Source organism: Salvelinus namaycush, chromosome 34 (assembly GCF_016432855.1).
Source record: "Salvelinus namaycush isolate Seneca chromosome 34, SaNama_1.0, whole genome shotgun sequence".
NCBI lineage: Eukaryota > Metazoa > Chordata > Actinopteri > Salmoniformes > Salmonidae > Salvelinus > Salvelinus namaycush.
In genome coordinates this window covers 40,724,633-40,796,721 of record NC_052340.1, presented here as the reverse complement: position 1 = coordinate 40,796,721, position 72,089 = coordinate 40,724,633, and the positions used below count along the sequence as shown (strand labels likewise).

The following is a 72,089-nucleotide window of genomic DNA, read 5'->3' as shown; positions in this document are numbered from 1 at the left end:
ATCCAGTGGTACCTTCCATACCTAGTCCAGTGGTACCTTCCATACCTAGTCCAGTGGGTCAGTGGTACCTTCCATACCTAGTCCAGTGGTACCTTCCATACCTAATCCAGTGGTACCTTCCATACCTAGTCCAGTGGTACCTTCCATACCTAGTCCAGTGGTACCTGCCATACCTAGTTCAGTGTTACCTTCCATACCTAGTCCAGTGGTACCTTCCATACCTAGTCCAGTAGTCCAGTGGTGTCTTCCATACCTAATCCAGTGTTATCTTCCATACCTAGTCCAGTGGTACCTGCCATACCCAGTCCAGTGGTACCTTCCATACCTAGTCCAGTGGTACCTTCCATACCTAGTCCAGTGGTGTCTTCCATACCTAGTCCAGTGATACCTTCCATACTTAGTCCAGTGTTACCTTCCATACCTAGTCCAGTGGTACCTTCCATACCTAGTCCAGTGGGTCAGTGGTACCTTCCATACCTAGTCCAGTGGTACCTTCCATACCTAGTCCAGTGGTGTCTTCCATACCTAGTCCAGTGGTACCTTCCATACCTAGTCCAGTGGTGTCTTCCATACCTAATCCAGTGGTACCTTCCATACCTAGTCCAGTGGTACCTTCCATACCTAGTCCAGTGGGTCAGTGTTACCTTCCATACCTAGTCCAGTGGGTCAGTGGTACCTTCCATACCTAGTCCAGTGGTACCTTCCATACCTAGTCCAGTGGTGTCTTCCATACCTAGTCCAGTGATACCTTCCATACTTAGTCCAGTGATACCTTCCATACCTAGTCCAGTGGTACCTTCCATACCTAGTCCAGTGGTACCTTCCATACCTAGTCCAGTGGTACCTTCCATACCTAGTCCAGTGGGTCAGTGGTACCTTCCATACCTAGTCCAGTGGTACCTTCCATACCTAGTCCAGTGGTACCTTCCATACCTAATCCAGTGGTACCTTCCATACCTAGTCCAGTGGGTCAGTGGTACCTTCCATAACTAGTCCAGTGGTACCTTCCATACCTAGTCCAGTGGTACCTTCCATACCTAGTCCAGTGGTACCTTCCATACCTAGTCCAGTGGTACCTTCCATACCTAGTCCAGTGGTACCTTCCATACCTAGTCCAGTGGTACCTTCCATACCTAGTCCAGTGGTACCTTCCATACCTAGTCCAGTGGTACCTTCCATACCTAGTCCAGTGGTACCTTCCATACCTAGTCCAGTGGTACCTTCCATACCTAGTCCAGTGGTACCTTCCATACCTAGTCCAGTGGTACCTTCCATACCTAGTCCAGTGTTATCTTCCATACCTAGTCCAGTGTTACCTTCCATACCTAGTCCAGTGGGTCAGTGGTACCTTCCATAACTAGTCCAGTGGTACCTTCCATACCTAGTCCAGTGGTACCTTCCATACCTAGTCCAGTGGTACCTTCCATACCTAGTCCAGTGTTACCTTCCATACCTAGTCCAGTGTCTGTTGGGGTGGGGGCGTATGGGTCTGTTGGGGGGGGTATTTAAGGACTGTCTGTGTGTCTCTCAGGGTGGCTCCCATCGAGTGTCGTCAGTCTCGTCTGAAGACAAGGACCCATTCCGCTTCCGTCACATGATCTCCACAGACACCCTCCAAGTCCGAGCCCTCAACAACCAAGGTACAGTACAGAGCCCTCAATAACCAAGGTACAGTACAGAGCCCTCAATAACCAAGGTACAGTTTAATATAGAGCCCTCAATAACCAAGGTACAGTTTAATATAGAGCCCTCAATAACCAAGGTACAGTACAGAGCCCTCAATAACCAAGGTACAGTACAGAGCCCTCAATAACCAAGGTACAGTACAGAGCCCTCAATAACCAAGGTACAGTACAGAGCCCTCAATAACCAAGGTACAGTATAGAGCCCTCAATATCCAAGGTACAGTACAGAGCCCTCAATAACCAAGGTACAGTTTAGTATAGAGCCCTCAATAACCAAGGTACAGTTTAATATAGAGCCCTCAATAACCAATGTACAGTACAGAGCCCTCAATAACCAAGGTACAGTTCATATATAGCCCTCAATAACCAAGGTACAGTTTAGTATAGAGCCCTCAATAACCAAGGTACAGTATAGAGCCCTCAATAACCAAGGTACAGTATAGAGCCCTCAATAACCAAGGTACAGTTCAATATAGAGCCCTCAATAACCAAGGTACAGTACAGAGCCCTCAATAACCAAGGTACAGTACAGAGCCCTCTATAACCAAGGTACAGTTTAATATAGAGCCCTCAATAACCAAGGTACAGTTTAATATAGAGCCCTCTATAACCAAGGTACAGATTAATATAGAGCCCTCTATAACCAAGGTACAGTACAGAGCCCTCAATAACCAAGGTACAGTACAGACCCCTCAATAACCAAGGTACAGTATAGAGCCCTCAATAACCAAGGTACAGTTTAATATAGAGCCCTCAATAACCAAGGTACAGTACAGAGCCCTCAATAACCAAGGTACAGTACAGACCCCTCAATAACCAAGGTACAGTACAGAGCCCTCAATAACCAAGGTACAGTTTAATATAGAGCCCTCAATAACCAAGGTACAGTACAGAGCCCTCAATAACCAATGTACAGTACAGAGCCCTCAATAACCAAGGTACAGTACAGAGCCCTCAATAACCAAGGTACAGTACAGAGCCCTCAATAACCAAGGTACAGTACAGAGCCCTCAATAACCAAGGTACAGTTTAATATAGAGCCCTCAATAACCAAGGTACAGTTTAGTACAGAGCCCTCAATAACCAAGGTACAGTTTAGTACAGAGCCCTCAATAATCAAGGTACAGTTCAATATAGAGCCCTCATTAACCAAGGTACAGTACAGAGCCCTCAATAACCAAGGTACAGTTCAATATATAGCCCTCTATAACCAAGGTACAGTACACTCAGCCATGCTGATGAATCCTGAAATACATTTAGTTTATTAATGCATTTTTTGAGTCATTTGGCAGAGGCTTGAGTGACACTCTAAAGACTCAAACATTCCTGTATTGACTTTGTAATGTCCTTCTCTGTCTGAGTACCAACATTATGTTCTTTGTAACGTTCTCCTCTTTCTGAATAGACATGATGTTCTTTGTAATGTTCTTCTCTGTCTGAATAGACATGATGTTCTTTGTAATGTTCTTCTTTGTCTGAATAGACATGATGTTCTTTGTAATGTTCTTCTCTGTCTGAGTACCAACATTATGTTCTTTGTAATGTTCTTCTCTATCTGAATAGACATGATGTTCTTTGTAATGTTCTTCTCTGTCTGAATAGACATGATGTTCTTTGTAATGTTCTTCTCTATCTGAATAGACATGATGTTCTTTGTAATGTTCTTCTCTGTCTGAATAGACATGATGTTCTTTGTAATGTTCTTCTCTGTCTGAATAGACCTGATGTTCTTTGTAATGTTCTTCTCTGTCTGAATAGACCTGATGTTCTTTGTAATGTTCTTCTCTGTCTGAGTACCAACATTATGTTCTTTGTAATGTTCTTCTCTGTCTGAATAGACATGATGTTCTTTGTAATGTTCTCAGTCTGAATAGACATGATGGAGTGAGATAAAGATAGTCAGTGACTACAAATGAGTTGTTCTGTACGTGAGGTTATAACTGTGTGTGTGTGTGTGTGTGTGCGCGCACCATGCAGACGGAGAGGGCTCTGCCGTGTGTGAGATCGTCCACGTCAAGTCCGAGTCAGAAGGACGGCCGGAGAGGACATTCCACCTGTGCTGCAGGTGACCCAACTGATAGAATGTTTATCAGTCCTGACTGAAGACAACAATGGCATAAAGTCACTGATTTATTTTGGAACCACCCTCAATATCTTTTAATCGTTTAAATGTTTTTTATATTTAATTAATGAATTTATATAGCACCTTTCCAGATGCCCAAAGCGCTGTAGTAAGAGGGGAAGCTCCTTGATGCTGATTAATGCTGTGGCTGTTGACCAATATATATCTTAACCATCTGAGAATGTTTTAATTATCCAACAAATGAAACCAATCAAATCCTATTTTATTTGTCATCTGCGCCGAATACAACAGGTGTAGTTCTTACCGTGAAATGATTACTTACAAGCCCTTAGCCAAAAGTGCAGGTCAAGAAATAAAGTTGAGAAAGTAAAAAAGTAAAACATTTGAATAAAAAGTAGCATAATAAAATAACAAGGCTATATACAGGGGGTACCGAGTCAGTGTGGGGGGATACAGGTTAGTAATGAGGCTTTATACAGGGGGTACCGAGTCAGTGTGGAGGGGTACAGGTTAGTAATGAGGCTATATACAGGGGGTACCGAGTCAGTGTGGAGGGGTACAGGTTAGTAATGAGGCTATATACAGGGGTACAGGTTAGTAATGAGGCTATATACAGGGGGTACAGGTTAGTAATGAGGCTATATACAGGGGGTACAGGTTAGTAATGAGGCTATATGCAGGGGTACAGGTTAGTAATGAGGCTATATACAGGGGTACAGGTTAGTAATGAGGCTATATACAGGGGTACAGGTTAGTAATGAGACTATATACAGGGGGTATAGGTTAGTAATGAGGCTTTATACAGGGGTACAGGTTAGTAATGAGGCTATATACAGGGGTACAGGTTAGTAATGAGGCTATATACAGGGGGTACAGGTTAGTAATGAGGCTATATACAGGGGGTACAGGTTAGTAATGAGACTATATACAGGGGGTACAGGTTAGTAATGATACTATATACAGGGGTACAGGTTAGTAATGAGACTATATACAGGGGGTACAGGTTAGTAATGAGGCTATATACAGGGGGTACAGGTTAGTAATGAGGCTTTATACAGGGGGTACCGAGTCAGTGTGGGGGGGTACAGATTAGTAATGAGGCTATATACAGGGGGTACAGGTTAGTCCAGGTAATATGTTCATGTAGTTAGGGGTAAAGTGACTATGCATAGATAATAAACAGAGAGTAGCAGCAGTGTAAAAACAAAGGGGGGGCGGTCAATGTAAATAGTCCGGGTAGCCATTTGATTAATTGTTCATCAGTCTTATGGCTGAAGTTAGAAGCTGTTAAGGAGCCTTTTGGACCTAGACTTGGTGCTCCGGTACCGCTTGCCGTGCGGTAACAGATAGAACAGTCTATGACTTGGGTTCCTCTGACACCACCTAGTATATAGATCCTGTATGGCAGGAAGCCCTGCTCCAGTGATGTACTGGGCCGTATGCACTACCCTCTGTAGCGTCTGGTGGAGTGGAGATAAGTTAACCAACTGGATGCAGAGCCAAGAAGACGGCCATTTTGTCCCAAAACGTCTCTGCAGTGTCGAGATACAACATTCATAAACTGGAGTAAAAAGTCTGTTTACACTTTCCAAAATGTATTTAGCATCTCCATACCAGGCGGTGATGCAACCGGTCTGGATTCTCTCTCGATGGTGCAGCTGTATAACTTTTTTGAGGATCTGGGAACCCATGCCAAATCTTTTCAAATCTCTCTTTCGTCCAGTTCTGTGGACAGTAAGAAGGACTTCCTGAAGACAGTCCACTCCATCTTAAGAGATAAACAACGACGTCAGCTGATGAAGACAGAGTCTCTACCTCCCAACCAGCAGTATGTCCCCTTTGGAGGCAAACGCCTCTGTGCCTTGAAGGGAGCCAGACCTGCCATGAACAGAGCAGGTAGGTGATGTCGGGGGGGGGGGGGGAGAGGCGTATGGGGGGGGGGATTGTGGGTGGGACGTGGGTTGTGTGTGTTGCTTGTGTCAGTGTGTTTTAAAGCAGGTAACTACTAACAGCTATCTTACGTGGTGTATATTTTATATGTCATCTATTGACGTTGTTATCTAATCCGTGCATTCCCACTGAAACCGTGATGTCTGTTTCTCTTTCCTCTGCAGTGTCAGACCCGGCGAGGACCCTGGGACGGAGGAAACTGGTGAGGAACCGTTTCACCATCGACACGGACATCGTCTTCGACGGCGAGCCGGACCAGGAGTCCCCTCTGTCCCCACTGTCTCCTGAAGAGCCTGAGGGACAGGGACAAAGGGAAGGACAGGGAAAGGAACGGGGGGAGGTGCAGGCAGGGGATACAGACCACTGGGTGGAGGAGCAGTTTGACCTGGAGCGCTACGAGGAGGAGCAGGAGGCGCAGAAGGAGGTGAAAGGAGGAGGAGACGTGAAACAAACAGAGATCCTTAGTGGTGATGAGGATTTGTACCTGTCTGTCAGAGGACCTTCCACTGAATCACTATCCAACACAGACCTAGAGGGGCCTGTAGTTGCCCTGTCCCTGGGAGAGGAAGGCCAAGAGAGGGGCCCTAAACATCCCCAGCCCCAGGGAGCCATGGAGACCACCACCCCAGGGATGAGACTTTCCCACCTGGGGAAGCAGTGTGACCTAGCTGGGATGAGTGTGGATGACCAGGGGCCTAGGGAGGAAGGTGAGGACATCTGGCTACGCAGGGAGAACTGTCCCCCGGACTCTGGTGCTCAGACACTACAGAGCTAGACTACAAGACCAGCAGACCGTTACAGACAGTGTGTCTCACCACTCAGACAGAGAGCTTTACATGAGTTACAAATGGCACCCTTTTCACTATTTGGGGCCCATAAGGCTCTGGTCAATAGTAGTGCACTATATAGGGAATAGGGAATAGGGCCCTGTCTAAAGTAGTGTACTATATAGGGAATAGGGCCCTGTCTAAAGTAGTGTACTATATAGGGAATAGGGTCCTGTCTAAAGTAGTGCACTATCTAGGGAATAGGGTTCTATAGGGCCCTGGTCTAAAGTAGTGCACTATCTAGGGAATAGGGTTCTATAGGGCCCTGGTCTAAAGTAGTGCACTATATGTAGGGAATAGGGTTCTATAGGGCTCTGGTCTAAAGTAGTGCACTATATAGAGAATAGGGTTCTATAGGGCCCTGGTCTAAAGTAGTGCACTATATAGGGAATAGGGTTCTATAGGGCCCTGGACTAAAGTAGTGCACTATATAGGGAATAGGGTTCTATAGGGCCCTGGACTAAAGTAGTGCACTATATAGGGAATAGGGTTCTATAGGGCCCTGGTCTAAAGTAGTGCACTATATAGGGAATAGGGTTCTATAGGGCCCTGGTCTAAAGTAGTGCACCATATAGGGAATAGGGTTCTATAGGGCCCTGGACTAAAGTAGTGCACTATAAAGAGAATAGGGTTCTATAGGGCCCTGGTCTAAAGTAGTGCACTACATAGGGAATAGGGTTCTATAGGGCCCTGGTCTAAAGTAGTGCACTACATAGGGAATAGGGTTCTATAGGGCCCTGGTCTAAAGTAGTGCACTATATAGGGAATAGGGTTCTATAGGGCCCTGGTCTAAAGTAGTGCACTACATAGGGAATAGGGTTCTATAGGGCCCTGGTCTAAAGTAGTGCACTATATAGGGAATAGGGTGCCATTTGGGACGTATCCATGAGCTTCAAGAGATGATCAGTGAACAATCAATCAATCAATCAATCCGCACCCATCAATAATCCATGTGCATAGATATGCATGGCACAGCTACTTCAAGCTGCTACATCGCCTCGTCAGTGTACTCGAATGCCTTGTAGTGTACAGATAGACTGGGGAACCTCAAACTGAAGCCCACCAATGGGAGCAATACTGGAATACAGGGAGGGGAGGGGTCTTATCGAATCAACCAATCATATGGAGACATGGAGGGGTCTTATCCAATCATATGGTGATGTGGAGGCCAAACTGTGAGAGACTGACTGGCTGGCTGGCTCACTGTCTGACAGTACAATCATGGACCCTAATCAATACTGTTGCTTGGCATGGTTTGCACATTGGGGCAGATTCCTGGGGTACTATAGGTTCCTGCTCATTGTTGTCAAGTGTGCGTATTTGTTTTGAACACATGAAACGCAACGTTAACTACTGTTCCCTGAAGGAGGGAAACGAGGTACAACATACTATGGGGAGTCACTCTTCGGGTGAAGGATATAGAATCACGCCTGACAAGGCCCAATTACATCCTCTCCTTGCTGGAAGCCACACCTTCCACAGGTGATAAGTGTGAGGCTCAGATTGATTTCTTCATTTTAATACCGCTCTTCACCGAGCCCAGGAACGGGCGGTTCTGGGCCAAACAGGTGTTGTACCTCGTTTCCCTCCTTCAGAAAACAGTAGTTATAGTCATAACGTTACGTTCCCTTCCAGTCAGTCAACTTTGGTACAACATACTTATGGGGAAATATAATCCCTCCCCAAGCCAACCCTAACGGATACTAAATGAACCTGACCACACCAGATGCGGCAGTCTGGGTTTTGCGTATTGCGCAGCCTAGTGACTTTCCCTTGTCCCAGCCGTAAGCACATTGTGTGACATCCAAGCAATAAAACCTCACAAGTGTGTGGTGATGCTCAACTATCTCCTATAGTCAACCCTGTTAAACAACGGCCGAGACGCTGCCAGACTCCTGGTGGAGTGGGCGCGTACACCGCTAGGTGACCCCTGACCCCTGACCCCTTGCTGCTATATGCCAGAGAGATAGACTCCAAAATCCAGTGGGAGAGACGCTGCTTAGAGAGCGTCCTGCTGGATTAGCAAAACAGGAAGAAAGAAAAATGCTGGTCACATAACCGGATATCCCAGGCCCGTTCAATATACGTGCGTAAAGTTCGCACCGGACACATGGCATGTAACCTCCGTTGCTCTTCAGAAAGCAAACAGAGGAGGTGAAAAGGGAAAATAGCTCAAAAGCTAAGGATCTGTAGGACATGTTGGAGAAAAGGGCATATTTGGACGCAACTTCACCTTAGAGTCGCCCGGGGGAACTGAGTACAGTGAAGGGTGTACGGATAACGCGCGGGAGATCCCCGACACGTTTAGCCAAAGCCATGAGCAGGGAGGTTTTGTAGGCGAGGATCTTCTTCTACTCTCGCTCTCCCCTCTCTGCTCGCTCTCTCTCTCCACTCTCTCTCCGCTTGCTCTCTCTCTCTCTCTCTCTCTCTCTCTCTCTCTCTCTCTGCTTGCTCTCTCTCTCTCTCTCTCTCTGCTCGCTCTCTCTCTGTCTGTCTCTCTCTCTCTCTCTCTCTCTGTCTGTCTCTCTCTCTCTCTCTCTCTCTCTCTCTGCTCGCTCTCTCTCTCTCTCTCTCTCTCTCTCTCTCTCTCTGCTCGCTCTCTCTCTCTCTCTCTCTCTCTCTCTCTCTCTCTCTCTCTCTCTCTCTCTCTCTCTCTCTCTCTCTCTCTCTCTCTCTCTCTCTCTCTCTCTCTCTCTCTCTCTCTCTGCTCGCTCTCTCTCTCCACTCTCTCTCCGCTTGCTCTCTCTCTCGCCACTCTCTCTCTGCTCGCTCTCTCTCTCCACTCTCTCTCCGCTTGCTCTCTCTCTCCACTCTCTCTCCGCTTGCTCTCTCTCTCTCTCTGCTCGCTCTCTCTCTCTCTCTCTCTCTGTCTGTCTCTCTCTCTCTCTCTCTCTCTCTCTCTCTCTCTCTCTCTCTCTCTCTCTCTCTCTCTCTGTCTGTCTGTCTGTCTGTCTGTCTGTCTGTCTGTCTGTCTGTCTCTCTCTCTGTCTGTCTCTCTCTCTCTCTCTGTCTCTCTCTCTCTCGTAATGTTGCTTCTTACTCCAGTGGCTCAAAGGGGGATGTATACAGCGCCTCCAAAACCAGTGCCAAATCCCATTTGGTCGCAATAGATTTAGAGATTTGTCTGAACCCGCACCACCAGAAGGTGAGTCCCGGTGAGGCTTCGTCAATCCCCACATGACGCTGAGATAGTAGACATGTACATTTAACATTTACATTTAAGTCATTTAGCAGACGCTCTTATCCAGAGCGACTTACAAATTGGTGCATTCACCTTATGATATCCAGTGGAACAGCCACTTTACAATAGTGCATCTAAATCTTTTAAGGGGGGGGGGGGGGGGGGTTAGAAGGATTACTTTATCCTATCCTAGGTATTCCTTAAAGAGGTGGGGTTTCAGGTGTCTCCGGAAGGTGGTGATTGACTCCGCTGACCTGGCGTCGTGGGGGAGTTTGTTCCACCATTGGGGTGCCAGAGCAGCGAACAGTTTTGACTGGGCTGAGCGGGAACTGTACTTCCTCAGAGGTAGGGAGGCGAGCAGGCCAGAGGTGGATGAACGCAGTGCCCTTGTTTGGGTGTAGGGCCTGATCAGAGCCTGAAGGTACGGAGGTGCCGTTCCCCTCACAGCTCCGTAGGCAAGCACCATGGTCTTGTAGCGGATGCGAGCTTCAACTGGAAGCCAGTGGAGAGAGCGGAGGAGCGGGGTGACGTGAGAGAACTTGGGAAGGTTGAACACCAGACGGGCTGCGGCGTTCTGGATGAGTTGTAGGGGTTTAATGGCACAGGCAGGGAGCCCAGCCAACAGCGAGTTGCAGTAATCCAGACGGGAGATGACAAGTGCCTGGATTAGGACCTGCGCCGCTTCCTGTGTGAGGCAGGGTCGTACTCTGCGAATGTTGTAGAGCATGAACCTACAGGAACGGGCCACCGCCTTGATGTTAGTTGAGAACGACAGGGTGTTGTCCAGGATCACGCCAAGGTTCTTAGCACTCTGGGAGGAGGACACAATGGAGTTGTCAACCGTGATGGCGAGATCATGGAACGGGCAGTCCTTCCCCGGGAGGAAGAGCAGCTCCGTCTTGCCGAGGTTCAGCTTGAGGTGGTGATCCGTCATCCACACTGATATGTCTGCCAGACATGCAGAGATGCGATTCGCCACCTGGTTATCAGAAGGGGGAAAGGAGAAGATTAATTGTGTGTCGTCTGCATAGCAATGATAGGAGAGACCATGTGAGGTTATGACAGAGCCAAGTGACTTGGTGTATAGCGAGAATAGGAGAGGGCCTAGAACAGAGCCCTGGGGGACACCAGTGGTGAGAGCACGTGGTTCGGAGACAGATTCTCGCCACGCCACCTGGTAGGAGCGACCTGTCAGGTAGGACGCAATCCAAGCGTGGGCCGCGCCGGAGATGCCCAACTCGGAGAGGGTGGAGAGGAGGATCTGATGGTTCACAGTATCAAAGGCAGCCGATAGGTCTAGAAGGATGAGAGCAGAGGAGAGAGAGTTAGCTTTAGCAGTGCGGAGCGCCTCCGTGACACAGAGAAGAGCAGTCTCAGTTGAATGACTAGTCTTGAAACCTGACTGATTTGGATCAAGAAGGTCATTCTGAGAGAGATAGCAGGAGAGCTGGCCAAGGACGGCACGTTCAAGAGTTTTGGAGAGAAAAGAAAGAAGGGATACTGGTCTGTAGTTGTTGACATCGGAGGGATCGAGTGTGTACACTTTTAAAGTAGAGAATGCCCCGAAAAGCTCCTCTAGGAACATAAGGATTTCCCTCACAGAGCACTGAAAAGAAACAAGTCCTTTATCTTGGCACCAGAGCTCAAACGCTTGCCACTCATATGCATACAGCCCTCTCATGGACGGTGGAGCCCTTACAGACTGAATGTCAAATCAAAATCAAATTGATTTATAAAGCCCTTCTTACATCAGCTAATATCTCAAAGTGCTGTACAGAAACCCAGCCTAAAACCCCAAACAGCAAACAATGCAGGTGTAGAAGCACGGTGGCTAGGAAAAACCTCCCTAGAAAGGCCAGAACCTAGGAAGAAACCTAGAGAGGAAGCAGGCTGTGAGGGGTGGCCAGTCCTCTTCTGGCTGTGGCGGGTGGAGATTATAACAGAACATGGCCAAGATGTTCAAATATTTATAGATGACCAGCATGGTCAAATAATAATAATCACAGTGGATGTCGAGGGTGCAACAGGTCAGCATCTCAGCACCTCAGGCTTTTCATAGTCGATCATTCAGAGTATCTCTACCGCTCCTGCGGTCTCTAGAGAGTTGAAAACAGCAGGTCTGGGACAGGTAGCACGTCCGGTGAACAGGTCAGGGTTCCATAGCCGCAGGCAGAACAGTTGAAACTGGAGCAGCAGCACGGCCAGGTGGACTGGGGACAGCAAGGAGTCATCAGGCCAGGTAGTCCTGAGGCATGGTCCTAGGGCTCAGGTCCTCCGAGAGAGAAAGAAGGAGAGAAAGGGGGAGAATTAGAGAGAGCATACTTAAATTCACACAGGACATGGGATAAGACAGGAGGGGGGGCGCCAAGGGGGGGTGCCAACCCAGACAGGAAGATCACGTCAGTGACTCAACCCACTCAAGTGACGCACCCCTCCTAGGGACGGCATGGAAGAGCACCAGTAAGCCAGTGACTCAGCACCTGTAATAGGGTTAGAGGCAGAGAATCCCAGTGGAGAGAGGGGAACCGGCCAGGCAGAGACAGCAAGGGCGGTTCGTTGCTCCAGAGCCTTTAAGTTCACCTTCACACTCCTGGGCCAGACTACACTCAATCATAGGACCCACTGGAAAGATGAGTCTTCAGTAAAGACTTAAAGTTTGAGACCGAGTCTGCGTCTCTCACATGGGTAGGCAGACCATTCCATAAAAATGGAGCTCTATAGGAGAAAGCCCTGCCTCCAGCTGTTTGCTTAGAAATTCTAGGAACAGTTAGGAGGCCTGCGTCTTGTGACCGTAGCGTATGTGTAGGTATGTACAGCACGACCACATCGGAAAGATAGGTAGGTGCAAGCCCTTATAATGCTTTATAGGTTAGCAGTAAAACCTTGAAATCAGCCCTTGCCTTAACAGGAAGCCAGTGTAGAGAGGCTAGCATTGGAGTAATATGATATATATTTTTGGTTCTAGTAAAGATTCTAGCAGCCGTATTTAGCACTAACTGAAGTTTATTTAGTGCTTTATCCGGGTAGCCGGAAAGTAGAGCATTGCAGTAGTCTAACCTAGAAGTGACAAAAGCATGGATACATTTTTCTGCATCATTTTTGGACATAACATTTCTGATTTTTGCAATGTTACGTAGATGGAAAAAAGCTGTCCTTGAAACAGTCTTGATATGTTCGTCAAAAGAGAGATCAGGGTCCAGAGTAACGCCGAGGTCCTTCACAGTTTTATTTGAGACGACTGTACAACCATCAAGATTAATTGTCAGATTCAACAGAAGATCTCTTCTGTTTCTTGGGACCTAGAACAACAAGCATCTCTGTTTTGTCCGAGCTTAAAAGTAGAACATTTGCAGCCATCCACTTCCTTATGTCTGAAACACAGGCTTCCAGCGAGGGCAATTTTAGGGCTTCACCATGTTTCATTGAAATGTACAGCTGTGTGTCATCCGCATAGCAGTGAAAGTTAACATTATGTTTCCGAATGACATCACCAAGAGGTAAAATATATAGAGAAAACAATAGTGGTCCCAAAACGGAACCTTGAGGAACACCAACATTTACAGTTGATTTGTCAAACCATCCACAGAGACAAACTGATATCTTTCCGACAGATAAGATCTAAACCAGGCCAGAACTTGTCCGTGCAGACCAATTTGGGTTTCCAATCTCTCTAATAGAATGTGGTGATCGATGGTATCAAAAGCAGCGCTAAGGTCTAGGAGCACGAGGACAGATGCAGAGCCTCGGTCTGACGCCATTAAAAGGTCATTTACCACCTTCACAAGTGCAGTCTCAGCGCTATGATGGGGTCTAAAACCAGACTGAAGCATTTCGTATACATTGTTTGTCTTCAGGAAGGCAGTGAGTTGCTGCACAACAGCTTTCTCAACATTTTTGAAAGGAATGGGAGATTCGATATAGGCCGATAGTGTTTTATATTTTCTAGGTAAGGTTTGGCTTTTTGGTAGCAAAACAATTCAAAAGTAAACTCCTAGCCATCAGATTGGCCCTGTCAGTGTCCAGGCCCATAGGATCCAAATCTCCTGCCAAACCTGTCCAAACGAGAGTTGCCACAGGTCTCTGCCTAAAAGGCAAATCATTTCCCGCGAAACCAAGGCTGCCTGGGCCAACAGGGAGCCACAATAATGAATGGTAAGCCCTCCTTGTGCACCTTCTCCAGTGTGAATCAGAACCGCTGGCGGAAATGCGTGAAGGAGAGTTCGAGGCCACTGGTGTGACATAGCGTCCGTTCCCAACAGACCGCACTGGTCCCTCATTGAGAAAAATAGACAACACTGGTCGTTTTCTCGCTATGTGTAAAGATCTCCGTCGTCCCTGTTGAACCTCTTCCATATCTGGGCAACAACAGTACACTGTCAGAAGTTCCAGGTGAGTCTCTTTGAAAAGATGCTAGGTGAGAGGGACACGCCGAACGGGAGTACCAAAAACTCATAAGCTATTGCCTCATAATGGAATCTCAGGAACTTTCTGTGTGACTCGGGTACATGGGCACATGAAAGTACGCATCCTTAAGGTCGATGGTGCTGAGCCAATGGCCGGGGACACACGGACTGTAACAGCCGCTGGTTTGTGAGCATCTTGAATTTGTGAACTCTGCGATGTTTGTTCAGGGCACGCATGTCTAGAATGGGGCGTAAACCCCCGTCCCTTTTTGGAACCAGGAACCAGCCGTCCTGAGCTTTGGACAGAGGAACCACTCGTATTGCCTGTTTCTGGAGCAGGGAGGATATTTCCTCAGTGCACCTCCTTGCACAAAGGCGGAGGTAGCGGTCCTGCTGCTGGGTTGTTGCCCTCCTACGGCCTCTTCCACGTCTCCTGATGTACTGGCCTGTCTCCTGGTAGCGCCTCCATGCTCTGGACACTACGCTGACAGACACAGCAAACCTTTTTGCCACAGCTCGCATTGATGTGCCATCCTGGATGAACTGCACTACCTGAGCCACTTGTGTGGGCTGTAGACTCCGTCTCATGCTACCACTAGAGTGAGAGCACCGCCAGCATTCAAAAGTGACCAAAACATCAGCCAGGAAGCATAGGAACTGAGAAGTGGTCTGTGGTCACCACCTGCAGAATCACTCCTTTTTGGGGGGTGTCTTACTAATTGCCTATAATTTCCACCTTTTGTCTATTCCATTTGCACAACAGCATGTGAAATTTATTGTCAATCAGTGTTGCTTCCTAAGTGGACAGTTTGATTTCACAGAAGTGTGATTGACTTGGAGTTACATTGTGTTGTTTAAGTGTTCCCTTTATTTTTTTGAGCAGTGTACAACACTCTTGAAACACAATACGATGTGTTTATGTGCAAACGTTTGCCTGAAGCACGGTCCACTCTGGGTACGGGGTGCTTCGGCCATCTGTGACGCTCCCCGATTGGCCGTGTCACCGCGGGTGTTTGGGGGGCGGCTGGCAAGGTAGGACCCGATCCCACGCCACCACCTATCCCCGAACTCGGTGCGCGGGGGCTGTCTCCTTCCCTGCGAGGTGGCAGGACCATCCATCACTTCGCCCCTGGAAGCGAAGTGATGGCGACTGTGCCAGGCAGACAGGCATTGCGGTTAAAGCCGTGCCTAGCTCGGTCTGGTAGACCTGCAGCATAGTGACAGATGACAGGGATCAGCCACCCCCACTGCACTGTACACCTTCTCCAGCTGAGAAGCCCAAAAGTGACAGTATTTGTTTGTCATGCCCTTGTTTGTCAATGGGTCTAGGTAGCCAGCTTCCTAGCCAATCCACCAGAGGCGTGTGTACCAGCCCCACCCCCTTTATCCCATCCAAATCCATGAAGGGGCCACACCCATCCAGATCGTTGAAAGGGGGCCACACCCATCCAGATTGTTGAAAAGGGGCCACACCCATCCAGATCGTTGAAAGGGGGCCACACCCATCCAGATCGTTGAAAGGGGGCCACGCCCATCCAGATCGTTGAAAGGGGGCCCACCCATCCAGATCGTTGAAAGGGGGCCAAACCCATCCAGATCGTTGAAAGGGGGCCAAACCCATCCAGATCGTTGAAAGGGGGCCACACCCATCCAGGTCGTTGAAAGGGGGCCACACCCATCCAGATCGTTGAAAGGGGGCCACACCCATCCAGATCATTGACAGGGGGCCACACCCATCCAGATCGTTGAAAGGGGGACCACCCATGCAGATCGTTGAAAGGGGGCCAAACCCATCCAGATCGTTGAAAGGGGGCCAAACCCATCCAGATCGTTGAAAGGGGGCCCACCCATCCAGATCGTTGAAAGGGGGCCAAACCCATCCAGATCGTTGAAAGGGGGCCAAACCCATCCAGATCGTTGAAAGGGGGCCAAACCCATCCAGATCGTTGAAAGGGGGCCCACCCATCCAGATCGTTGAAAGGGGGCCCACCCATCCAGATCGTTGAAAGGGGGCCAAACCCATCCAGATCATTGAAAGGGGGCCCCACCCATCCAGATCGTTGAAAGGGGGCCCCACCCATCCAGATCGTTGAAAGGGGGCCACACCCATCCAGATCGTTGAAAGGGGGCCAAACCCATCCAGATCGTTGAAAGGGGGCCCACCCATCCAGATCGTTGAAAGGGGGCCAAACCCATCCAGATCGTTGAAAGGGGGCCAAACCCATCCAGATCGTTGAAAGGGGGCCAAACCCATCCAGATCGTTGAAAGGGGGCCCACCCATCCAGATCGTTGAAAGGGGGCCAAACCCATCCAGATCGTTGAAAGGGGGCCAAACCCATCCAGATCGTTGAAAGGGGGCCAAACCCATCCAGATCGTTGAAAGGGGGCCAAACCCATCCAGGTCGTTGAAAGGGGGCCAAACCCATCCAGATCGTTGAAAGGGGGCCAAACCCATCCAGATCGTTGAAAGGGGGCCAAACCCATCCAGATCGTTGAAAGGGGGCCAAACCCATCCAGATCGTTGAAAGGGGGCCAAACCCATCCAGATCGTTGAAAGGGGGCCAAACCCATCCAGATCGTTGAAAGGGGGCCAAACCCATCCAGATCGTTGAAAGGGGGCCCCACCCATCCAGATCGTTGAAAGGGGGCCCCACCCATCCAGATCGTTGAAAGGGGGCCAAACCCATCCAGATCGTTGAAAGGGGGCCCCACCCATCCAGATTGTTGAAAGGGGGTCCACTCATCCAGATCATTGAAAGGGGGCCCACCCATCCAGATCGTTGAAAGGGGGCCCCACCCATCCAGATCGTTGAAAGGGGGCCCACCCATCCAGATCGTTGAAAGGGGGCCCACCCATCCAGATCGTTGAAAGGGGGCCCACCCATGCAGCATCTTTTTTTTATTCAACCCTTATTTTACCAGGTCAGTTGACTGAGAACACATTCTCATTTACAGCAATGACCTGGGAAATAGTTACAGGGGAGAGGAGGGGGGATGAATGAGCCAATTGGAAGCTGGGGATGATTAGGTGGCCATGATGGTATAAAGGGCAGATTGGGAATATAGTCAGGACACTGGTTTCACTGATTACGGGTTGGACGTGGTTGTTGTCAGTTCTTCTATGAAATCTGGAAACGGGTAGGTGGCACTTGACTGTGGGGCCAGGTACTTCCCACCGAACATCCCACCGAACCTCCCACCGAACCTCTCACCGAACTTCCCACCGAACCTCTCACCAAACTTCCCACCGAACCTTGATGACTTCTGCCGTGGGGGTTGAACACGGGGCCACTTCACCTCCAAAATGCATAGCCGCCCTGCGGCATAGTTCTGTTACCTCTATTCCCGTAGCGTGAGGAGGTTGCGGTCCCGGAACTAAGTCTAAGTCCTCTTCTTCATCCGAGAGACTCCCGAAGCAGTCAAGAGACACCAAGTGGTCATCCGAACCTGGGCCCTGTATGTATAACCAGCCGCCTCACTTATCCCCCTGTATTAAAGCTAGTTCCACCTGTTCCGACCATAGCCCCAAGTCTCTCTCCGCTTCCTGCACCTCAGTCCCAGCCGATGTGTCGGCATCCGGGAAGGGAAAGTTGCCATCGGTAACACTACGCTTCCCTCAAGAATGCTACATGTATTTCCAGGGAGTTCGCCCGCAGTATGTGGCGATGGGCACACTGACTGGTTGGAGGGAGGGCCACCCGAGCTCCAAGCCGAGACAAACTACTCAGAAATGATCTTTCAGAGAAATACTATAACCGTTTGACTGGGGGACAATTTAGTTGGCGCAACGTAACGTCTCGCTTTCCAACTGTTTGTTTTAGTAGCCTGAATCGGTCCTGTTCACATCGAGGTGAAGAGCGGAATAACTGAAGGAATGAATCCGAGCTTCGTGCTTATCACCTGTGGAAGGTCGGAGCTTCCAGGGAAGCGCGGATTTCGTTGGCCCTGTCAGGCGTAATTGTAGATCCTTCAACCGAAGTCGCGAGTAGTGTAACGACCCTGGGTTTATAAGCACGGAAATGGATTCTGCCTCACGAGCACGGACCTCGGGCTCGAGACCTGCTCCCTGCCTGTTTCATTACAGTATGTTGAACCGAAGTTGACTGACTGAAAGGGAACCTTGTCTGAGAGACGGCTTTTGTACCATAGTATATTATCTGAATCCTTCCAGAGATTAAGGTTTGAGGACAGCCTCGTCAAGTCTTGCAGCGTTTACTATAGGTGTGTGTTTTCATTTTTATTCTAGCAACACAGATGCGTTTTTTGGAGCAATTTACTTTCTTGGTTTTGTATATAATTTTGACTTCCTGTTTTGAAAAACCGAAACCAGGCTAGCTTTTTAGTCTTACAACTATTTGGTTTGTCTTCTCTGATGACATAGAAGAGAATAATGATATTTTATTAACCCTGTCTTCACTGAGGCTAAGGGAATTGTGTTTTAAGTTAACAAAATCCTGTTTTACTTGAATTGTCATATTATTAATTTGTAATCTTTTTTCGTCTTTTTTTTTTGGGGGGGGCCAACCATGTTCCTTTACTGCTCTTCATCCCCCCAGTTCTGATTACTACATTATCTTTGTGATTACTCTTCATTCCCCCAGTTCTATAATTACTACATTATCTTTGTGATTACTCTTCATTCCCCCCAGTTCTGATTACTACATTATCTTTATGATTACTCTTCATTCCCCCAGTTCTGATTACTACATTATCTTTATGATTACTCTTCATTCCCCCCAGTTCTGATTACTACATTATCTTTGTGATTACTCTTCTTTCCCCCCAGTTCTGATTACTACATTATCTTTATGATTGCTCTTCATTCCCCCAGTTCTATAATTACTACATTATCTTTGTGATTACTCTTCATTCCCCCAGTTCTGATTACTACATTATCTTTATGATTACTCTTCATTCCCCCAGTTATAATTACTACATTATCTTTGTGATTACTCTTCATTCCCCAGTTCTGATTACTACATTATCTTTATGATTACTCTTCATTCTCCCAGTTCTATAATTACTACATTATCTTTATAATTACGCTTCGTTCTGATTACTACATTATCTTTGTGATTACTCTTCATTCCCCCAGTTCTATAATTACTACATTATCTTTGTGATTACTCTTCATTCCCCCAGTTCTGATTACTACATTATCTTTATGATTACTCTTCATTCCCCCAGTTCTATAATTACTACATTATCTTTGTGATTACTCTTCATTCCCCCAGTTCTGATTACTACATTATCTTTATGATTACTCTTCATTCCCCCAGTTCTATAATTACTACATTATCTTTATAATTACGCTTCGTTCTGATTACTACATTATCTTTGTGATTACTCTTCATTCCCCCCAGTTCTATAATTACTACATTATCTTTGTGATTACTCTTCATTCCCCCAGTTCTGATTACTACATTATCTTTATGATTACTCTTCATTCCCCCAGTTCTATAATTACTACATTATCTTTGTGATTACTCTTCATTCCCCCAGTTCTGATTACTACATTATCTTTATGATTACTCTTCATTCCCCCCAGTTCTGATTACTACATTATCTTTGTGATTACTCTTCATTCCCCCCCAGTTCTGATTACTACATTATCTTTATGATTACTCTTCATTCCCCCCAGTTCTGATTACTACATTATCTTTGTAATTACTCTTCATTCCCCCAGTTCTATAATTACTAATTATCTTTGTGATTACTCTTCATTCCCCCCAGTTCTGATTACTACATTATCTTTATGATTACTCTTCATTCCCCCCCAGTTCTGATTACTACATTATCTTTGTGATTACTCTTCATTCCCCCCAGTTCTGATTACTACATTATCTTTGTGATTACTCTTCATTCCCCCCAGTTCTGATTACTACATTATCTTTGTGATTACTCTTCATTCCCCCCAGTTCTGTTTACTACATTATCTTTGTGATTACTCTTCATTCCCCCAGTTCTATAATTAATACATTATCTTTGTGATTACTCTTCATTCCCCCAGTTCTTATTACTACATTATCTTTGTGATTACTCTTCATTCCCCCAGTTCTTATTACTACATTATCTTTGTGATTACTCTTCATTCCCCCCAGTTCTGTTTACTACATTATCTTTGTGATTACTCTTCATTCCCCCAGTTCTATAATTACTACATTATCTTTGTGATTACTCTTCATTCCCCCCAGTTCTGATTACTACATTATCTTTGTGATTACTCTTCATTCCCCCCAGTTCTGATTACTACATTATCTTTGTGATTACTCTTCATTCCCCCCAGTTCTGATTACTACATTATCTTTGTGATTACTCTTCATTCCCCCCAGTTCTGATTACTACATTATCTTTGTGATTACTCTTCATTCCCCCCAGTTCTGATTACTACATTATCTTTGTGAATACTAACTCTTCGTGCACATTCTTGCTGTGGACAACTCGCACATGCATTCAATAGTCTTTTTCTGTTAAGAAATTAAATCTTGCAGTTCTCTGTTGTTCACCACCGATAATGCATTATCAATAGCCTTGATTTTATTTATTAATCTAGTGAATTAATAAATTCACTAGTAAATTCACCCCCCCCCCAGAAAATGTATTTCTCAAATAAATTCCAAACTTGCTGGATGCAATCAAGATGGCGAATATGTGTAAACATAAATCCTCCAATAATAATAATACTGTTAATAATTATAATACTTGTGAAACAACCCATTGTGCTACTGAGACTGCATTTGTATTACTCTGTATGTAAATATTACAATGTGTTGATATCATATCAAATAAATTGGTTTCCTACTTGTCATTTACAGCACTGTACTGTTGTTTTCTGTCGTGGTTTGGTTCAACCTCAGCTTCTATGGACTGTGAAATGTTGTAGAGAACCGTTTTGGTGAGAGACGGAGAGAAAATAAACATTTATGTCCGATGTGCCCAGACATGTCTGGGGAAAATAGCTCATTCTGAGAAAAATCTTCCTCTATGTGATCCGGAAAGAGGGAGAAGACCACACACACCGTGATAAAGAGAAGACCACACACACTGTGGTAAAGAGAAGACCACCCCGTTTCAGAACAGCAGGTGAAAAGCAGAACTGCTGAAAACTGACTTTCAAGACCTCAGAACAGCCGCTGAAGTCAGACATGCTCGGACAAGCACAGTCAACGAGGGATGAAAAGAGAGAGATAGATGGGAGCCAGAGAAAGAGGTGAGAGGAGGTCTGTTGCATAGGGCCATTCTGAACAAGAGACCAACCTGTCTCATTGAGAAGCTGCCAAACTAGCAGCATGATTGTCCTGCTTACAGCCATTAGGATAACGAAAAGAATGGGTCAGGTCTCTGGAGGGGAAAGACTGAGGCGGAGGAAAGAAGGACAGGGAGGAGGAGAGGGACAGGGAGGTGGAGAGGGACAGGGAGGTGGAGAGGGACAGAGAGGGACATGGAGGTGGGGAGGGACGGAGGAGGAGAGAGACAGAGAGGGACAGGGAAGAGGGGAGGGGCGGAGAGGAGGGAGGTGTATTGCAGTGTATTTGCTTGGCACTTATGAAAACAAGGAGCAACCATGGTTTCCCCTCCCTGAGCCCATCCCTCCCTGTCAGTCTACTCTGGTCTGTAACGACTAAAGGGACAGATCAGGGCTATGTCCGGCAGGAGATTAATGTACCGGTGTTTTCCTTGGACAAAAACATATGCCATTAAACCCAACCTATCCCTGTCCTCCTCTACTTTATTTGAGTCCTTGTGAAGACAAGGTTGTGACCCAAATGGCTACCTATTCTCTTATATAGTGCACTTAATAGGGAACAGGCTGTCCTGCGGACACATATGTTATGTTGACAGGGGAGTCACCCTGGCTGGCCTGCGTTAGCAACCTGTCACTCCTCATAGATACACACCTTGTCACTCACCTACCTAACACGGCTAATCAGTGGCTTGATGGAGTCCGGAACCATCTCTCCCTCTGATCTATGGAACAGGGGTAATTGACAGTGACAGGGTGTGTGTGTGTGTGTGTGTGTGTCCGTTCCACACAGTGCAGTGGAAGAGAGGAGACAGCAGAGAGGGAACAGGGCTCTGTTACTGCAGCACTACATTATAGAGTGTTGCTGAGGCCTGAGCTGCGGCTGGAGTCACCATGACGACACCCTGTTACGGGTCAGTCCCTCCTGTTGATGGAATCCATCACAGCCTGGGTGGAGATAGACAGGAGTGGAGAGAGAGACAGGAGTGGAGAGGAAGGAAAGACAGGACTGGAGAGAGAGACAGGAGTGGAGAGGAAGGAAAGACAGGACTGGAGAGAGAGACAGGACTGGAGAGAGAGACAGGAAAGACAGGAGTGGAGAGAGAGACAGGAGTGGAGAGGAAGGAAAGACAGGACTGGAGAGAGAGACAGGACTGGAGAGAGAGACAGGAAAGACAGGAGTGGAGAGAGAGACAGGAGTGGAGAGGAAGGAAAGACAGGACTGGAGAGAGAGACAGGAGTGGAGAGGAAGGAAAGACAGGACTGGAGAGGGAGACAGGAAAGACAGGCGTGGAAAGAGGCAGGAGGGACAGGATTTGAGAGAGAGGAGAGACATGAGTGGAGAGAGACAGGAGAGACAGGAGTGGAGAGAGAGACAGGAGAGGAGAGAGCAGTGGAGAGAGACAGGAGTGGAGAGAGAGACAGGAGTCGGGGCGTGACTTAATGGGACGTGACTGGAGGAGAGGAGAGACAATTTGAGTCTGCAAGACTATAATTTATATAGTGTCTGTCCCAAATGGCACCCATTTCCCTATTAAGGACACTACTTTAGTCCAGGTCACATAGGGCTCTGGTAAAGTACTGCATTATGGAGGTAATAGAGTGCCATTTAAAAAACATGGAGGGAATGGTTTCACTGTCAACAATTACTGCTGAAAATAGATCTTTTATCGTTATTTTTTTATTATTCTTAACTTAATCTGTTTACAGGATGTGTGTGACGTTTGGCTCCGTAACGTGTAATACCATTCACAAACAGCAGGTGGGGCTCTGTGTCCAGTTTTAGGGATGTCTGTCAAAACGTCTTTCCACCTGAAACTTGTGATCAGTATTTGATTTTAGACCTCATCCAAAGTACCTAACTCATTTCTGCTCTGATATAAACCTGGTTTAGACCTCATCCTGTCTAAAGCTCCAACCTCGATGAACACATAAGCCTCTCAAGATATTTCAAACCTTAGAAAGGTCACATCCTTTCAAAGTTTTGGTTGTAAGACGCCGGTGTTGTTTTCAGATCAGTTCCCATTAAGTGTTGAAAGTTGTCACAAGTAAATATTTATTTAACCTTTTATTTAACTAGACAAGACAAATTATTATTTACAATGACGGCCTACCAGGGGAACAGTGGGGCAGAACGACAGGGGGATTCGATCCAGCAACCTTTTCAGTTACTGGCCCAACGCTCTAACCACTAGGCTACCTGCTGGTTACTGGCCCAACGCTCTAACCACTAGGCTACCTGCTGGTTACTGGCCCAACGCTCTAACCACTAGGCTACCTGCCACCTCTACGCTCTAACCACTAGGTTACCTGCCACCTCTACGCTCTAACCACTAGGCTACCTGCTGGTTACTGGCCCAACGCTCTAACCACTAGGCTACCTGCTGGTTACTGGCCCAACGCTCTAACCACTAGGCTACCTGCTGGTTACTGGCCCAACGCTCTAACCACTAGACACTACCTGCTGGTTACTGGCCCAACGCTCTAACCACTAGGCTACCTGCTGGTTACTGGCCCAACGCTCTAACCACTAGGCTACCTGCCACCTCTACGCTCTAACCACTAGGCTACCTGCTGGTTACTGGCCCAACGCTCTAACCACTAGGCTACCTGCTGGTTACTGGCCCAACGCTCTAACCACTAGGCTACCTGCTGGTTACTGGCCCAACGCTCTAACCACTAGACACTACCTGCTGGTTACTGGCCCAACGCTCTAACCACTAGGCTACCTGCTGGTTACTGGCCCAACGCTCTAACCACTAGGCTACCTGCTGGTTACTGGCCCAACGCTCTAACCACTAGGCTACCTGCCACCTCTACGCTCTAACCACTAGGCTACCTGCTGGTTACTGGCCCAACGCTCTAACCACTAGGCTACCTGCTGGTTACTGGCCCAACGCTCTAACCACTAGGCTACCTGCTGGTTACTGGCCCAACGCTCTAACCACTAGACACTACCTGCTGGTTACTGGCCCAACGCTCTAACCACTAAGCTACCTGCTGGTTACTGGCCCAACGCTCTAACCACTAGGCTACCTGCTGGTTACTGGCCCAACGCTCTAACCACTAGGCTACCTGCTGGTTACTGGCCCAACGCTCTAACCACTAGGCTACCTGCTGGTTACTGGCCCAACGCTCTAACCACTAGGCTACCTGCTGGTTACTGGCCCAACGCTCTAACCACTAGGCTACCTGCTGGTTACTGGCCCAACGCTCTAACCACTAGACACTACCTGCTGGTTACTGGCCCAACGCTCTAACCACTAGGCTACCTGCTGGTTACTGGCCCAACGCTCTAACCACTAGGCTACCTGTTGGTTACTGGCCCAACGCTCTAACCACTAGGCTACCTGCTGGTTACTGGCCCAACGCTCTAACCACTAGGCTACCTGCTGGTTACTGGCCCAACGCTCTAACCACTAGGCTACCTGCTGGTTACTGGCCCAACGCTCTAACCACTAGGCTACCTGCTGGTTACTGGCCCAACGCTCTAACCACTAGGCTACCTGCTGGTTACTGGCCCAACGCTCTAACCACTAGGTTACCTGCTGGTTACTGGCCCAACGCTCTAACCACTAGGCTACCTGCTGGTTACTGGCCCAACGCTCTAACCACTAGACACTACCTGCTGGTTACTGGCCCAACGCTCTAACCCCTAGGCTACCTGCTGGTTACTGGCCCAACGCTCTAACCACTAGGCTACCTGCTGGTTACTGGCCCAACGCTCTAACCACTAGGCTACCTGCTGGTTACTGGCCCAACGCTCTAACCACTAGGCTACCTGACGCCCCTCATAGTAAATACCAGTTTTCTCCAGAACGGTTGATTTCTCGACCCAGCGGTCAATGAACGAGACGGTGATATACTGTCATCTTATCGCGTCCCTTAAAGATCCCTAAAACGAACATCTCACTGTTGTAAAGCTGGACAGTATAGTTAGTTATACACGGTAGCCTTTCTGATACCATTCCATGTGCGTAACGTCCATGTTCAATTTAGTTGTTTTAGTCAGGCTGTTCTCTGTAGGAAGAGACTGGGCTGTGATTTCCCTGGTCATGGTAGTTTGAGTCAGTCAGGCTGTTCTCTGTAGGAAGAGACTGGGCTGTGATTTCCCTGGTCATGGTAGTTTGAGTCAGGCTGTTCTCTCAGGTAGAGACTGGGGTGTGATTTCCCTGGTCATGGTAGTTTGAGACAGTCAGGCTGTTCTCTCAGGTAGAGACTGGGGTGTGCTTTCCCTGGTCATTGTAGTTTGAGTCAGTCAGGCTGTTCTCTGTAGGAAGAGACTGGGCTGTGATTTCCCTGGTCACGGTAGTTTGAGTCAGTCAGGCTGTTCTCTGTAGGGAGAGACTGGGCTGTGATTTCCCTGGTCATGGTAGTTTGTCAATCAGGCTGTTCTCTGTAGGAAGAGACTGGGCTGTGATTTCCCTGGTCATGGTAGTTTGTCAATCAGGCTGTTCTCTCAGGAAGAGACTGGGCTGTGATTTCCCTGGTCACGGTAGCTTGAGTCAGTCAGGCTGTTCTCTCAGGAAGAGACTGGAGTGTGATTTCCCTGGTCATGGTAGTTTGAGTCAGTGAGGGTGTTCTCTGTAGGTAGACACTGGGCTGTGATTTCCCTGGTCATGGTAGTTTGAGTCAACCAGGCTGTTCTCTGTAGGTAGAGACTGGGCTGTGATTTCCCTGGTCACGGTAGTTTGAGTCAGTAAGGCTGTTCTCTGTAGGAAGAGACTGGGCTGTGATTTCCCTGGTCACGGTAGTTTGAGTCAGTCAGGCTGTTCTCTGTAGGAAGAGACTGGGCTGTGATTTCCCTGGTCACGGTAGTTTGAGTCAGTCAGGCTGTTCTCTGTAGGAAGAGACTGGAGTGTGATTTCCCTGGTCACGGTAGTTTGAGTCAGTCAGGCTGTTCTCTGTAGGAAGAGACTGGGCTGTGATTTCCCTGGTCATTGTAGTTTGAGTCAGTCAGGCTGTTCTCTCAGGAAGAGACTGGGCTGTGATTTCCCTGGTCACGGTAGTTTGAGTCAGTCAGGCTGTTCTCTCAGGAAGAGACTGGAGTGTGATTTCCCTGGTCATGGTAGTTTGAGTCAGTGAGGTTGTTCTCTGTAGGAAGACACTGGGCTGTGATTTCCCTGGTCATTGTAGTTTGAGTCAGTCAGGCTGTTCTCTCAGGAAGAGACTGGGCTGTGATTTCCCTGGTCATGGTAGTTTGTCAATCAGGCTGTTCTCTGTAGGAAGAGACTGGGCTGTGATTTCCCTGGTCATGGTAGTTTGTCAATCAGGCTGTTCTCTCAGGAAGAGACTGGGCTGTGATTTCCCTGGTCACGGTAGTTTGAGTCAGTCAGGCTGTTCTCTCAGGAAGAGACTGGAGTGTGATTTCCCTGGTCATGGTAGTTTGAGTCAGTGAGGGTGTTCTCTGTAGGTAGACACTGGGCTGTGATTTCCCTGGTCATGGTAGTTTGAGTCAACCAGGCTGTTCTCTGTAGGTAGAGACTGGGCTGTGATTTCCCTGGTCACGGTAGTTTGAGTCAGTAAGGCTGTTCTCTGTAGGAAGAGACTGGGCTGTGATTTCCCTGGTCACGGTAGTTTGAGTCAGTCAGGCTGTTCTCTGTAGGAAGAGACTGGGCTGTGATTTCCCTGGTCACGGTAGTTTGAGTCAGTCAGGCTGTTCTCTGTAGGAAGAGACTGGAGTGTGATTTCCCTGGTCACGGTAGTTTGAGTCAGTCAGGCTGTTCTCTGTAGGAAGAGACTGGGCTGTGATTTCCCTGGTCACGGTAGTTTGAGTCAGTCAGGCTGTTCTCTGTAGGAAGAGACTGGGCTGTGATTTCCCTGGTCACGGTAGTTTGAGTCAGTCAGGCTGTTCTCTCAGGAAGAGACTGGAGTGTGATTTCCCTGGTCATGGTAGTTTGAGTCAGTGAGGTTGTTCTCTGTAGGAAGACACTGGGCTGTGATTTCCCTGGTCATTGTAGTTTGAGTCAGTCAGGCTGTTCTCTGTAGGAAGAGACTGGGCTGTGATTTCCCTGGTCATGGTAGTTTGTCAATCAGGCTGTTCTCTCAGGAAGAGACTGGGCTGTGATTTCCCTGGTCACGGTAGTTTGAGTCAGTCAGGCTGTTCTCTCAGGAAGAGACTGGAGTGTGATTTCCCTGGTCATGGTAGTTTGAGTCAGTGAGGGTGTTCTCTGTAGGTAGACACTGGGCTGTGATTTCCCTGGTCATGGTAGTTTGAGTCAACCAGGCTGTTCTCTGTAGGTAGAGACTGGGCTGTGATTTCCCTGGTCACGGTAGTTTGAGTCAGTAAGGCTGTTCTCTGTAGGAAGAGACTGGGCTGTGATTTCCCTGGTCACGGTAGTTTGAGTCAGTCAGGCTGTTCTCTGTAGGAAGAGACTGGGCTGTGATTTCCCTGGTCACGGTAGTTTGAGTCAGTCAGGCTGTTCTCTCAGGAAGAGACTGGGCTGTGATTTCCCTGGTCACGGTAGTTTGAGTCAGTCAGGCTGTTCTCTCAGGAAGAGACTGGAGTGTGATTTCCCTGGTCATGGTAGTTTGAGTCAGTGAGGTTGTTCTCTGTAGGAAGACACTGGGCTGTGATTTCCCTGGTCATTGTAGTTTGAGTCAGTCAGGCTGTTCTCTCAGGAAGAGACTGGGCTGTGATTTCCCTGGTCACGGTAGTTTGAGTCAGTCAGGCTGTTCTCTGTAGGAAGAGACTGGAGTGTGATTTCCCTGGTCACGGTAGTTTGAGTCAGTCAGGCTGTTCTCTGTAGGAAGAGACTGGAGTGTGATTTCCCTGGTCACGGTAGTTTGAGTCAGTCAGGCTGTTCTCTGTAGGGAGAGACTGGGCTGTGATTTCCCTGGTCATGGTAGTTTGAGTCAACCAGTCTGTTCTCTCAGGAAGAGACTGGAGTGTGATTTCCCTGGTCACGGTAGTTTGAGTCAGTCAGGCTGTTCTCTGTAGGGAGAGACTGGGCTGTGATTTCCCTGGTCATTGTAGTTTGAGTCAGTCAGGCTGTTCTCTCAGGAAGAGACTGGGGTGTGATTTCCCTGGTCACGGTAGTTTGAGTCAGTCAGGCTGTTCTCTGTAGGAAGAGACTGGGGTGTGATTTCCCTGGTCACGGTAGTTTGAGTCAGTCAGGCTGTTCTCTGTAGGAAGAGACTGGAGTGTGATTTCCCTGGTCACGGTAGTTTGAGTCAGTCAGGCTGTTCTCTGTAGGGAGAGACTGGGCTGTGATTTCCCTGGTCACGGTAGTTTGAGTCAGTCAGGCTGTTCTCTGTAGGGAGAGACTGGGCTGTGATTTCCCTGGTCATTGTAGTTTGAGTCAGTCAGGCTGTTCTCTCAGGAAGAGACTGGGGTGTGATTTCCCTGGTCACGGTAGTTTGAGTCAGTCAGGCTGTTCTCTGTAGGAAGAGACTGGGGTGTGATTTCCCTGGTCACGGTAGTTTGAGTCAGTCAGGCTGTTCTCTGTAGGAAGAGACTGGAGTGTGATTTCCCTGGTCACGGTAGTTTGAGTCAGTCAGGCTGTTCTCTGTAGGGAGAGACTGGGCTGTGATTTCCCTGGTCATGGTAGTTTGAGTCAACCAGGCTGTTCTCTCAGGAAGAAACTGGAGTGTGATTTCCCTGGTCACGGTAGTTTGAGTCAGTCAGGCTGTTCTCTGTAGGAAGAGACTGGGGTGTGTTTACGTTTGAAAACCCGTTGATGATGTCAGACTGACCCAACTGGTCCTACTGGTTTTCAGTTTCTCTTCCTGTTTTCTCTCCCCCTCAGCCCCTCCCCTCTCTTCTCCCCATGCTTCCTAGTACACTGCTTTTCACCAGAGCCCTGTGGGGCCTATGAGGCCTGGTTAAAAGTAGTGCACTGTGCAGGGAATAGGGTGCCAAAGCCCCTATGGGCCTTGGTAAAAGTAGTGCACTATACAGGGAATAGGATGCCAAAGCCCCTTATAGGCCCTGGTAAAAGTAGTGCACTATACAGGGAATTAGCTGGCAGCAGCATTGCTGAGTACTGTTAATCTGCCTGTCCTTAGATCCTACAGATCTGTAGTAGACAGCTAGCTAATTAGCTGGCAGCAGCATTGCTGAGTACTGTTAATCTGCCTGTCCTTAGAGCTACAGATCTGTAGTAGACAGCTAGCTAATTAGCTGGCAGCAGCATTGCTGAGTACTGTTAATCTGCCTGTCCTTAGAGCTACAGATCTGTAGTAGACAGCTAGCTAATTAGCTGGCAGCAGCATTGCTGAGTACTGTTAATCTGCCTGTCCTTAGAGCTACAGATCTGTAGTACACAGCTAGCCAATCAGCTGGCAGCAGCATTGCTGAGTACTGTTAATCTGCCTGTCCTTAGAGGGATCAGTTTCAATGTAACACCAGCTCTAAGGTATCGACACCTACAGTTCCTTCGGAAAGTATTCAGACCCCTTTTTCCACCTTTTGTTATGTTACAGCCTTATTCTAAAATTAATTAAATCGTTTTTTCCCCCCTCATCAATTTACACACAATATCCCATAATGGCAAAGTAAAAACAGGTTTTTAGAATTTTTGCAAATGTATATAAAAATAAAAAAACTCACACTTTAATAAGTATTCAGACCCTTTACTCAGTAGTTTGTTGAAGCACCTTTGGCAGCGATTACAGCGTCGAGTCTTCTTGAGTATGATGCTACAAGCTTGGCACATCTGTATTTGGTAAGTTTCTCCCATTCTTCTCTGCAGATCCTCTCAAGCTCTGTCAGGTTGGATGGGGAGCGTCGCTGCACAGCTATTTTCAGATCTTTCCAGAGATGTTCGATCGTTCAAGTCCATAGCTCTGGCTGGGCCACTCAAGGACATTCAGAGACTTGTCCCGAAGCCACTCCTGCATTGTCTTGGCTGTGTGCTTAGGGTCGTTGTCCTGTTGGAAGGTGAACCTTTGCCCCAGTCTGAGGTCCTGAGCGCTCTGGAGCAGGTTTTCATCAAGGATCTCTCTGCACTTTGCTCCTTTCATCTTTCCCTCGATCCTGACAAGTCTCCCAGTCCCTGCCGCTGAAAAACATCCCCACAGCATGATGCTGCCACCACCATGCTTCACCATAGGGTTGGTGCCTGGTTTCCTCCAGACATGACGTTTGGCATTCAGGCCAAAGACTTCAATCTTGGTTTCAGCAGACCAGCGAATCTTGTTTCTCATGGCCTGAGAGTCCTTTTAGTGCCTTTTGGTCCAAGCGGACTGTCATGTGCATTTTTGTTGAGGAATGGCTTCTGTCTGGCCACTCTACCATAAAAGGCCTGATCGGTGGAGTGCTGCAGAGATGGTTGTTCTTCTGGAAGGTTCTCCCATCTCCACAGAGGCACTCTGGAGCTCTAGTCAGAGTGACCATCGGGTTCTTTGTCACCTCCCTGACCAATGCTCTTCTCCCCCGATTGCTCAGTTTGGCCGGGCGGCCAGCTCTAGGAAGAGTCTTGGTGGTTCCAAACTTCTTCTATTTAAGAATGATGGAGGCCACTGTGTTCTTGGGGACTGTTGATGGAATTTATAGGTTTAAATTAATGATTAAAATACTCCACCCTGAAACCATATAATTGTATGAAATTGATTATAATCATAATTAATTAATGATGGGTGTGGTTTTAGTCAGTAGAATTATATATCCGTGAGTGTAGTTTTTAGTCAGAATTTGGGTATAACAATATATCTGTACAATATGTCTATTATAGTATCTTCAAAAAACAGATTCGGTGCCGACCTTGGCTGGGGGCCACTGAGAGTACTTCCCAGGGTCTCCCTATCTTGAGGGAGTACGGGGAGTGATTCTCACGGACTCCCCTAATCTCTGTCGGCTGAGTAGCAGGACAGTGTGTGCGTAGGATACCTACTGTTTGTGTGCAAATGTATGTGCTTATGAATGCTGTTTGTGTGCAAGAGTATGTGCGTAAGGAGCTAGTATAAAATGAATGGTTTTGTACAACTAACCAGCGCTCCCGTGAATAAACCTTATTGACTATTTTAGCTGTGCCTCCGTCTGTTTCATTTCAATCAGTATCTTACAAATCCTGATTAGCAGACTGAGTAGTTTAATTGAACTGGTTTATGAGAACATAATTCTCATGACAGGGACCTTCAATGCTGCAATACTGTTGGAAAAGCATTCCAGGTGAAGCTGGTTGAGAGAATGCTTAGAGTGTGCAAAGGGTGGCTACTTTGAAGAATCTCAAATATACAATATATTTTGATTTGTTTCACACTTTTTTGGGGTTACTATATGACTCCATACGTGTTATTTCATAGTAGGTGTAGGTGTGTCCAAAATTTTGACTGGTACTGTACTTATTAAGAATCTGGTGTTCTCATGCTGTGTATTTGCAGAGTTACACTATAATACAGCTTTACTATGGTGTACCACAACACACAGCTTTACTATGTTGTACCACAACACACAGTTATTAATTCAGACCCATAACCATTCAGATGGTGGTAGACTATAGCAGTTATTAATTCAGACCCATAACCATTCAGATGGTGGTAGGCTATAGCAGTTATTAATTCAGACCCATTCAGATGGTGGTAGACTATAGCAGTTATTAATTCAGACCCATTCAGATGGTGGTAGACTATAGCAGTTATTAATTCAGACCCATTCAGATGGTGGTAGGCTATAGCAGTTATTAATTCAGACCCATAACCATTCAGATGGTGGTAGACTATAGCAGTTATTAATTCAGACCCATTCAGATGGTGGTAGACTATAACAGTTATTAATTCAGACCCATAACCATTCAGATGGTGGTAGACTATAACAGTTATTAATTCAGACCCATTCAGATGGTGGTAGACTGTAACAGTTATTAATTCAGACCCATAACCATTCAGATGGTGGTAGGCTATAGCAGTTATTAATTCAGACCCATTCAGATGGTGGTAGACTGTAACAGTTATTAATTCAGACCCATAACCATTCAGATGGTGGTAGACTATAGCAGTTATTAATTCAGACCCATAACCATTCAGATGGTGGTAGACTATAGCAGTTATTAATTCAGACCCATTCAGATGGTGGTAGACTGTAACAGTTATTAATTCAGACCCATAACCATTCAGATGGTGGTAGGCTATAGCAGTTATTAATTCAGACCCATAACCATTCAGATGGTGGTAGACTGTAACAGTTATTATTTCAGACCCATAACCATTCAGATGGTGGTAGACTGTAACAGTTATTAATTCAGACCCATAACCATTCAGATGGTGGTAGACTATAGCAGTTATTAATTCAGACCCATTCAGATGGTGTTAGACTGTAACAGTTATTAATTCAGACCCATAACCATTCAGATGGTGGTAGGCTATAGCAGTTATTAATTCAGACCCATTCAGATGGTGGTAGACTATAGCAGTTATTAATTCAGATCCATTCAGATGGTGGTAGACTATAGCAGTTATTAATTCAGACCCATTCAGATGGTGGTAGGCTATAGCAGTTATTAATTCAGACCCATTCAGATGGTGGTAGACTATAGCAGTTATTAATTCAGACCCATAACCATTCAGATGGTGGTAGGCAGTTATTACTTCAGACCCATAACCATTCAGATGGTGGTAGACTATAGCAGTTATTAATTCAGACCCATTCAGATGGTGGTAGGCTATAACAGTTATTAATTCAGACCCATTCAGATGGTGGTAGACTATAGCAGTTATTAATTCAGACCCATTCAGATGGTGGTAGGCTATAACAGTTATTAATTCAGACCCATTCAGATGGTGGTAGACTATAGCAGTTATTAATTCAGACCCATTCAGATGGTGGTAGACTATAACAGTTATTAATTCAGACCCATTCAGATGGTGGTAGACTATAGCAGTTATTAATTCAGACCCATAACCATTCAGATGGTGGTAGACTATAGCAGTTATTAATTCAGACCCATAACCATTCAGATGGTGGTAGACTATAGCAGTTATTAATTCAGACCCATAACCATTCAGATGGTGGTAGACTATAGCAGTTATTAATTCAGACCCATAACCATTCAGATGGTGGTAGACTATAACAGTTATTAATTCAGACCCATAACCATTCAGATGGTGGTAGACTATAACAGTTATTAATTCAGACCCATTCAGATGGTGGTAGACTATAGCAGTTATTAATTCAGACCCATTCAGATGGTGGTAGACTATAACAGTTATTAATTCAGACCCATAACCATTCAGATGGTGGTAGACTATAACAGTTATTAATTCAGACCCATAACCATTCAGATGGTGGTAGACTATAGCAGTTATTAATTCAGACCCATAACCATTCAGATGGTGTTAGACTATAGCAGTTATTAATTCAGACCCATAACCATTCAGATGGTGTTAGACTATAACAGTTATTAATTCAGACCCATAACCATTCAGATGGTGGTAGGCTATAGCAGTTATTAATTCAGACCCATTCAGATGGTGGTAGACTATAACAGTTATTAATTCAGACCCATAACCATTCAGATGGTGGTAGACTATAGCAGTTATTAATTCAGACCCATTCAGATGGTGGTAGACTATAACAGTTATTAATTCAGACCCATAACCATTCAGATGGTGGTAGACTATAGCAGTTATTAATTCAGACCCATTCAGATGGTGGTAGACTATAGCAGTTATTAATTCAGACCCATAACCATTCAGATGGTGGTAGACTATAGCAGTTATTAATTCAGACCCATTCAGATGGTGGTAGACTATAGCAGTTATTAATTCAGACCCATTCAGATGGTGGTAGACTATAACAGTTATTAATTCAGACCCATTCAGATGGTGGTAGACTATAGCAGTTATTAATTCAGACCCATTCAGATGGTGGTAGACTATAACAGTTATTAATTCAGACCCATAACCATTCAGATGGTGGTAGGCTATAGCAGTTATTAATTCAGACCCATAACCATTCAGATGGTGGTAGACTATAGCAGTTATTAATTCAGACCCATAACCATTCAGATGGTGGTAGGCTATAGCAGTTATTAATTCAGACCCATTCAGATGGTGGTAGACTATAACAGTTATTAATTCAGACCCATAACCATTCAGATGGTGGTAGGCTATAGCAGTTATTAATTCAGACCCATTCAGATGGTGGTAGGCTATAACAGTTATTAATTCAGACCATAACCATTCAGATGGTGGTAGACTATAGCAGTTATTAATTCAGACCCATTCAGATGGTGGTAGACTATAACAGTTATTAATTCAGACCCATAACCATTCAGATGGTGGTAGGCTATAGCAGTTATTAATTCAGACCCATTCAGATGGTGGTAGACTATAACAGTTATTAATTCAGACCCATAACCATTCAGATGGTGGTAGACTATAACAGTTATTAATTCAGACCCATAACCATTCAGATGGTGGTAGACTATAACAGTTATTAATTCAGAACCATTCAGATGGTGGTAGACTATAACAGTTATTAATTCAGACCCATTCAGATGGTGGTAGACTATAGCAGTTATTAATTCAGACCCATAACCATTCAGATGGTGGTAGACTATAACAGTTATTAATTCAGACCCATAACCATTCAGATGGTGGTAGACTATAACAGTTATTAATTCAGACCCATAACCATTCAGATGGTGGTAGACTATAACAGTTATTAATTCAGACCCATTCAGATGGTGGTAGACTATAGCAGTTATTAATTCAGACCCATTCAGATGGCGGTAGACTATAACAGTTATTAATTCAGACCCATTCAGATGGTGGTAGGCTATAGCAGTTATTAATTCAGACCCATAACCATTCAGATGGTGGTAGACTATAGCAGTTATTAATTCAGACCCATAACCATTCAGATGGTGGTAGACTATAGCAGTTATTAATTCAGACCCATTCAGATGGCGGTAGACTATAGCAGTTATTAATTCAGACCATAACCATTCAGATGGTGGTAGACTATAGCAGTTATTAATTCAGACCCATAACCATTCAGATGGTGGTAGACTATAGCAGTTATTAATTCAGACCCATAACCATTCAGATGGCGGTAGACTATAGCAGTTATTAATTCAGACCCATAACCATTCAGATGGTGGTAGACTATAGCAGTTATTAATTCAGACCCATAACCATTCAGATGGTGGTAGACTATAGCAGTTATTAATTCAGACCCATAACCATTCAGATGGTGGTAGACTATAGCAGTTATTAATTCAGACCCATTCAGATGGTGGTAGACTATAGCAGTTATTAATTCAGACCCATAACCATTCAGATGGTGGTAGACTATAACAGTTATTAATTCAGACCCATTCAGATGGTGGTAGACTATAACAGTTATTAATTAAGACCCATTCAGATGGTGGTAGACTATAACAGTTATTAATTCAGACCCATAACCATTCAGATGGTGGTAGACTATAGCAGTTATTAATTCAGACCCATTCAGATGGTGGTAGACTATAACAGTTATTAATTAAGACCCATTCAGATGGTGGTAGACTATAGCAGTTATTAATTCAGACCCATAACCATTCAGATGGTGGTAGACTATAACAGTTATTAATTCAGACCCATTCAGATGGCGGTAGACTATAACAGTTATTAATTCAGACCCATAACCATTCAGATGGTGGTAGACTATAGCAGTTATTAATTCAGACCCATTCAGATGGTGGTAGACTATAACAGTTATTAATTCAGACCCATAACCATTCAGATGGTGGTAGACTATAGCAGTTATTAATTCAGACCCATAACCATTCAGATGGTGGTAGACTATAACAGTTATTAATTCAGACCCATTCAGATGGTGGTAGACTATAGCAGTTATTAATTCAGACCCATAACCATTCAGATGGTGGTAGACTATAACAGTTATTAATTCAGACCCATTCAGATGGTGGTAGACTATAACAGTTATTAATTCAGACCCATAACCATTCAGATGGTGGTAGACTATAGCAGTTATTAATTCAGACCCATAACCATTCAGATGGTGGTAGACTATAGCAGTTATTAATTCAGACCCATAACCATTCAGATGGTGGTAGACTATAGCAGTTATTAATTCAGACCCATAACCATTCAGATGGTGGTAGGCAGTTATTACTTCAGACCCATAACCATTCAGATGGTGGTAGACTATAGCAGTTATTAATTAAGACCCATTCAGATGGTGGTAGACTATAACAGTTATTAATTCAGACCCATTCAGATGGTGGTAGACTATAGCAGTTATTAATTCAGACCCATAACCATTCAGATGGTGGTAGGCTATAGCAGTTATTAATTCAGACCCATTCAGATGGTGGTAGACTATAGCAGTTATTAATTCAGACCCATTCAGATGGTGGTAGACTATAGCAGTTATTAATTCAGACCCATAACCATTCAGATGGTGGTAGACTATAACAGTTATTAATTCAGACCCATAACCATTCAGATGGTGGTAGACTATAACAGTTATTAATTCAGACCCATTCAGATGGTGGTAGACTATAGCAGTTATTAATTCAGACCCATAACCATTCAGATGGTGGTAGACTATAACAGTTATTAATTCAGACCCATAACCATTCAGATGGTGGTAGGCTATAACAGTTATTAATTCAGACCCATAACCATTCAGATGGTGGTAGACTATAACAGTTATTAATTCAGACCCATTCAGATGGTGGTAGGCTATAACAGTTATTAATTCAGACCCATAACCATTCAGATGGTGGTAGGCTATAGCAGTTATTAATTCAGACCCATTCAGATGGTGGTAGACTATAGCAGTTATTAATTCAGACCCATAACCATTCAGATGGTGGTAGGCTATAGCAGTTATTAATTCAGACCCATTCAGATGGTGGTAGACTATAGCAGTTATTAATTCAGACCCATAACCATTCAGATGGTGGTAGACTATAGCAGTTATTAATTCAGACCCATAACCATTCAGATGGTGGTAGACTATAACAGTTATTAATTCAGACCCATAACCATTCAGATGGTGGTAGGCTATAACAGTTATTAATTCAGACCCATAACCATTCAGATGGTGGTAGACTATAACAGTTATTAATTCAGACCCATTCAGATGGTGGTAGGCTATAACAGTTATTAATTCAGACCCATAACCATTCAGATGGTGGTAGGCTATAGCAGTTATTAATTCAGACCCATTCAGATGGTGGTAGACTATAGCAGTTATTAATTCAGACCCATAACCATTCAGATGGTGGTAGGCTATAGCAGTTATTAATTCAGACCCATTCAGATGGTGGTAGGCTATAACAGTTATTAATTCAGACCCATAACCATTCAGATGGTGGTAGACTATAGCAGTTATTAATTCAGACCCATAACCATTCAGATGGTGGTAGGCTATAGCAGTTATTAATTCAGACCCATAACCATTCAGATGGTGGTAGGCTATAGCAGTTATTAATTCAGACCCATAACCATTCAGATGGTGGTAGGCTATAACAGTTATTAATTCAGACCCATTCAGATGGTGGTAGACTATAACAGTTATTAATTCAGACCCATAACCATTCAGATGGTGGTAGACTATAGCAGTTATTAATTCAGACCCATTCAGATGGTGGTAGACTATAGCAGTTATTAATTCAGACCCATTCAGATGGTGGTAGACTATAGCAGTTATTAATTCAGACCCATTCAGATGGTGGTAGACTATAGCAGTTATTAATTCAGACCCATTCAGATGGTGGTAGACTATAACAGTTATTAATTCAGACCCATAACCATTCAGATGGTGGTAGGCTATAGCAGTTATTAATTCAGACCCATAACCATTCAGATGGTGGTAGACTATAGCAGTTATTAATTCAGACCCATTCAGATGGTGGTAGACTATAACAGTTATTAATTCAGACCCATTCAGATGGTGGTAGACTATAACAGTTATTAATTCAGACCCATAACCATTCAGATGGTGGTAGACTATAACAGTTATTAATTCAGACCCATTCAGATGGTGGTAGACTATAACAGTTATTAATTCAGACCCATAACCATTCAGATGGTGGTAGACTATAACAGTTATTAATTCAGACCCATAACCATTCAGATGGTGGTAGACTATAACAGTTATTAATTCAGACCCATAACCATTCAGATGGTGGTAGACTATAGCAGTTATTAATTCAGACCCATTCAGATGGTGGTAGACTATAGCAGTTATTAATTCAGACCCATAACCATTCAGATGGTGGTAGACTATAACAGTTATTAATTCAGACCCATAACCATTCAGATGGTGGTAGGCTATAACAGTTTTTTTTTTTTTTTTTTTTTTTTTTTTTTTTTTTAAGTTTTTTTAATTTTTTTTTTTTATTTGGGGTGGATCAGCTTAATATTGCGGAAAGAATGTTGCTTCCAATGTAATTGTCTGCATCATTTCCAATCCCCCATATTTTTTTGGGTAAATATATATATCCATACACGCATGCATACATATATACATATATACATACACATACCTATATAGACATACATACTTTTTTAAAGAATATACCTTTATTATTATTCCCCGCAACCCTACCACCGCTCCCCCAATTGGAGTAAACTAATAAACACTTCTGCTTTTACCTTCAATTTATACATCTTATACCTATTTTACAGACACAGACTACTTTATAATAGTTCTCTCTTGTTTGTTCTTAGTCCTTCCTCTATTTCTGTTGTCCATCCAATTTTATTTCCACTTGTAACTGTGCTATTTCACAAAAGCTCCGCACCTATACAAATTTCACAGATCCCGTATGCCCTACATTGTTTATCTTGTTATTAGTCCCACCCTTCAGTTCCACTCAACCCTTCCCATCTATCTTCCAACATCATCCATTTCGGATTTTTATTTGCCATATATTTTTCAACTGTGCTGTGATGCTTCACAAAAGATTTGAACCTTCCTATTCTCATAGCTTCTACAGATTGTAAATTAAAAATAAACATTTTTGCTAAAATAATTATTATATTATTGATTGATTGACTATGGCTTTTCAAATCCCCCAGTATTGCTATCTGTAGCGTTAGTTCTAGGCAAATGTTGCAATTCTTCAGCCATTCCTGGACCTGTGACCAAAAACGAGCTACATATGGACAATACCAAAATAAATGATCTAATGACTCTGCCTCCTCACAACAGAATCTGCAGAGCTGGGAAGATTGTATACCCCATATATATAACATTCTATTAGTTGCAAGAATTTTATACAGTAATTTAAATTGAAAAATTCGAAGTTTTGAATCCGGCGTTGTTTTGCGTATCAATTCATAAACCATGTGCCATGGAATGGGTACATCGAAAATCTCTTCCCAACTATTTTGCAATTTATATGGCACAGCTGTCAGTTTTTTGGTCCTTAAATGAAATTGGTATATGTTTTTATTTATCACACTTTTCTTTAACCATTTATGTTCTTTAATACAGGGCCGACATACAAGTTCCTTACTTTTTTCCCCTTCTACTTGCCTCTTCCATTTTTGTGGTAATGCTGCAATTAATTGGTTGTAATTTTGGGTAGAGCAGACATTTCCATATGTCTGTGTTAGCTGCATGTGTGACATAACTCCACCAGTCCTATTTATGATATCATTCACAAAAATTATACCTTTTTTAAACATTTCTTCGATAAATACAGTTTTTTTATCAATTACTATATTTGAATTTAACCACAATATTTGTTGTACTATTTGTTCCGTCCTTTCAGGTGGATTAAACTGAAATTGCAACCAACTTTCTAAGGCTTGTTTAAAAAATAAGGATATTTTGGAGATTATTTCCTTTTCAAACAACCGAAAGTGAGCAGGTGTAATCTGAATAAAGGGAAAAAGGCCCTTCTTGAACATAGGATGAGACATTCGTACCAATTTACTAGAGAACCAGTTTGGATTTAAGTATAACTTTTGTATGACTGATGCCTTTAGTGAGAGGTCTAATGCTTTAATATTTAATAATTTCTGCCCTCCGAATTCATATTCGTTATATAAATAGGCCCTTTTAATTTTATCTGGCTTGCCGTTCCAAATAAAATGGAATATTTTTTGTTCATATAATTTAAAAAGCAGGTCACTAGGTGTAGGCAAAACCATAAGCAAATAGGTAAAATGTGATATGACTAAAGAGTTAATCAGGGTGATTTTTCCACAAATAGACAAGTATTTTCCTTTCCATGGTAGCAAGATCTTATCTATTTTTGCTAACTTTCTATAAAAATTTATTGGAGTGAGATCATTTCTTTCTTTTGGGATTTTTATACCGAGTATGTCCACATCTCCGTCAGACCATTTAATTGGTAAACTACATGGCAATATAAAATGTGTCTTTTTTAGTGATCCAATACGTAATATGGTACATTTATCATAATTTGGTTTTAATCCAGAGAGGATAGCAAAGGTATCTAGATCCTCTATGAGGCCGTGGAGAGACTCTAGTTGTGGTTTTAAAAGAAAACATGAATCATCAGCGTACAATGACACCTTAGTTTTTAAGCCACGGATTTCTAATCCATTAATATTAATGTTTGATCTAATTTTAACAGCTAACATTTCGATGGCAATAATAAATAGATATGCCGATAGTGGACAACCTTGTTTTACTCCTCTAGATAGTTTAAAACTTTCTGAGATGTAGCCATTATTTACTATTTTACACCTAGGGTTACTATACATAATTTTAACCCATTTTATAAGAGATTCCCCAAAATTGAAATATTCTAGGCATTTATATATAAACTCCAGTCGTACTTTATCAAAAGCCTTTTCAAAATCAGCTATGAAAACCAGACCTGGTGTCCCCGATATTTCATAGTGTTCTATTGTTTCCAGTACTTGCCTTATATTATCTCCAATGTATCGTCCATGTAAAAAACCTGTCTGATTAGGATGAATAATATCTGACAAAACTTTTTTTATTCTATGCGCCAAGCATTTTGCTAGGATTTTTGCATCACAACACTGAAGTGTAAGAGGTCTCCAATTTTTTAATTGGACTGGATCTTTATATATACCACTTGGGTCCTGTTTCAGTAATAACGATATCAGACCTTCTTGTTGCGTGTCTGATAATCTACCATTTATATAGGAGTGGTTAAAACAAGCTAATAATGGTCCTTTGAGTATATCAAAAAAAGTTTTGTATACTTCCACTGGTATGCCATCCAGCCCTGGAGTTTTCCCATCCTTAAAGGCCCCAATTGCATCAAGCAGTTCCTCCTCTGTAATTTGGCCTTCACATGAGTCTTTCTGTACAGATGTTAATTTTACATTATTAATAGGAAAAAAATCCATACAATTAGTTTCAGTTAGTGGAGATGGAGGAGCCTGAAACGAAAACATATTCTTAAAGTACTTTACTTCCTCTTTCAAAATATCATTTGGTGAATCATGCGTGACTCCATCATTTGTAACAAGTTTTAATACATTTTTTTTGGTAGCATTTCTATATTGAAGATTGAAAAAGAATTTGGTGCATTTTTCCCCATATTCCATCCAGTTCGCTTTATTTTTATAATATATTACACTGGATCTTTCTTGAATAAGTTCCTCCATTTCTTTTTGTTTTTCCTCTAACTTATTCTGTGCCTCTATGGTACCGTTTTTATTGCTATCTAACTGTACTGTTAGTCCTTCAATTTCCTTTGTTAATATGGACTCTTTTGATCTAAATTCCCTTTGTTTTATAGATGAGTACTGAATTGCATGGCCTCTAAAGGCACACTTAAAAGTGTCCCATACAATAAGGGGATCTGCTGTACCTATGTTATGTCTGAAAAAGTCAGTTATAAAATCTTCTGTCCTAGTTCTAAACAATTTATCATCTAGTAGACTTTGATTAAATTTCCAATATCCTCGCCCACGTGGAAATTCTGTAAGAGAAATATATATGCCAATTATGTGATGATCCGACCGCATTCTGTCCCCTATCAACACTTTTTTAACTTTTGGTGCCAGAGAGAATGGTATAAGAAAGTAGTCAAGACGACTAGCTTGATTCAGCCTCCGCCATGTATATCTCACTAAATCAGGGTATTTAAGTCTCCATATATCCACTAATTCCAATATATCCATGACATTCATGATTTCCTTAAGTGCCTGAGGGTGATAGTTTGTAGTGTGAATTCCTTTCCGGTCTATAGAGGTATTTAAGACCGTATTAAAATCTCCCACTATAATAATAGAGTCTAGTGTTGCTTGTAGAGTTGATAAATTCTTATATATATTTTCAAAGAAGCTTGGATCATCATTATTCGGACCGTATAGGTTAACAAGCCATATTTGTTTATTGTCCAATAACATATTTAAAATAATCCATCTACCTTGAGGATCTGTTTGGACAATTTGCACATTTGGATCAAAATTATTGTTAATTAAAACCATCACCCCTTTTGAATTTCTTTGCCCATGGGAGAAATATATTTTGCCCCCCCAGTTCTTTTTCCACAAAACTTCATCTAAAACTGTTGAATGGGTTTCCTGTAAACAATAGATATTATAATCCTTCTCTTTTAGCCAGGTAAATACTGATCGTCTTTTCTTATTATCTGCTAAGCCATTACAATTGTAACTGGCTATACTTATTTCACCACTTACCATAATGAGACACACCTTTCATTCTTTTAATCAGAATATATTTTTGTAAACGTACTATTAAAAAGTAACATAATAATTGAGTGTCTATATAGTTGTACCATGATATTTGCATTTCTACTAAGTAAACCTCCAATTGGTCCCTACTATTCCACCCGCTAAAAGGCCTCATCTCGAGATGGCTTGTCATCCCAATGCCCGGTAGACCACCCTCGACCCCCTGTATCCCATAGCCCTGAACCGACTGGGATCCATTCTTTGAAAAGAGCATACAGTGCCATTTACCGAATTGAAGAAGATCAATTACCATATGCATTTCCATTGCCCTCACCTCGATTTGTATTATATATATCTGTGGATCATCCTCTATTGTCCCTAACATCTTTTACTTCTTCCTTCGCAACAGTTGTGGGATACACACATACACCCACACACACTCAGCCCTTACCCCCACACAACCATAAGCTCACTTTCTCAACAATTGCACCATCCCAGAGCCCAACTCAAGATGGGTCATGATTTACAAATGCACTTGCAGTTGCAGCTGCATGAGAAGGCCTGCAAGACCGCACAAAAAATTAGCAAAAATTGAGAGATTTATTTACCATTGTCATATCCTAGATAATGGAGGTCAAATGTACACCTTATTCCTGAAACACCCACAATACGGCCACCCGTCATGACCATGTCCCCACGCATCTCCATGCAGTCCGACTTTGATTTTGTGCCGCCAGGGCCACAATAATATACCCCCTCTCTGAATGTCCGAGTGTGACCCCCTCCCCATGGGTTACTGCAGCTAGTGTTGCCAGCACTGCCACTGCCTGGGTGGGGGCACCCCACCGGAATCCCCACCGGCTAGGTACAAGGTCGTCAAGGTTCTCATTAGCAGCTTTGAGAATTTCCTTGTATATTATGCTCTCCCTTTATGGGGCTTTGGCTTTGCAGGACCAACCCTGCCAAGCAGGCTCAGAATCTTGAGGGGGCAGTGCTGCTCTTGGTCTCTGACCTCATTTTAGCTGCATACAGACCGCTTACAGCGGGCACATAAAACAGTTAGGGACTTCTCCTTAGTATCTGGGTCATTCAGGTGGGTGTCTAGGGTATAGTGCCATGGACCGTACCATTAAAATAGGATAATAAATAATTAGATATAATTTATAAAAAAATAAATAAAAAATGTAGTTCTCCATGATAGGACAATAAATAAATAAGACGTATAATTCATTATAAAGGTACATCCATCATCTGAACAACATTGAAAGCCCTCTCATACCCGGCTCACAGCAATACATTGGCTCTGGGATATGCAACCATTTCATTACTCACTCACTCAACTTTCCAAACATAACAAATAAAATAAAAAATAAACACAAACCATACCATCCACACATACTGTGCCTTCTGTTTACTTAGTTTTTATCTTCACTATGTTGAATTAGTGCTTGTGTGTTCAATTAGTTATATGTGAAGATTTATAGAAAAGCTATATTTTTTATTGTATTGTTACAATCAGTAACCGGGCTTGAATTGTGTTTATTTCCCTCGTCTATGAGAACTTTGTAATTTTTAAAATAACCATGGAGTAGTCTTTGTGTCTCTGAACAACTGGTTATCAATATATAGTTTATCAACGACGAGAGCTACTCGTTTCGCTTTTAATCTATTTTCTTTGAAAATTGGATACAGAACTTTGCGCCGTTCTGCAATTTCCTTCGGAAACTGATCATTCATGCCAATTTTGGTCCCAGCAAGTCTTTTACCCAGGCTTTTAACCATTATTTTATCTTTAAATGAAGCAAATTTGGCAACGATTGGGCGTTCGTACCTCTGCCCTCTCTGTCCGAAGCGGTGAACGCGTTCAAGTTGGATTTTGTCGATAACTTCGCGTGGAATCTGAAGCGCTGTAAGGAGGAACTCTCTAACTATAGATTCAGGAACTTCTCCTTCTTTTTCTTGGATACCTGTAAGTACCAAATTCTCTCTCATGGATCTAGTTTGTATGTCTAGTAAGGTTTCCTTCAGAACGGTGTTCTCCTTTTTAATTCCATTCATTTCGGTTTCAATCTTATTGACTGTCCCTTTTAGCGCGTGTGTTTGCTTCTCCAATGTCGCAGCTTTTTCATCACTCATCTCTAGGCTTGCCTTCAACTCTTTTATATCCTTACTAACTAATTCAAGTATACCCAGTTTGTCATTTATTGATTTTAACAGATCGGTTTCGACCTTTACCATTCCCGGTGGTGAGAATATTAAGTCATCAGTGTCTGTAGAAGAGTCACGTTTTCGTTTTGTAATCGGTTCCCCTGTCTTACTCTCCGTCATGTTTGGTTGTTGCCTGTTTTCGTAATATTTGTCGATAAATGTCTCTAGTTTTAGGATTTGTTTTGTGTTATTGTCCAGATTGAAGGTTATCACTCACCAGATTAAGTAGTGCTAATATTTTAGTCTAATTTAGCAGATATTTCGAATATTATGTTTTATCTTGAGGTGCTCTACATAAATCCCTTCAGTCCGCCATTACCCTTACGTTACCTTTACGTCATACGTCAGCCCTCCTCCTCCTACAGGTTATAACAGTTATTAATTCAGACCCATAACCATTCAGATGGTGGTAGACTATAACAGTTATTAATTCAGACCCATAACCATTCAGATGGTGGTAGACTATAACAGTTATTAATTCAGACCCATAACCATTCAGATGGTGGTAGACTATAACAGTTATTAATTCAGACCCATAACCATTCAGATGGTGGTAGACTATAACAGTTATTAATTCAGACCCATTCAGATGGTGGTAGACTATAACAGTTATTAATTCAGACCCATAACCATTCAGATGGTGGTAGACTATAGCAGTTATTAATTCAGACCCATAACCATTCAGATGGTGGTAGACTATAACAGTTATTAATTCAGACCCATAACCATTCAGATGGTGGTAGGCTATAGCAGTTATTAATTCAGACCCATTCAGATGGTGGTAGACTATAACAGTTATTAATTCAGACCCATAACCATTCAGATGGTGGTAGACTGTAACAGTTATTAATTCAGACCCATAACCATTCAGATGGTGGTAGACTATAGCAGTTATTAATTCAGACCCATTCAGATGGTGGTAGACTATAGCAGTTATTAATTCAGACCCATAACCATTCAGATGGTGGTAGACTATAACAGTTATTAATTCAGACCCATAACCATTCAGATGGTGGTAGACTATAACAGTTATTAATTCAGACCCATAACCATTCAGATGGTGGTAGACTATAGCAGTTATTAATTCAGACCCATAACCATTCAGATGGTGGTAGACTATAGCAGTTATTAATTCAGACCCATTCAGATGGTGGTAGACTATAGCAGTTATTAATTCAGACCCATAACCATTCAGATGGTGGTAGGCTATAGCAGTTATTAATTCAGACCCATTCAGATGGTGGTAGACTATAGCAGTTATTAATTCAGACCCATTCAGATGGTGGTAGACTATAACAGTTATTAATTCAGACCCATAACCATTCAGATGGTGGTAGACTATAGCAGTTATTAATTCAGACCCATAACCATTCAGATGGTGGTAGGCTATAGCAGTTATTAATTCAGACCCATAACCATTCAGATGGTGGTAGACTATAGCAGTTATTAATTCAGACCCATTCAGATGATGGTAGACTATAACAGTTATTAATTCAGACCCATAACCATTCAGATGGTGGTAGGCTATAGCAGTTATTAATTCAGACCCATTCAGATGGTGGTAGACTATAGCAGTTATTAATTCAGACCCATTCAGATGGTGGTAGACTATAGCAGTTATTAATTCAGACCCATTCAGATGGTGGTAGACTATAACAGTTATTAATTCAGACCCATTCAGATGGTGGTAGACTATAGCAGTTATTAATTCAGACCCATTCAGATGGTGGTAGGCTATAGCAGTTATTAATTCAGACCCATTCAGATGGTGGTAGACTATAACAGTTATTAATTCAGACCCATAACCATTCAGATGGTGGTAGACTATAACAGTTATTAATTCAGACCCATTCAGATGGTGGTAGACTATAGCAGTTATTAATTCAGACCCATAACCATTCAGATGGTGGTAGACTATAGCAGTTATTAATTCAGACCCATAACCATTCAGATGGTGGTAGACTGTAACAGTTATTAATTCAGACCCATTCAGATGGTGGTAGACTATAGCAGTTATTAATTCAGACCCATAACCATTCAGATGGTGGTAGACTATAACAGTTATTAATTCAGACCCATAACCATTCAGATGGTGGTAGGCTATAGCAGTTATTAATTCAGACCCATAACCATTCAGATGGTGGTAGACTATAGCAGTTATTAATTCAGACCCATAACCATTCAGATGGTGGTAGACTATAACAGTTATTAATTCAGACCCATTCAGATGGTGGTAGACTATATCAGTTATTAATTCAGACCCATAACCATTCAGATGGTGGTAGACTATAACAGTTATTAATTCAGACCCATAACCATTCAGATGGTGGTAGACTATAGCAGTTATTAATTCAGACCCATAACCATTCAGATGGTGGTAGACTATAACAGTTATTAATTCAGACCCATAACCATTCAGATGGTGGTAGACTATAACAGTTATTAATTCAGACCCATTCAGATGGTGGTAGACTATAACAGTTATTAATTCAGACCCATAACCATTCAGATGGTGGTAGACTATAACAGTTATTAATTCAGACCCATAACCATTCAGATGGTGGTAGACTGTAACAGTTATTAATTCAGACCCATAACCATTCAGATGGTGGTAGACTATAGCAGTTATTAATTCAGACCCATTCAGATGGTGGTAGACTATAACAGTTATTAATTCAGACCCATAACCATTCAGATGGTGGTAGACTATAGCAGTTATTAATTCAGACCCATTCAGATGGTGGTAGACTATAGCAGTTATTAATTCAGACCCATAACCATTCAGATGGTGGTAGACTATAACAGTTATTAATTCAGACCCATAACCATTCAGATGGTGGTAGACTATAGCAGTTATTAATTCAGACCCATTCAGATGGTGGTAGGCTATAGCCTAATTCTAGTCCTATATTATTCAAGGATGTCATTAGAATGATGAAGATAAGGACAACGAAACGTATTTCATTTAACTGTTGAAAGCAAGGAAGGAATGAAGCAACAATAGATAGAGAAAGAGGAGGGTAGGCTAATAACATTAAGGGAAATATTATGAAAGCTATTTATGCGTCAGCCTACTAATCATACAAATAGGCCCTATTATCTTAAAACATTCAAATCAAATTCGCTAGCCATTACTTTGGTAACTTTGTAGGCAGCATGTCCTGCACCTGAATCACATGTTTTCTCCCTGCTTTAACGTGGTTTGAACGATGTGCGTATTTCCAGTCCATATCATACAGTATAATACAATACAGTAATACAGTTCACACTCCAAAAGATTAGCCTACTGGAGGGCGTAGCCTGCATATAGCTAGCTACATCGGTTGTGTTGTCACGGCCGTTAAATGAAGTGGACCAAGGTGCAGCGTGGTGAGCATGTTCTTTTTATTAGAAAAAGATGCCGAACAAAACAATAAACACTACAAAACAAACCGTGAAGCTAAAGGCTATAGTGCCACAAACAAAGTCAACTTACCACAAAGACAGGTGGGAAAAAGGGCTACCTAAGTATGGTTCTCAATCAGAGACAACGATAGACAGCTGTCCCTGATTGAGAACCATACCCGGCCAAACACATAGAAATACAAATAATAGAATATAGAATACCCACCCCAACTCACACCCTGACCAACCACAATAGAGACATAAACAGGATCTCTAAGGTCAGGGCGTGACAGTACCCCCCCCCCCCCCCCCCAAAGGTGCGGACTCTGGCCGCAAAACCTAAACCTATAGGGGAGGGTCTGGGTGGGCATCTATCCGTGGTGGCGGCTCAGGTGCGGGACGCAGACCCCGCTCCACCACTGGCTCACCCCACTTTGGCGGCACCTCTGGTGCGGGGACCCTCGTCGCCGACCCCGGACTGGGCACCCTCGTTGCGGGCCCCGGACTGGGCACCCTCGTTGCGGGCCCCGGACTGGGCACCGTCGCTGGGGGCCCAGGACTGGAGGCCGTCGCTGGAGGCTCCGGACTGGAGAATGTTGCTGGAGGCTCCGGACTGGGTACTGTCGCTGGAGGCCCCGGACTGGAGGCCTTCATTGGAGGCTTCTTGCCATGGATCATCACTGGAGGCTTTGTGCCATGGATCATCACTGGAGGCTTCTTGCCATGGATCATCACTGGAGGCTTCGTGCCATGGATCATCACTGGAGGATTCGTGCCATGGATCATCACTGGAGGCTTCTTGCCATGGATCATCACTGGAGGCTTCGTGCCATGGATCATCACTGGAGGCTTCTTGCCATGGATCACATCACTGGAGGCTTCGTGCAATAGATCATCAATGGAGGCTTCTTGCCATGGATCATCACTGGAGGCTTTGTGCCATGTATCATCACTGGAGGCTTCTTACCATGTATCATCACTGGAGGCTTCTTACCATGGATTATCACTGGAGGCTTTGTGCCATGTATCATCACTGGAGGCTTCTTGCCAGCCTAGGTGGGTTAGTTAGACACTACTGTTACTCCCCTCAGCCTGTTGACTAGGTGGGTTAGTTAGACACTACTGTTACTCCCCTCAGCCTGTTGACTAGGTGGGTTAGTTAAACACTACTGTTACTCCCCTCAGCCTGTTGACTAGGTGGGTTAGTTAAACACTCCTGTTACTCCCCTCAGTCTGTTGACTAGGTGGGTTAGTTAAACACTCCTGTTACTCCCCTCATCCTGTTGACTAGGTGGGTTAGTTAAACACTACTGTTACTCCCCTCAGCCTGTTGACTAGGTGGGTTAGTTAAACACTACTGTTACTCCCCTCAGCCTGTTGACTAGGTGGGTTAGTTAAACACTCCTGTTACTCCCCTCATCCTGTTGACTAGGTGGGTTAGTTAAACACTACTGTTACTCCCCTCAGCCTGTTGACTAGGTGGGTTAGTTAAACACTACTGTTACTCCCCTCAGCCTGTTGACTAGGTGGGTTAGTTAAACACTACTGTTACTCCCCTCAACCTGTTGACTAGGTGGGTTAGTTAGACACTACTGTTACTCCCCTCAGCCTGTTGACTAGGTGGGTTAGTTAAACACTACTGTTACTCCCCTCAGCCTGTTGACTAGGTGGGTTAGTTAAACACTACTGTTACTCCCCTCAGCCTGTTGACTAGGTGGGTTAGTTAAACACTCCTGTTACTCCCCTCAGTCTGTTGACTAGGTGGGTTAGTTAACCACTACTGTTACTCCCCTCAGCCTGTTGACTAGGTGGGTTAGTTAAACACTACTGTTACTCCCCTCAGCCTGTTGACTAGGTGGGTTAGTTAAACACTACTGTTACTCCCCTCAACCTGTTGACTAGGTGGGTTAGTTAAACACTCCTGTTACTCCCCTCAGCCTGTTGACTAGGTGGGTTAGTTAGACACTACTGTTACTCCCCTCAGGCTGTTGACTAGGTGGGTTAGTTAAACACTCCTGTTACTCCCCTCAGCCTGTTGACTAGGTGGGTTAGTTAAACACTACTGTTACTCCCCTCAGCCTGTTGACTAGGTGGGTTAGTTAAACACTCCTGTTACTCCCCTCAGCCTGTTGACTAGGTGGGTTAGTTAAACACTACTGTTACTCCCCTCAGCCGGTTGACTAGGTGGGTTAGTTAACACTACTGTTACTCCCCTCAGCCTGTTGACTAGGTGGGTTAGTTAAACACTACTGTTACTCCCCTCAGCCTGTTGACTAGGTGGGTTAGTTAGACACTACTGTTACTCCCCTCAGGCTGTTGACTAGGTGGGTTAGTTAAACACTCCTGTTACTCCCCTCAGCCTGTTGACTAGGTGGGTTAGTTAAACACTACTGTTACTCCCCTCAGCCTGTTGACTAGGTGGGTTAGTTAAACACTACTGTTACTCCCCTCAGCCTGTTGACTAGGTGGGTTAGTTAAACACTACTGTTACTCCCCTCAGCCTGTTGACTAGGTGGGTTAGTTAAACACTACTGTTACTCCCCTCAGCCTGTTGACTAGGTGGGTTAGTTAAACACTCCTGTTACTCCCCTCAGCCTGTTGACTAGGTGGGTTAGTTAAACACTACTGTTACTCCCCTCAGCCTGTTGACTAGGTGGGTTAGTTAAACACTACTGTTACTCCCCTCAGCCTGTTGACTAGGTGGGTTAGTTAAACACTACTGTTACTCCCCTCAGCCTGTTGACTAGGTGGGTTAGTTAAACACTACTCCCCTCAGCCTGTTGACTAGGTGGGTTAGTTAAACACTCCTGTTACTCCCCTCAACCTGTTGACTAGGTGGGTTAGTTAAACACTACTGTTACTCCCCTCAGCCTGTTAACTAGGTGGGTTAGTTAAACACTACTGTTACTCCCCTCAGCCAGTTGACTAGGTGGGTTAGTTAAACACTACTCTCCTCAGTCTGTTGACTAGGTAGGTTAGTTAGTAACTACTGTTACTCCCCTCAGCCTGTTGACTAGGTGGGTTAGTTAACCACTACTCCCCTCAGCCTGTTGACTAGGTGGGTTAGTTAACCACTACTCCCCTCAGCCTGTTGACTAGGTGGGTTAGTTAAACACTACTGTTTCTCCCCTCAGCCTGTTGACTAGGTGGGTTAGTTAACCACTACTCCCCTCAGCCTGTTGACTAGGTGGGTTAGTTAACCACTACTCCCCTAAGCCTGTTGACTAGATGGGTTAGTCAACCACTACTCCCCTCAGCCTGTTGACTAGGTGGGTTAGGCGGTACAGAGTGAGACCATAGTCAGCTCTGGAGATCATTTGTTTGTTGCTGTCTGTCATCGGTCTGATTGAGACGGCTGCCAGCACGGGGATTCTCATGTGGAGCGTGACGGCCTTCATCGTAGAGAACGTCATCGTGTTCGAGACACGTTACGAGGGTCTACCTAGGAACTGCTTCAGACATGCCAACATCAGGATGGAGTGGAAGGTGTCCCTCCTGGCTCTGTCTCCAGACCTGCAGGCGGCCAGGGGTCTGATGTGCTGTGCCTTGGCCCTGGGAGAGGTGGGGGTTGCTCATCTCTATCCTGGGCTTTACAGTGCACCGCCTGCATCCGGGACAACGACCGGGCCAAACGCACGGTGCTCATCATCGCTGGCAGCATCATCCTCGTGGCCTGCGTCTGCCTCCTCATCCCAGTCTCCTGGACAGCTCACACTATCATTCATGACTTCTACAACCCCCTGTTGATCGATGCCCAGCACAGGGAGCTGGGAGAGGCTCTCTACATCGGATGGGTCTCCTCTGCCTTCCTCTTCGCCGGCGGCTGCATCTTCTGCTGCTGTAACGTCAAAGAGGATAAAAGGCAAGACAAGAACATGTACTCTAGGAACAGCCCTAGTCAAGACATGTCTTACCCCCCTCAGCCACAGTACCAGCCACAGTACCAGACGCCGTACCAGCCACAGTACCAGACACAGTACCATCCACAGTACCATCCACAGTACCAGCCACAGTACCAGCCACAGTACCAGCCACAGTACCAGACACCGTACCAGACACAGTACCAGCCACAGTACCAGCCACAGTATACCAGCCACAGTATACCAGCCACAGTATACCAGCCACAGTATACCAGCCACAGTATACCAGCCACAGTATACCAGCCACAGTATACCAGCCACAGTATACCAGCCACAGTATATCAGCCACAGTATACCAGCCACAGTATACCAGCCACAGTACCAGCCACTGTACCAGCCACTGTACCAGCCACAGTACCAGCCACAGTACCAGCCACAGTATACCAGCCACAGTATACCAGCCACAGTACCAGCCACAGTACCAGCCACTGTACCAGCCACTGTACCAGCCACTATACCAGCCACAGTACCAGCCACAGTATACCAGCCACAGTATACCAGCCACAGTACCAGACACAGTACCAGACACAGTACCAGACACAGCTTCAACAACTCCTGTAGCCCCAGCCTCTAGAGAGGCAGCCTTCCAATTCCAGCTATCCCGGCTCCAACCACTACCCCAACCAGGTACCCCTCGATACGCAGTGCTGTGGCTTACCTCTGAGTGTTGAGACTAAAGGGGAAGAGACTAGCGTTTATACAGACCGGGTGTGAGGAACTGCAACGGACCTGACTGAGATGTGTTCTTATGGGTAGTGTTTAACAGAAGCATTTCAGTTGTGGGAAAAAATGCATTTCAGCTTCACTAAGAGACTAAATGATGGAATACACTAAACTGTGAACTCACAAAGAGAGAATGTGGAGGAACCTTGAATCGCAAAAAATGATCATGATGCATTTCAGTTGAGAAAAAACCCCCCGTGTCTATTGGATTTGTTTGTAAGAAAGATGTTTAAAGATAATAAATACACTTATAATAGATGAACTGTGAACTCAGGAGAGGACTTTTTAATCCAAATAATTATCCTTTGTTTCAAGTTTTTATTTGCTCATATTTGTACTTTGGTATTGTTGGGGTGTATAAGTACACATTTTTATATTGACGTCCTTTAAGATGATATGTGTAAATATATATATATATATATATATATATATATATATATATATATATATATATATATTACATACATTGGTGTTGATGTTGTTGTGTGCTCTGTGCAGTGAATTTAGGTAATTACACATTATACCTCCTTAGTTAGAGTAGATGTTACATAACATGTAGCTTTTATCACGTGCTGCGTCCCAAATGTCAACCTATCACCTATATAGTGCACTACTTTTAAGCAGGGCCCCATAGGATTCTGGTCAAAAGTAGTGCACTATATAGGTGATAGTTTGACATTTGGGACGCACACTGTGATAAAAACGACATGTTATGTAACATCTACTGTAACTAAGGAGGTATAATGTGTAATTACCTAAATTCACAGAAAAAATGTATATCTTATTATTTTCACTCCTAAAGTAGCTGGTTGGACAAAAGGATCTCCCATTGTGAGATATGTTGCTGACTGTGTACTGTAAATAGACATTTCTGCTAATGTGTTTTGAAGAGCAGTGGCACAGTAATGGGTTTGTTCCATTGGCTACCATCATTAGACTATTCTCTGGGTTCTTTGTTGACATACGAACTCCATTGGTTAACATCATTTGACTTCTCCCTGGGTCCTGTGCACCTTGGGAGGCTAAGACAGACTGGAGACCATCCTGAAATACCACTAGGGTGGAACAGAGGACTTGGATCCAGTGTACCTTGGGAGGTGGAACAGAGGACTTGACTTCAAAACAAACAGAGCAGAACAGAAACAACTAGAATGAGGTCAGGATTTGCAAGTTATTTTGGATAAAACAAATAAAGTAATCTTAAGTCAAAAGTTGTTTCATTTTAATTTAATTTTAAAAGTTGACATTAGTCAATGACATTTTATTATCTGGTTCCTATACTTTTCTCCAATAAATGTATAATAAATGTACGTTTCAGACTATTTGCATTGCCCCCCCTCTCTCTTTTACTCTGCTGCTACTCTCTGGTTATTATCTATGCATAGTCACTTTAACTCTACCTACATGTACATATTACTTCAATTACCTTGACTAACCGGTGGCCCTGTATATAGCCTCCACACTGACTCTGTACCGGTACCCCCTGTATATAGCCTCCACACTGACTCTGTACCGGTACCCCCTGTTTTTTACTTAACACCTATTGTTAAGTGCATTTAAGTGCATTGTTTGTTAAGGGCAAGTAAGGTAAGTAAGGGTAAGTAAGGGCAAGTAAGGGTAAGTAGGGGCAAGTAAGGGCAAGTAAGGGTAAGTAAGGGTAAGTAAGGGCAAGTAAGGGCAAGTAAGGGTAAGTAGGGGCAAGTAGGGGCAAGTAAGGGCAAGTAAGGGTAAGTAAGGGTAAGTAAGGGTAAGTAAGGGCAAGTAAGGGCAAGTAAGGGCAAGTAAGGGCAAGTAAGGTAAGTAAGGGTAAGTAAGGGTAAGTAAGGGTAAGTAAGGGTAAGTAAGGGTAAGTAAGGGCAAGTAAGGGCAAGTAAGGGCAAGTAAGGGCAAGTAAGGGCAAGTAAGGGCAAGTAAGGGCAAGTAAGGGCAAGTAAGGGCAAGTAAGGTAAGTAAGGGTAAGTAGGGGTAAGTAGGGGTAAGTAAGGTAAGTAAGGGTAAGTAAGGTAAGTAAGGGTAAGTAAGGTAAGTAAGGGAAGTAAGGGTAAGTAAGGGTAAGTAAGGGTAAGTAGGGGTAAGTAGGGGTAAGTAGGGGTAAGTAAGGGTAAGTAAGGGTAAATAAGGGTAAGTAGGGGTAAGTAAGGGAAGTAAGGGAAGTAAGGGTATGTAAGGGTAAGTAAGGGTAAGTAAGGGCAAGTAAGGGCAAGTAAGGGCAAGTAAGGGCAAGTAAGGGCAAGTAGGGGCAAGTAGGGGCAAGTAGGGGCAAGTAAGGGTAAGTAAGGTAAGTAAGGTAAGTAAGGGCAAGTAAGGGAAAGTAGGGGCAAGTAAGGGCAAGTAAGGGTAAGTAAGGGCAAGTAAGGGCAAGTAAGGGCAAGTAAGGGCAAGTAAGGTAAGTAAGGGCAAGTAAGGGCAAGTAAGGGCAAGTAAGGGCAAGTAAGGGCAAGTAAGGTAAGTAAGGTAAGTAAGGTAAGTAAGGGTAAGTAAGGGTAAGTAAGGGTAAGTAGGGGTAAGTAGGGGTAAGTAGGGGTAAGTAGGGGTAAGTAAGGGTAAGTAAGGGTAAGTAAGGGTAAGTAAGGGTAAGTAAGGGTAAGTAGGGGTAAGTAGGGGTAAGTAAGGGTAAGTAGGGGTAAGTAAGGGTAAGTAGGGGTAAGTAAGGGTAAGTAAGGGTAAGTAAGGGTAAGTAAGGGTAAGTAAGGGTAAGTAGGGGTAAGTAGGGGTAAGTAGGGGTAAGTAAGGGTAAGTAAGGGCAAGTAAGGGCAAGTAAGGGCAAGTAAGGGCAAGTAAGGGTAAGTAAGCATTTCACTGTTGTATTCGGTGCATTTGACAAATAGCCCAGTTCGGTTAATCCCTAACATTGTGTCGCTGAGTCATCATAATGCTTAAGCAAATGTACATTATCCCAGGGGGCGTTGGTCGACACAATGTAAGTAACCTAATTTATGTCCCTCTAACTGCCCTGAATGCCTCTGCTGATCCAACAGCTATTGTATGCAGAAGTCATGTGCCTATGAACCAGATGTATACTGTTAGCACTGAGGTGGTGTGGCCTGGGAGGAAGTCCACTGTGAGCAGTTCACCCTGCACTAAAATAAATAACATGAGCACATCTACTGCTGCTAAGCTTCCCAGTAAACAATGGGAACTAGCAGGAAGTCCATTGTGTGCAGCTCACCCCAAAAATTGACAGCTGTGCCATTAACAGTTGAAGTCGGAAGTTTACATACACCTTAGCCAATACATTTAAACCCAGTTTTTCACAATTCCTAACATTTAATCCTAGTAAAAATCCCCTGTTTTAGGACAGTTAGGATCACCACTTTATTTTAAGAATGTGAAATGTCAGAATAATAGTAGAGAGAATGATTTATTTCAGCTTTTATTTCTTTCATCACATTCCCAGTGGGTCAGAAGTTTACATACACTCAAATAGTATTTGGTAGCATTGCCTTTAAATTGTTTAACTTGGGTCAAACGTTTCGGGTAGCCTTCCACATGCTTCCCACAATAAGTTGGGTGAATTTTTGCCCATTCCTCCTGACAGAGCTGGTGTAACTGAATCAGGTTTGTAGGCCTCCTTGCTCGAACACACTTTTTCAGTTCTGCTCACACATTTTCTATGGGATTGAGGTCAGGGCTTTGTGATGGCCACTCCAATACCTTGACTTTGTTGTCCTTATCCAATACCTTGACTTTGTTGTCCAGTTGTGCCATTTTGCCACAACTGTGGAAGTATGCTTGGGGTGATTGTCCATTTGGAAGACCCATTTGTGATCAAGCTTTAACTTTCTGACTGATGTCTTGAGATGTTGCTTCAATATATCCACATCATTTTCCTACTTCATGATGCCATCTATTTTGTGAAGTGCACCAGTCCCTCGTGCAGCAAAGCACCCCCACAACATGATGCTGCCTCCACCGTGCTTCACGGTTGGAATGGTGTTCTTCGGCTTTCAAGCCTCCCACTTTTTCCTCCACACATAACGATGGTAATAATGGCCAAACAGTTCTACTTTTGTTTCATCAGACCAGAGGACATTTCTCCAAAAAGTACGATCTTTGTCCCCATGTGCAGTTGCAAACTGTAGTCTGGATTTTTTTATGGCGGTTTTGGAGCAGTGTCTTCTTCCTTGCTTAGTGGCCTGACCTTGCTCAGGTTATGTTGATATAGGACTCGTTTTACTGTGAATATAGATACTTTTGTACCTGTTTCCTCCAGCATCTTCACAAGGTCCTTTGCTGTTGTTCTGGGATTGATTTACACTTTTCGCACCAAAGTACGTTATTCTCTAGGAGACAGAACGCATCTCCGTCCTGAGCGTTATGACGGCTGCATGGTCCCATGGTGTTTATACTTGCACACTATTGTTTGTACAGATGAACGTGGTACCTTCAGGCAATTGAAATTGCTCCCAAGGATGAACCAGACTTGTGGAGGTCTACAATTGGAAATTGTTCCCAAGGATGAACCAGATTTGTGGAGGTTTACAATTTTCTTCTGAGGTCTTGGCTGATTTCTTTTGATTTTCCCATGATGTCAAGCAAAGAGGCACTGAGTTTGAAGGTAGGCCTTGAAATACATCCACAGGTATACCTCCAATTGACTCAAATGATGTCAATTAGCCTATCAGAAGCTTCTAAAGCCATGACATCATTTTCTGGAATTTTCCAAGCTGTTTAATGGCACAGTCAACTTAGTGTATGTAAACTTCTGACCCACTGGAATTGTGATACAGTGAATTATAAGTGAAATAATCTGTCTGTAAAAATTTTGGGGAAAAATGACTTGTGTCATGCACAAAGTAGATGTCCTAACCGACTTGCCGTTAAAAACGAGTTTTAATGACTCCAACCTGGCTTTCGTGCCACGTATATTGTGCAGATGATTATGGGTCTCGTCCCGTGTAATTATTCGAGGTAGTCCTCACTCTTTTGTTTGGGTTTCTACCCTGTGTTTTGTATACGTGTTTGTTTGCCCTTCGTCCCCGTGCCTTTACACGGCACGCTGTAATTTGGGAAATAAAAACCCCTACTACGCATTCCTGCGTCTGTCTCCCGATCCCTTATACCAGCGTGACACATGGCAAGTTCTCATTGGTCCAAATTGTTTATACGTTGAACCTGAAATAGGATACTTGTTATTTGGCCGTTGGCCCAGTTTTATTGCAAGGAATTCTAATTGGTCAACCACAGGCTAGGGCTGGGTTATAAAACGACATCATGTCCCTTTGTTCTGTGGAGAGAATCACTGAGGACAGGGGAGCATGAACATCTCCCATCTACCTACTTTCCTCCCCCTGATTTGCTTTGGGGAAGAGTAACATCAACTGCTAACAATATCAATAAAGAGGTATATTTTCTGGGTGATTTAAATATTGACTGGCTTTCATCAAGCTGCCCCACTCAAGAGAAAGCTTCAAACTGTAACTAGTGTCTGCAACCTGGATCAGGTTGTCAGTCAACCTACCAGGGTAGTTATAAACAGCACAGGAATGAAATCATTAACATGTATTGATCACATCTTTACTAATGCTGCAGACATTTGCTTTAAAGCAGTATCCAAATCTATTGAATGAAGTGATCACAATATAGTAGCCATATCCAGGAAAACCACAGTTCCAAAGGCTGGGCCTAATATAGTGTCTAAGAGGTCATACAATAGGTTTTGTAGTGATTCCTATGTTGTTGATGTAAAGAATATTTGCTGGTCTGTGGTGTGTAATGAGGAGCAACCAGACGCTGTATTTGACACATTTATGAAATTGTTTATTCCTGTTACTAATAAGCACGCACCCATTAAGAAAATGACTGCAAAACCTGTTAATTCCCTGTGGATTGATGAGGAATTGAAAAACTGTATGATTGCGAGGGATGAGGCAAAGGAAATGGCAAATAGGTCTGGCTGTACAACCGACTGGCATACGTATTGCATATTGAGAAATCATGTGATTAAACTGAATAAAAAAGAAGAAGAAACTTCACTATGAAACAAAGATAAATGACATTAAAGAATGATAGTAAAAAGCTTTGGAGCTCCTTCAATGAAATTTTGGGCAAAAAAGGCAAACTCCGCTCCATCATTCATTGAATCAGATGGCTCATTTATCACAAAACCCAATGATACTGCTAAAAACTTTCATGATTTTTTATTTGGGCATGACATGTCAGCAACAAACATTGTCACTACACATCTAAGTATATCTGACCAAATTATGAATAGACACAAGTTGTAATTTTGAAATCCGTAAAGTGAGTGTGGAAGAGGTGAAAAAAGTATTGTTGTCTATCAACAATGACAAGCCACCAGGGTCTGACAACTTGGATGGAAAATTACTGAGGATAATAGTGGACGATATTACCACTCCTATTTGCCATATTTTCAATTTAATTAAATTTTCTAGTAAGAAAGTGTGTGCCCTCAGGCCTGGAGGGAAGAAAAAGTAATTCCGCTACCCAAGAATAGTAAAGCCCCCTTTACTAGCTCAAATAGTCAACCAATCAGTCTGTTACCAACCCTTAGTAAACTTCTGGGAAAAATGGTGTTTGACCAGATACAATGTTATTTTACAGTAAACAAATTAACAAACTTTCAGCACTATTCTATTTATTTTTATTTACCTCACTTTCGGAGGACAAATATATTTTAGATTTTTTCCCCCAGCTTTTCTACTACATATACATACATTTTACATATACATTTTACATATACATTTTACATACATGGTACTTTTATATAAAGCAGTCACATAACAATAATACAATACCAAACATAAACTCTTTAATCCCACTCCTCAGCCACTCTCAGCCCATCCCACCTATCACCATAGACCTCAGCTCTTTAATCCCACCCCTCAGCCACTCTCAGCCCATCCCACCTATCACCATAGACCTCAGCTCTTTAATCCCACCCCTCAGCCACTCTCAGCCCATCCCACCTATCACCATAGACCTCAGCTCTTTAATCCCACCCCTCAGCCACTCTCAGCCCATCCCACCTATCACCATAGACCTCAGTGTAGTTTTTTGTACCAGTTCATAAACCATGTGCCATGGAATTGGTGTATCAAAAATCTCTTCCCATTTATTTTCAACCTGTATGGCACAGCTGTCAACATTTCTGTCATCAAATGAAACTGGTATATTTTTCTATTTATGCCAGCTCCTTTCAGCCAATTTGTATCTTTAATATATGGCAGGCAAACAAGGTCCCTACCTTCTCCCTTTTCCACTTGCCTCCTCCATTTTTGCTGCAATCAGTTGGTTTTAAGTTTGGATTGAGTTTATATTCCCATATATTTTCGATAATTGCATATGTGACAAATCCTCAGTTTCTATTCATAATACCATTAATAAATATAATACAATTTAAAAAAATGTTTCCATAAAGAATGTTTTTTAGTAATCAGTATATTTGAGTTTAACCATAACATTTGTTGTAATATTTGTATAAGGGCACAAGACGAGACCCAAATTCAGACACAGGAGGCAGACGGTTGGGCTCCGATAATATATTATAACAAAAGGGGTCGGCAAAAGGTGGGTCGGGGACAGGTGAGAGTTCATAAACCATCTCAGAGTCCAAACAGTACCAGGCGATAGGCATGCTCGAGGTCAGGCCAGGCAGGGGTTCAGTGAACAGGTCTGAGTCCAAACAGTACAAGGGGATAGACAGGCTGTAGTCAGAACAGGCAGAGTGGTCAGGTAGGCGGGTTCGGAGTCAGGACAGGCAGAGTGGTCAGGCAGGCGGGTTCGGAGTCAGGACAGGCAGAGTGGTCAGGCAGGCGGGTTCGGAGTCAGGACAGGCAGAGTGGTCAGGCAGGCGTGTTCGGAGTCAGGACAGGCAGAGTGGTCAGGCAGGCGTGTTCGGAGTCAGGACAGGCAGAGTGGTCAGGCAGGCGTGTTCGGAGTCAGGACAGGCAGAGTGGTCAGGCAGGCGTGTTCGGAGTCAGGACAGGCAGAGTGGTCAGGCAGGCGTGTTCGGAGTCAGGACAGGCAGAGTGGTCAGGCAGGCGGGTTCGGAGTCAGGACAGGCAGAGTGGTCAGGCAGGCGGGTTCGGAGTCAGGACAGGCAGAGTGGTCAAAACCAGGAGGACTAGGAAACAACAGACTGGGAAAAAGGAAAACCACTGGTTGACATGGCAAAACAAGACGAACTGGTACAGAGAGACAGGAAACACAGGGATAAATACATCGGGGATAATAAGCGACACCTGGAGGGGTGTGGAGACAATCACCAGGACAGGTGAAACAGATCAGGGCGTGACAATTTGTTCAATCTTTTCTGGAGGATAAAACTGAAATTCGAACCATCTTTGTATGGCTTGTTTAAGAAAGGACGATACTTAAAGCAACATTTTATTTTCAATTAGTCGGAAATGAGAAGTTGTAATCTGTATAAAGGCAAAAAGGCCATTTTTGAAAAAAGGATGAGCCTTTCTTAATAATCTATGGGAGAACCATTTTGGGTTTAAGTATAAGTTTAACATGTGCGCTGAGAGTCGGGAAGCAAGTTCCGGGAGTGAATATTTAATAAATAAACGGAACATAATACCAAAGAAGAAACACGAACAGCACACAGACATGAAACTGAAACAGAAACAATAATGCCTGGGGAAGGAACCAAATAGGGAGTGACATAAATAGGCAAGGAGGGGATGGAGTCCAGGTGATTGTCATTAGGCGCTGATGCGCGTAATGATGGTGACAGGTGTGCTCAATAATCAACAGCCTGGTGACCTTGAGGCCAGAGAGGGAGCACACGTGACAATAATTTATGTATGAGTGAAGCTTTTAGTGAGAGGTTTAATTAAAGCTTTAATATTTAATAATTTTAGCCTCCCAAACTCACATTCATTATATAAATAGGCACATTTAATTTAGTCTGGCTTAGCATTCCAAATAAAATTAAATATTTTTTAGCTCATATGATTTATAAAACGAGTCATCTGGAGTAGGCAGTGCCATTAGTAAGTAAGTAAACTGTGATAGGAGCAAAGAGTTAATCAATGTGATTTTTCCATAAATAAACAAGTATTACCTCTCTGCAGAATCTTATCTATTTTTGATAACTTTCTATTGAAATTATTTGTGGTAAGTTAATTTATATTTTTTGAGTTGTGAATACCAAGTATATCTACTTCACCATCCACTCATTTTATTGGTAAACTACAAGGTAGTGTAAACACTGTATTTTTTAACGATCCTATACATAATATGGTACACTTGTCATAATTAGGTTTTAGTCCAGAGAGGCTAGAAAAGTGATCAAGATGTTCAAGGAGACTGTGCAGGGATCCAGATTGTGGACTTAAGTTAAGAAAAAAACTAGAGTCATCAGCATACATTGACACTTTAGTTTTTATCTCCTGGATATCTAACTGCTTGATGTTCTTGTTGGATCTAATTTTAATAGCTAGCATTTCAATGGCCATAATAAATAGATATGGAGACAATGGACAGCCTTGTTTTACTCCTTTTAAAAGCTCAATACTTTCTGAGAAGTAACCATTATTTACTATTTCACATCTAGGGATTTTTGTACATAACTTTAACCCATCGTATCAGAGATTCACCAATATTTAAATAATCCAGGCATTTATATATAAATTCCATGTCGTACTTTATCAAACACCTTTTCAAAATCTGCTATGAAGACCAGGCCGGGTATCTTCGAATTTTCAAGTAATTGTCGTATATTATCTCCAATATATCATCCATGTAAATAAAATAAAAAACCTGTCTGATCAGTACTTACACAAATGACTGATGATTGGCTGAGAACAGGGCAGCACGGCTGGCCCTTGGATGTACACAGAGAGCTAACATTAATAATATGCATGTCAATCTCTCCTGGGCTCAAACTGGAGGAGAGAATGACTTCATCCCTACTTGTATCTGTGAGAGGTATTGACATGTTGAATGTACCGAGCTGTCTATTTGAACTACTGGCACACAGCACAGACACCCATTCATACCCCACAACACATGCCACCAGAGGTCTCTTCACAGTCCCCAAGTCCAGAACAGACTATGGGAGCTGGACACTATGGGAGCTGGACTACCTAGAGCCATGACTGCAGTAAAATTTGATTTAAAAAAAACAGATAAAAAAATGGAACAGCAGGGACTGTGAAGCAACACATGAACTATACACGAACTACTAATATACGAACTATACACACACGTACACATGGACTTTGTGTTGTAGATATGTGGTAGTAGAGTAGGGGCCTGAGGGCACACACTTAATATATTGTGAAATCTTTGGTGAATGTATAACTGCCTTGATTTTCCTGGACCCCAGGGGCCATCCCGAGTGGCGCAGTGGTCTAAGGCACTGCATCACAGCGCTAGCTGTGCCACTAGAGATTCTGGGTTCGAGTCCAGGCTCTGTCGCAGCCGGCCGCGACCGGGAGACCCATGGGGTGGCGCACAATTAGCCCAGCGTCGTCCTTGTTAGGGGAGGGTTTGGCTGGCAGGGATCTCCTTGTCCCATCGTGCACTAGCGAGTCCTGTGGCGGGCTGCCAGCAGTGCACGCTGACACGGTAGCCAGCTGTACGGTGTTTCCTCCGACACATTGGTGCGGCTGGCTTCCGGGATAAGTGGGCATTGTGTCAAGAAGCAGTGCAGCTTGGTTGGGTCGTGTTTCGGAGGACGCGCGGCTCTCGACCTTCACCTCCCCCGAGTCCCTACGGAGGTTGCAGTGATGAGACAAGACTGTAACTACCAATTGGATACCTTGGGAAGAAAAGGGTTAAAAATACAATTAAAATATATTTTTTAATGTTGCTGGACTCCAGGAAGAGTAGCTGCTGCCTTGGCAGGAACTAATGGGGATCCATAATAAACCCCAGGAAGAGTAGCTGTTGCCTTGGCAGGAACTAATGGGGATAAACCCCAGGAAGAGGAGCGGTGAGAGATGGAAGCTCCCTATGGTGGTGAGAGATGGAAGCTCCCTATGGTGGTGAGAGATAGAAGCTCCATATGGTGGTGAGAGATGGAAGCTCCCTATGGTGGTGAGAGATGGAAGCTCCCTATGGTGGTGAGAGATGGAAGCTCCTTATGGTGGTGAGAGATAGAAGCTCCCTATGGTGGTGAGAGATGGAAGCTCCCTATGGTGGTGAGAGATGGACGCTCCCTATAGTGGTGAGAGATGGAAGCTCCCTATGGTGGTGAGAGATGGAAGCTCCCTATGGTGGTGAGAGATGGACGCTCCCTATAGTGGTGAGAGATGGAAGCTCCCTATAGTGGTGAGAGATGGAAGCTCCCTATGGTGGTGAGAGATGGAAGCTCTCTATGGTGGTGAGAGATGGAAGCTCCCTATGATGGTGAGAGATGGAAGCTCCCTATAGTGGTGAGAGATTGACGCTCCCTATGGTGGTGAGAGATGGACGCTCCCTATGGTGGTGAGAGATGGAAGCTCTCTATGGTGGTGAGTGATGGAAGCTCCCTATTATGGTGAGAGATGGAAGCTCCCTATGATGGTGAGAGATGGAAGCTCTCTATGGTGGTGAGAGATGGAAGCTCTCTATGGTGGTGAGAGATGGAAGCTCCCTATGGTGGTGAGAGATGGACGCTCCCTATGGTGGTGAGAGATGGACGCTCCCTATGATGGTGAGAGATGGAAGCTCCCTATGATGGTGAGAGATGGAAGCCCCCTATGATGGTGAGAGATGGAAGCTCCCTATGGTGGTAAGTGATGGAAGCTCCCTATGGTGGAGAGAGATGGAAGCTCTCTATGGTGGTGAGTGATGGAAGCTCCCTATGGTGGTGATAAATGGAAGCTCCTTATGGTGGTGAGAGATGGAAGCTCCCTATAGTGGTGAGAGATGGAAGCTCCTTATGGTGGTGAGAAATGGAAGCTCCTTATAGTGGTGAGAGAATGGTTCCCTATGGTGGTGAGAGATGGGTTCCTCTCCTCCGTATGATGGTGAGTGATGGACACTCCCTATGGTGGTGAGAGATGGAAGCTCAAGCTTGACTAAATATTTTGGTAAATAATGTAGGACTTGTTAAATCAAACTGTTTGGTTGTCTTTCATTATATGTTGTATGTAACCTTTATTTTTAATTTTTCTCTAAATCAGACAATGGTAACACAGCTATCTACTGTGTTAATCTCCAATGGTAACACAGCTATCTACTGTGTTAAGCTCCAATGGTAACACAGCTATCTACTGTGTTAAGCTCCAATGGTAACACAGCTATCTACTGTGTTAAGCTCCAATGGTAACACAGCTATCTACTGTGTTAATCTCCAATGGTAACACAGCTATCTACTGTGTTAAGCTCCAATGGTAACACAGCTATCTACTGTGTTAATCTCCAATGGTAACACAGCTATCTACTGTATTAAGCTCCAATGGTAACACAGCTATCTACTGTGTTAAGCTCCAATGGTAACACAGCTATCTACTGTGTTAATCTCCAATGGTATAATGTGTAATTGAGTGGATGTGTTGGCTATAAATAGGCTATGAAAACATCAACAAGTGGGTGAACCAATGAACTACTGTACTAGACAATGCCCGCACACAGGCAGTCCTCACAGGTTTTCCGTTGTACCCTGATCCTATAAGCCAACCAGGAGAGAGCAGAGTATCTCTCCCATAACAGACAATAGCTACCCAACACCCTGCGCTATTGTCTGTCTCACACTTCACCATCAAAGCTGAGAACAGGACAGGTCACGCTTTACCATCACGCTGAGAAAAGGACAGGTCACGCTTTACCATCACGCTGAGAAAAGGACAGGTCACGCTTTACCATCACGCTGAGAAAAGGACAGGTCACGCTTTACCATCACGCTGAGAAAAGGACAGGTCACGCTTTACCATCACGCTGAGAAAAGGACAGGTCACGCTTTACCATCACGCTGAGAAAAGGACAGGTCACGCTTTACCATCACGCTGAGAAAAGGACAGGTCACGCTTCACCATCACGCTGAGAAAAGGACAGGTCACGCTTTACCATCACGCTGAGAAAAGGACAAGTCACGCTTCACCATCACGCTGAGAACAGGACAGGTCACGCTTCACCATCACGCTGAGAAAAGGACAGGTCACGCTTTACCATCACGCTGAGAAAAGGACAAGTCACGCTTCACCATCACGCTGAGAACAGGACAAGTCACGCTTCACCATCACGCTGAGAACAGGACAAGTCACGCTTCACCATCACGCTGAGAAAAGGACAAGTCACGCTTTACCATCACGCTGAGAAAAGGACAAGTCACGCTTCACCATCACACTGAGAAAAGGACAAGTCACGCTTTACCATCACGCTGAGAAAAGGACAAGTCACGCTTCACCATCAAAGCTGAGAAAAGGACAGGTCACGCTTTACCATCAAAGCTGAGAAAAGGACAGGTCACGCTTTACCATCACGCTGAGAAAAGGACAGGTCACGCTTCACCATCAAAGCTGAGAACAGGACAGGTCACGCTTCACCATCACACTGAGAACAGGACAGGTCACCTCTCTGCCTCGGTTCCTCTACTCCCTCCGGGATTTTCATTTGTTTTGGGACATGGACTCATCTCCAACTTAGACCATTTCTGAGGTCTGAAAACATCTGAGAAAAGTCGATTTGGGAGTCAACTACCACCAAGGTAGCTTTGGGAGTCAACTATCACCAAGGTAGCTTTGGGAGTCAACTATCACCAAGGTAGCTTTGGGAGTCAACTATCACCAAGGTAGATTTGGGAGTCAACTATCACCAAGGTAGATTTGGGAGTCAACTATCACCAAGGTAGCTTTGGGAGTCAACTATCACCAAGGTAGCTTTGGGAGTCAACTATCACCAAGGTAGATTTGGGAGTCAACTATCACCAAGGTAGATTTGGGAGTCAACTATCACCAAGGTAGATTTGGGAGTCAACTATCACCAAGGTAGATTTGGGAGTCAACTATCACTAAGGTAGATTTGGGAGTCAACTATCACCAAGGTAGATTTGGGAGTCAACTATCACCAAGGTAGATTTGGGAGTCAACTATCACCAAGGTAGATTTGGGAGTCAACTATCACCAAGGTATATTTGGGAGTCAACTATCACCAAGGTATATTTGGGAGTCAACTATCACCAAGGTAGATTTGGGAGTCAACTATCACCAAGGTAGCTTTGGGAGTCAACTATCACCAAGGTAGCTTTGGGAGTCAACTATCACCAAGGTAGATTTGGGAGTCAACTATCACCAAGGTAGCTTTGGGAGTCAACTATCACCAAGGTAGATTTGGGAGTCAACTATCACCAAGGTAGATTTGGGAGTCAACTATCACCAAGGTATATTTGGGAGTCAACTACCACTAAGGGTTCTTTGTCAGGAGGACTTTGAGAGTTCGTTTGGACCCTGATCGTTTGTTTGAATCCCTTGACAACGGACGACGTGATGATCCAGGGCGTGTCTGAGATCGCGGCGCTGTGCGTGGGCCTGGTGGGTCTGATCGGAGCAGCCGCCGTCACCGGGATGCCCATGTGGAAGGTTACAGCCTTCATCGGAGAGAACATCATCGTCATGGAGACGCGCTGGGAGGGCCTGTGGATGAACTGCTATAGACAGGCCAACATCAGGATGCAGTGTAAGGTGTACGACTCTCTGCTGTATCTCCCCGCAGACCTGCAGGTAGGATCACTTTATGGATGTGTGGCACTCTCTTCCCTATGTAGTGCCTATGGCACCCTCTTCCCTATGTAGTGCATATGGCACCCTCTTCCCTATGTAGTGCCTATGGCACCCTCTTCCCTATGTAGTGCCTATAGCACCCTCTTCCCTATGTAGTGCCTATGGCACCCTCTTCCCTATGTAGTGCCTATGGCACCCTCTTCCCTATGTAGTGCCTATGGCACCCTCTTCCCTATGTAGTGCCTATGGCACCCTCTTCCCTATGTTGTGCCTATGGCACCCTCTTCCCTATGTAGTGCCTATGGCACCCTCTTCCCTATGTAGTGCCTATGGCACCCTCTTCCCTATGTAGTGCCTATGGCACCCTCTTCCCTATGTAGTGCCTATGGTACCCTCTTCCCTATGTAGTGCCTATGGCACCCTCTTCCCTATGTAGTGCCTATGGCACCCTCTTCCCTATGTAGTGCCTATGGCACCCTCTTCCCTATGTAGTGCCTATGGCACCCTATGGGCCCCGGCCAAAAGTAGTGCAGGGAATAGGGTGCCATTTGGGACGAACAATATGAAATCATGTCAATCGTGAACAAATTTTAAACCTATTTAGGTAAACTTTACTTTATGTATTGTAGCGAATAAGGGCAAGTAGCTCCTACCGGGTCTCAGAACCCAGGTTCAGCGACTTTCAACCTTAGCCGTTCCACCAAGAGATCAGAACGTCTTGAAGAGGTAGCTACATAATGGGTTGATGTGTTACAGTATGTATTGGTCTTCTCTTCCACAGGCTGCCAGGGGCTTGATGTGCTGCTCGCTGGCTCTCTCAGGGATGGGTCTACTGGGGGCTCTAGCAGGGATGCGGTGTACCTCCTGCATCCGGGACAACGACCGCGTTAAGAGCCTCATCCTCATGGTGGCTGGAGGCATGCAGTTACTGGCCTCTATCTGTGTGTTCATCCCAGTCTCCTGGACGGCTCACGCCATAATCCGTGACTTCTATAACCCCTTGCTGATCGATGCCCAGCGCAGGGAGCTGGGAGAGGCTCTCTACGTCGGCTGGGTGACCGGAGCCTTCCTCTTGACCTCTGGGCTTCTCTTCCTCTGTCGCCGCGTCCACTCCAACAAAGCCTCGTTCGATATCTACCATCCAGCCAACAGGATCAACAAACCCACTCTGATGCACTATCATCCTATCTCCAGTGTTCTTAGCATCGGGGCTCACCGCCAGCCCGGTCTGATCCACCAACAAAGTCACAGCTTCGATGCATACCAACACCGCCAAGCTCCGATTCTTCATAACGTTCCTTATGGACAACAAGGGGTCGTCATGAACCCTCCTGCTGCTGTGTCTGACTCTAGCTTGGTGGAGAACGTTGGGCCGTCGGTCTATCACCATGGCAACCGACGTCATGTTGACGGACACCATCCCTCCACCTCTAACAGCTCCAACTACGTCAGCAGCCTGTCCACTCTGGCTAACTCCCTGTACATCAGCCAACAGACTCCGTACTCCTATAGCCACCTGACCGCTCCGTACACCACATATACCGGTAGTCAACAGACAAATCCATACTCCTACAGTCATCCGGGAAACCTGTCCGTTTCACACAACTCCAGTTTCCAAGCCGTACCTCAGAATCCTGTTTTTATCGGGTATAAGGCCTCCAGAGTTCAACCATCGCAGTCTCACCACAACGGAAGCAGTGTTGGTGTGTACATCTGAATAGACTGCAACGAGACCAGTCATCTTCTGATACTCACTATACCTTTAACAAATGTATCTCCTCTATATGGTTATTAGAATCACATGGTATCTTTTCTTATTTTTGAAAAGTTAAATGTCTGTTTTGGTATTCTGGTAAAACTGTAATGTGTTCAGTGTATGGGACAGTTATAGCTGTGTAGAATCTAGAAACTCTATTCTACGTTTATCTTCTGTTATGTAAATATTCATGCACCATTTGGGTGTGTTTGTCAGCCTGCTGCTGTTGGTTTTATATAAGCAGCTGTCTTTTTGTCACCTTGACCTTACCTGTCATGTGACCTCAGTAAACAAGAAATTTGGTTTCTCCAATAAAGAACATCCTGTTTGATTCTGCATATGGGAGAGCCACTTCAATACGAGGGGATTTTCGTAGCAGGTTAGGAGAGCGTTTTCGCTAACCTTTTTCATAAACTTAACCTCAGTCTCCTCACCTGCTGCGTAAGTTCTCCTAACTTGCTACGAAAAAGTATGTTCGTTATTGAAGTGACGTGAAAAGTGTTTCTCTTCTGCATACGGTACCTTAGCTCTCTCCGTCAAGTCTTACGCCTTTGATAGCATTGTTGGTAATAACGTATTCTTTAACTACTTACCTCGTGTTGCCAACGGTTGTTTTTGATTAACTTTGAAACATAGATATCATTATTTTGGAGAGCTTGATGAAACTGTTAGCTTAGTATGGCTCTAATGGTTTAGGGCATTTCCACGTAAACGGACCCATGAGCACCAACATGTCAAATTCATAGAAACATGTCAAATTGTATGTCGAATGAAAGCTAAGAGTCTATATTTTTGTTGAAATAAAGACGTATATATAAAATATTCAACCATTTTAGATCCTAAAAATGTTGAATAAAGCGAAGGCTTTGATTTCTGGTCAAACAGATGGAAAAGGAGTCTTACAGAATGCAAAAGGGGTTTTACAGAATGGAAAAGGGGTCTTACAGATGGAAAAGGGGTCTTACAGATAGAAAAGGGGTCTTACAGATGGAAAAGGGGTCTTACAGATAGAAAAGGGGTCTTACAGATAGAAAAGGGGTCTTACAGATGGAAAAGGGGTCTTACAGATGGAAAAGGGGTCTTACAGATGGAAAAGGGGTCTTACAGATGGAAAAGGGGTCTTACAGATAGAAAAGGGGTCTTACAGATGGAAAAGGTTTCTAAAAAATCTAAATGTTGATATTTGTTGGCAGAAGTCTCTACTTTGAACATCATTGTGTTTTGAAGTATTTCTAAAACCTTTTTCTGGTAGATGTTTTCTAAGTTAAGAAACATTGTTTTGTACCAAAATATATACACTACCGTTCAAAAGATTGGGGTCACTTAGACACGTCCTTGCTTTAGGTTGTATTAGTCAGTTGAAAGAAAAGCTATTTTTTTGTCCATTAAAATAACATCAAATTGATCAGATTAATCTGAAATTTCTATGTGACCCCAAACTTTTGAACGGTAGTATATATATATATATATATATATATATATATATATATATATATATATCGTCTCTCTCTCTCTCTCTCTCTGACACCTACCACTTTTCCATTTACTGTAACTGAGCACCGGACATCCATGGACATTACAGTAGAGAACAGTAGAGTACTGTGAATGTAGAGTTCAGTAGAGTATACTGTACTGTATTGTACTCTGTTGTACGGAATATATCTACTTTACCCCCCCCCCCCCCCCCCAAAAAAACTTGTGAAACATAGACGTACATGATTGATTCAGATTTGGTCTGGTTCAAACCAACCAATTGCGGTCTTGTTTGGGGGCGGATCTCAATGACAGCCATGGTGTAGAACAATACCCATATAAGCACTAGAAGGATATTGCATTTTTCTACCTTTGTGTATCTATTCAGGATACATCACTATCTTTGAATATTAATTCGGAGCAGATCTTTTTGGAAAACACGGTCGCATAACAAAATTGAGACCAAACTTTGCATCTGCACATTTCTTCCAGTAAACGTGTTTTTGTGAAACGTTCTGTATAAATAGTTTTTTTTTTTTAAATAGCCCTTGTGTATAGAGTTGTATGGTTTGTTAAACTTTTGAAATCGTTGGGTTTCGGTTTGACATTTTAAAGTGAAAAATCTGAGTCAAAGTGTCATTTCCTTACTGTGGAATTGACCTTTTATATTTTAGTTACACAGATAAGTTGTGTAAGATAAGATACACAGATACGTTACACAGATAAGTTGTGTGTTAGTTACACAGATAAGTTGTGTGTTAGTTACACAGATAAGTTGTATGTTTTCTCATGTCAGACCAAGAATACACTGAACTCTTTAGGTTGTATCAGTCAGAAAATGGATCACGTGATCGGGAGTCCCCATAGGGCGGCGTACAATTGGCCCAGCGTCGTCCGGGTTTGGCCGGTGTAGGCCGTCATTATAAAAATAAAATGAATGTGTTCTTAACTGACTTGCCTAGTTAAAACATACCGTTCTCCATTAGTAATGATACATTGCATTGCAGTGGGGACATGCCCATTCTGTTCTATCCTTGGCTATTTTTGTGTTATTTTCTTGTCCCAGTTTCACCCTTTTCTCAGTCAAT

General features: G+C 44.1%; 2 protein-coding genes and 1 pseudogene across 2 annotated transcripts in view; all 3 read left to right on the top strand.

Moving 5' to 3' along the window:
* tiam1b (TIAM Rac1 associated GEF 1b) overlaps window positions 1-6,493 on the top strand; it is an 88,987-nt gene extending 82,494 nt beyond the window's left edge. Inside the window, exons 24-27 of the mRNA XM_038973730.1 lie at window positions 1,532-1,640; window positions 3,663-3,750; window positions 5,492-5,664; window positions 5,883-6,493. Of these exons, the coding sequence (XP_038829658.1) occupies window positions 1,532-1,640; window positions 3,663-3,750; window positions 5,492-5,664; window positions 5,883-6,493 (981 nt within the window). The remainder of the gene's footprint in view (window positions 1-1,531; window positions 1,641-3,662; window positions 3,751-5,491; window positions 5,665-5,882) is intronic.
* Window positions 6,494-13,871: 7,378 nt separating this feature from the next.
* Window positions 13,872-52,995, top strand: LOC120028539 (annotated as a pseudogene).
* A 14,543-nt stretch (window positions 52,996-67,538) lies between these two features.
* Window positions 67,539-69,489, top strand: LOC120028538 (claudin-8-like). The gene is made up of 2 exons (XM_038973729.1): window positions 67,539-67,772; window positions 68,554-69,489. The coding sequence occupies exons 1-2, from the start codon at window positions 67,539-67,541 to the stop codon at window positions 69,487-69,489; spliced, it is 1,170 nt and encodes a 389-aa protein (XP_038829657.1).
* The last annotated feature ends 2,600 nt before the right edge of the window (window positions 69,490-72,089 follow it).

Coding starts and splice junctions, on each gene's coding strand:
- LOC120028538 (XM_038973729.1), top strand. CDS start 67,539: ATGATCCAGGGCGTGTCTGAGATCGCGGCGCTGTGCGTGGGCCTGGTG. Junction 67,773..68,553: donor ATCTCCCCGCAGACCTGCAG/GTAGGATCACTT, acceptor TCTCTTCCACAG/GCTGCCAGGGGCTTGATGTG.